This window comes from Gossypium arboreum, chromosome 12 (genome assembly GCF_025698485.1).
Source record: "Gossypium arboreum isolate Shixiya-1 chromosome 12, ASM2569848v2, whole genome shotgun sequence".
Lineage (NCBI taxonomy): Eukaryota > Viridiplantae > Streptophyta > Magnoliopsida > Malvales > Malvaceae > Gossypium > Gossypium arboreum.
The window spans coordinates 19,052,825-19,124,913 of record NC_069081.1 but is presented as its reverse complement, the minus strand read 5'-3'; the positions used below and the strand labels follow the sequence as shown (position 1 = coordinate 19,124,913).

Below are 72,089 nucleotides of genomic sequence, written 5' to 3'. Positions count from 1 at the left end.
CAAGCACCACTAACTACAAAGTATAAAACGACGCCATTTTACTCACACATTACACATATTTGCGGCTTTTTAGACCAAAACGCCGGTATTGCATGTCCTATTGTGGCGTTTTAGAACAAACGTCACAACAACAAGGATAAAATGGTGTCGTTTTTAGGACTTGTAATACATATTTGTGGCGTTTTATGGAAGCGCCACTAAATAAAATTATAAAACGACGGTGTCTTTCTGACCACTTATCACATTTTGCGGCGTTTTTAGTAAACGCCACTAATAACAAGGGTAAAATGTCACCGTTTTGCTCACACATTACACATATTTGCGGCGTTTTTGACTAAAACGCCGGTAATGTGTAGCCTATTGCGGTTTTTTTAACAAACGCCACTAACAGCAAAGATAAAATGGCGTCATTTTTAGGACTTGTAATGCACATTGGCGGCGTTTTATGGAAGTGCCACTAAATGAATAGTATTTTAATTTTTCCTTTTAAATAAATAGTTTTTTAAAATTTAACTAATATTTAAAAGAATTAGATAAATTTTGAAATATTGAAAATTATTTAAAATTTGAAATCTTGAAAATTATTTAAAATTTTAATTCTTGAAAATTATTCTAAATTTGAAATCTTTAAAATTTGAAATTATTTAATATATAAATTGAAAAACAACCCCTAACCCTTGTCCATTTAATCTTATAACCCCTAAAACCTATCCCTTTAAACCCTGACCCCATAACCCATAACCTCTGACCCCATAACCCATATCCACTATCCTATTAACCCTAAACCCTTAAACCTTAAACCCTAAACCTTACATCCTAGTCCTTAAACCATAAACCATAACCCTTAAACGCATAATCCCTAAATCGATAATCCATAAACCTTAAAATATTAACTCATAAACCATAAACCCCTAACCCATGTCCCCTTAACCATTAAACCCCTTAACCCCTAACCTTTATCCCTTTAACCATTAAACCCATAACCCATAACCCATACCCACTAATCCCTAAACTTTAAAGCACAACCCCTAAACACATAATCCCTAAACCTTAAAATATTAACTCATAAACCATAAACCGTAAACCATAAACCCTAAACTATAATGCTAATTAATTCAATATTTTAAAATTAATATGATCTCTTTTGCGATTATATAAGAATTTCTTTAATATATATTTTGACAAACAATCAGTCATATAGCCAAAAATTTTAAAATTATTTTAAATAATAGTATTTTAATTTTTCATTTTAACATATATTTTTATATGTTTTTATTTTCAAATTTCAGATACGTGTCATATTTTTTCTCAAGAATTTAAATATTCAATTAAAATAAATTGCATTTTAATCAATAAAATAAATAAACCATTTAAATAATAAATATATAGATAAAATATTTTTTGCGCGTTTTTTTAAAAACGCCGCTAATACCCACCTATAGGGGCGTTTTTCAAAAAAATGCCACTAATACTCTACCTATAAATGCGTTTTTTGAAAAACGCCGCTAATGCCACTAAGGTTTAACACAAAACGACGACGTCTTCCTAAATCTTTTTGCGGCGTCTTTTAAAAAACACCGCTAAAATCTTGCCACTAAGGTTCAATACAAAACGACGACGTTATGCAAAATTCTTTAGAGGCGCTTTTTGAAAATCGCCGCTAAATGTCTACCTATCGCGGCTTTTTTAGAAAAAGCACCGCTAATTCTCGATATTTAGCGGCGTTTTAGAAAAATGCTGCTAAAGCCACTAAAGGCTTAATGGAAAACTGTAGCACCCCAAACCCGGCCCAGAAGTTATGGCCGAATCCGGCATGCCACATCAAAAACGTAAAAAAAAAAATTTCCATTCTAAGTCTAGAAAATCGTACTTGATGTTCAAAAGATTAATTCATTAAGGGTTAAAGTGAATGGAAGCTATGCACCAGGTAGGAAACCGGAAAAGAGGTGGTGAGTCCATCGGATTGCTAAGTACCAAGCTCCTTTGGATCCAATCCTAGACATGCATACCGCCATTGCCACACCTTAACGTCATGGATATTTCTAGGAAACCGATTTGATTAAGTCATTTTTAGGAAAAGTGATTAATTTTGGAAAATACTTTCATTGCGGAAGCTTTGCTTGTTGTCGTGTTATTTTGAAATCAATTGTTGTTTTTTGAAAACGCGCCTAAAGCTATCCAATTTCAACAGTTAAAATAAGTAATACCTATCTTAGTAATACATATTAAAACCATCAAAATAATTAAGCGGCCTTATTACATTTAAAAGCCCAAAACTTCAAACGTAAATAAAAAGATGTCCAGTTCACCATAAGAAAATCAAACTTTCGAGCGGTGGCCACTCAATTCCCTCACGCTCCAAGCCCACTATGGTTGGGGATTTCTGCGTGGATGAAAATAAAAGGGTGAGTTTGGGAAACTCGATGTGTAAATTAACCCAACCATAGCCTATATCAGCTTAAACCACGAAATAGAATAAGTTGGCCTTAGCCGAACAAAATTCGAATAAAGCCCATAGGCCCATAGCGTAACGTAATGATATTACATGTTTATGCGAAACCCAACCATATCCAACCGTATACACCCCATACCAACCTTACACCGTGTGGGGAGACAAATCGACCCACCCAACCGCTACACACCACGTAATTTGCAGCATGGCTGCTGAGCGAATAATGTGACAGAGTCACGGATCTGATAATCGTGGCGAGCCACCGATCAGATATATGTGGCAGAGCCACCAGATCAGATATTTGTGGCATAGCCTCCAGAACAGATATATGTGGCATAGCCACCAGAACGCTTCCTCCATAATATAACCCATGTCCCCATGCAAGAGATATATAATCATGGCATACATCATACAGAATCAGATCGTCATGCTTTTCAGTCAAAATTAACCCTAGGGGTATAACGGTAATTTTACACCTAGGGGTATAACAGTAATTTTCCATACATAGGGGTATTATAGTAATTTAGCTACTTTTAGTGTTTTCATGCATATCCTAACTATTTACGTACTATCGAACACTTACACAAGATACTTACAATTGGGCCCGTTGGCCCATGAACCCGATCTTTGGCCCATTAAGCCCAAATTATCAAAATGTATTAAATCGCGATACTGCAGTTTATTACTTTAGATTACCAAATATACAAACCCAACTATCTTACGAGCATTCAGACATCAAGAAATTCCCAAAATACCGACTTTTCGGCATTTCGGCTTTTCGGCTTTTGCCAATCTAGTCTATGAGAGGGTGTTAGTACACACCTATTTGCGACGATATGCTGACGAGATCCACACACGAACCGCCTACAATTGGATTACTAACACGTTAATCTAATTATTCAAATACAAACTACGTATTAACCCCTTACAATATTCGGCCAACCACACCTACAGATCATAGTAAGCTTATAAGAAATCAATAAGCAACTCATTAACAATTTTTTGTCAATGTTTACCACATAATCATAATTTCACTGCAAGCTGTCTTCCTGAGCAACAGTCACTAAATCATTTATAACTGGAGCTACAAAACTTCAAATCAAGTTCTGTTAATTTTCCCTGAAAATAGACTCATATATCTTCTATCCATAAAATTTTCAGAATTTTTGGTTTAGCCAATCAATACCAGAATTTTCTGAAAGTTTCCCATGTTTCTCTGTTTGACTAATCTGACCACCCTTCATTACGAATCAAATTTCTCATTGTACAGAATTCAAAATATGTTCTTGTTTATTTCATTAGAAACTAGACTCAATAAGCTTTAATTACATAATTTATTCACCTTCTAACTCATCTCCCACAATTTATGGTGATTTTCCAAAGTCACGTTACTGCTGCTGTCCCAAGCAGATTTATTACCAAATCACTCTTTCACACATAACTTGCATGCATGTTATTTAAACATGTATATCACCAATCAATCATCACATATCTATGATTTTACTTAAGTATAATCTCCATTTCATCATTTTAAAGCACAACATGTTAGCTGATTTTTCCCTTTAACATCTAAGGCACATGCATGCTCATTTGTTTGGCTCAACTTCACCTATCTTCCATTTTTCATCAAAAGAACATGAAACAACAACCATTTCCTTCATTTTAATTCATGACTAAATGCTCACAACACAACTAAAAATCAAAATATACTTCAAGAGTTAAGGTAGAATCAAGAAGAACTCATGAACCTCAAAATAGAAGCAAGGTACCAAGAACTTACCTTCAATTTTCCTCCTCCTAATGACCGAATACTCAAGAGCTTTCTCCTCTCCTTTCTCTTCTCTAACTTTCAGCTATGATGAACAAAGATGGACAAAACTTTGTTCTTTTCACCCTTTTCTTTTAATAAAACTTCATATTTCATCCATTTAATTCTTTAATAGAAAAGACATGAAATTCTTATCATGAAACATTTACCTAAACCATTATCATGAAACATTTACCTAACCTATTATCATGAAACATTTACCTAATCCATTATCATGGAACATTTACCTAACCTATTATCAATTTGTATCAATTTGTACCATAAATTATGGATATCAAGTGTACATTTTGTCTACAACAACATGATGGCTGGCCACTTCATGTAAATGGGAGGTTTGTCATGCAAATCCTCCTATTTTGCACTCCTATTTATTTGGCCACTTCAATTTAGCCTATAGCATTTTCAAACATTTTCACATAGGTCCTATTTCATAATTTCACCCCCTTTTTCTTATGGAACAAAAATTAACTAAAATTGTCGGGTTCTATCTTAAGTTTGGGCTTTCTAGAGGCCCACTAACATAATTAAACCTATGCCAACATTCACAGGATTCCCGAAAATTGGGGCGTTACAAAAACGAGGTCGTTGTGTTAAATTTTTTGCGGGGTTTTTCAAAAAGTGCCGCTAATACTCGATCATTAGCGGTGTTTTTTCAAAAAGTGCCGCTAATACTCGATCATTAGCGGCTCTTTTTTAAAAAGTGCCACTAAAGGTGAACCTATAGCGGCGTTTTTTATAAAGCGCCGCTAATGCTCATTCTTTAGCAGCGTTTTTCATTAAAAAATCGTTAAAAACGCCGCGAAAAACTTGTTTTGCTGTAGTGTTGAATTACTCTACTAGCTTGGTTTTCCCTCGGTCTAGGTCCGGATTTCGTCTTTCTTGGTCTAAAATGATAAAATTTTGCTCATTTAGCCACCATATTAATAAAACATCAACAATACATAATTTGGAGAATTTGACCATTTTGCCCTTAGACTTTTACAAAATTATGATTTTGCCCTTGGGCTCGTAAATTGATTTTTATCAAATTTTTATGTTAACTAAGCTAGCCGAACCTATTTCATACTTATGGAAACTCAGAAATTCAAACATTTCACCCATTTATCCTCTATTTTTCTACTTTACAAAATAGTCCATTTTAAGTGTTTTTTTTCATAAACACCAATTCACAAAAGTTGTTTATCTAACAACTAGCATTCATTTTCTTCCATAAAAACTCAGAAAATGTCACAACTCCTTTCATGGTAAATCCCTAGACTATCAACCATTTTGCATAATAGTCCCCTCAATAGCTAGATTAAGCTTTAGGGGTTCCAAAAACACAAAAATTATCAAGTAAGGCTATCTAAATCACTTACTTTCAAAGGTAGAGAGTGGCTGAAAATTTTAAGCTTCTAAAACCCTCAATTTGCTGGTATTTTTGGTGGAGAAGGAAATGAGAAGAAGATGATATCTTTTTCTCTTTCCTTTATTTTTATTTTTATTCCTTTAAGTCACCAAACACACCTAATATTTGACTTTTGACCTCTCATGTCCCCCTATGGCCAGACATTCTCCTAAAAAGGGTCTATTTGCCTTTTGAAGACTCCCAATTAAGGTCTCTTGGCAATTTAACACCTTTAGCTATCAAAATAGGATTTTTGCACTTTATTCGATTTAATCTTTTTTCACGATTAAGCATGAAATCGATAAAATTAATTCACCAAAAATTTTCATACTCTAATATAATTATTCCACAACACATAAAATAATATCAAAAATAATTTCTCTGACCTCGAGCTAGTGGTCTCGAAACCACTGTTCCGACTAAGCTCAAAATCGGGCCATTACAATTTGCATGCTTCCTAATAAGCCTACTGTAGTGCCCATAGTACTGGAGTTTTACTCCAATTTTAAAATTTCTAAATGTGATCGGGTGTATGTTAGGTATGCTAGTTTAGATACATTTTACTAATGTAGACATGAACGCGATTTTGAACTACCTTATGAAAGGTAGAGGCGAGTGGAAGCAGGAAGCTTCATTGGGGCAACCTCTCTCATTTAAAAAAACAATAGTGTTCCCCATTGCAAAAATTTGGATGCAATTTTTATGTACTCATTTCAACCCAACGCCCGACACTAAGAACTGTAACATTTTTAGAGCAACCCTATTGTACTCTATTTTATAAAGCAAAATAATTTGTGTAGGTATATATATAAATTAACAATTGAACTGTTGCATTGTGGGTGGAAAGGTGGGTATTTATTTCTCGAATTTGGTCACCGATCTCTATCGTAGGGCTGTAGTAAACATTGCATGTAACATCTCACACCCCTACCCTACGGGTTGCCTACTTGAACACATACATTCCTATGTTTCTGAATCATCAAGATCTGGTCAAATTTTTAAAACTTTGTCTAAACTTCTTTAATATGGCCTACAAGACTCCAAACATTCATTTAATAACCAATCGGAACCAATTCGGGTCATTCAATGAACTCTTAAAAATAACACTAGACAGAGGGGCATACGCCCGTGTAGAAGGGGCAACACGCCCGTGTGACCAATTCGACATGGTCGTGCTGTTGGCTAGTGTGGCTCACACGGCCTAAGCATATAGGGACACGCCCGTGTCCTTTACCCATGTGGAATTAATTTCAATGTTGAACCTACAGGGGTTTTCACACGACCTGGACCACACCCGTGTCCTTGGCCCGTGTCCCTCACACGGCCATGACACTCCCGTGTCTTAGCCCGTGTGCAAAAACCTGGACATTCTATTTCTGACGTCAGCAATTCTTAAGGGTCACATGGCTAAGGCACATGCCCATGTTCTAGGCCGTGTCCTTCACACAGTTGAGACACACGGTCATGTTTCTGCCCGTGTGTTTACTACCGTGCATACTGACTTGCAAATTTTACGTGCAAGGGACACACAAATGGATCGCACGCCCGTGGGGCATACCGTGTGTCACATACGGCCTAGACACAAGCCTGTGTGTCTACCCTGTGGGAAAAAATAAGCCTATCTACCAAGCCTCTTTGTCACCCTTACTCACATAACCTACACAAAATCAATCAACACCAATACAAGAATGATCCACATAACTAAAACAACCACAGTAGACAACACTTCTCATATGCAATATACTCATCCATGAAAATAACATCTTTTATGTATATATAAAAAAATGAATATTATCCCTCATTCAAGGCTTTATACAAAATAAAGGGTTTTAGCCCAAGCCAACACATTTGGCCAATTCCCAATGACATAAAACATTTAAAGCCTAAGCCATATACATGCCATACTCAAAACAAGTAATCTGACTATACCGAGTGCCTCAACTGATAGTGTGATCATTGGCTCCGACTTCCGTTGGTCCTCGAGCTATTTAGGTGGTACTATAAGAAAATGGAAAGAAGAGGAAGTAAGCACAAGGCTTAGTAAGTTGCATGCAAATAAATATAACAATAATTCTACCATTCATCATCATGCTCATAATACAAGAGAAGGCATAAACACAACTTACTCATCACTATCCATTACTAATCATATAGTATATTTTGAGCTCACTTCTCACACACACTAAATCGGTGCCTGTACCACTCACAACAAGGTTATACTTCTCTCATTTACTTAAACTATAACTCTCACTGTTGAACCATTTGGAACACTACCGGATAATCAATAAGCCTGAAACATGGGGTAGAATGCCGATGCCATGTCCTAGACATGGTCTTACACTGACTATCGTCATCGAGGCTAACGCCATGTCCTAGACATGGTTTTACACTAGCTCTCACATATCTGTGTCGATTCCATGTCCCAGACATGGTCTTACACTGACACATCTCGTAGCCGATACATGTCCCATACATGTCTGACACTGGCTTATGTCTCGAGGCTAATGCATGTCCCAAACATGTCTTACACTAGCTCTCGTCTCAATGCCGATGCCATGTCCCAGACATGGTCTTACACTAGCTCACAATAACCCATACGTCTTGGCATGAATATCTAATGTATTCCCTACGGTTCAAACGGGAATTCTACTGTCTTAATTATCATCATGCATTACCATTTCCACAATCAAGCATTTCATGTTATATCAATTTGGCACATATAATAACAAGGTAGTTGTATTATTTACATACAACTTACCTAGGCTTACAAAATATGGCGACTCATTGGTCTAATCTACTCGCTTGGCCTTCCCCCGGTCTAGGTTCAAATTTTGAATTTCTTGATCTATAATAAAAAAAAATTCACTCATTTATCAGCACATTAATCTAGACACCCGAAAAATCATAATTGGGAAAAATGACTATTTTACCACTGTGCTCGAAAATCAATTTTTATCGAATTTCTTCATATCCTAAGCCTAGTCGAACCCTTTTTACTCTTATAGCAACCCAAAAATCTCCATTATTTCACACATTTATCACTTATTTTACAACTTATGCAAAATGGTCATTTTTAGGGTTTCCATAAGAAATCTCTTCACAAAAGTTATTTATTTCACCACTATGAATCATTTTCTTACATAATTTTAGAAAACAACATGAACATACTCATGGTGAAACCTTAGACTTTCAACCATTTTGAAAAATAGTCCCCTCATTTGAAAGCTCATGTTACAAGGGTTCTAAAAGTACAAAAATCATCAAGAAAAATCATCAAAATCACTTACTTGTAGAGAAACTAAATGGTTGAAAGTTCAAGCTTCAAAAATCCCTCTAATGGCTAATATTTTCAGTCAAGAAGAAAGAATGGAGGAAAAAGATGATGACTAGGCTTTTAGGGTATTATTTTATTGCACATTATGTCATCACATGCCTAATACCTTGACCATTAGACTTTCTTTGTCACATGGCCAGCCAAGCTATAGTCTAAGGGTCTATTTACCCTTTAAAGACCCTCAATTTAAGTTTCATGGCAATTTAACTCCCTTAGCTATCAAAATAGGACTTTTGCACTTTATGCGATTTAGTCATTTTTTGTAATTAAGCTCATAAACGCTAAGATTTCTTCACCAATTTTTTCATGCACTAATATAAACATGTTATAATCTTAAAATAATAATAAAAATATTTTCTCTGACCTCAGATTAGTGGTCTCGAAACCACTGTTCTGACTAGGCCCAAAATCGGGCTGTTACATCGCATCCACCGAGCAGACTTATCATCCTACTCATAGCAGCATCGATGATTCCTTACTCAACCAATTCCAAAAGCTTCATAGGAAATAGATTTAGGACTGGAATCAATGACGCAAAAAAAATGGATGTAAGTCGATTTGCAAAGAAACTAAGTGCTAAGAACAAGACTGAGGATGAGCCTACACAAAGGCAACGTAAGCTAGGTTTTAGAGGAAATTGAGCCATTTGTGGATACATTTATGGCAAGTCAAGGAGTATAGGTCATACAATGGCTTGACAGGTCAAGTGATTCATTTGAGGAAAATGAATATGAGGAGGAGGAAACTGATCTGCCATAATTCAGTGTAGCAGATTAAACTAGTTTTCGCATTTGTGGAGCTTTAATACAAGCATTTTAGTTGGAATTTAGTTAAGATTTCTTACATTTATTTAAACTCAATAAAATGTGTTGTTCGAGTTTTTTATTGACCTTAGGGGCCGAATAAGGCCTAAGGGTAAGCTAATATACTTTGTGAGTGTGTAGGAGACCATTAGAAAGCTTATTAACTCGATACTGGTCGCTAGGTTGCAACATAAAGCATAGGATGTCGCAACGTAAGGAGTAGAATAAGAAAAGTCCAAGACTGCTTTTAATGTCACGACATACCCCTGAAGATAACTTGAAGTTGAGTATACTGTTGTCGATGTCGCGACATAGAACATAGTGTGTCGCGACATCACCTCTAGATGGGAAATTACTACGAGCCAAGGGCGTTTTGGTCCACACATTCCAAGTTTAAGCTCAAGAATGTTAGCTGACCTAGGGTTATGGATGATGTCCATTCTAAGTCTATAAATAGGCTCAACAAACACATGTTATAGACACATTTTTCATATTGTAAAATTTTCTCTTTAGATTTAGTCTTTAGTTTTCTCTGTTCTTAGGTTTTAGATTTTTGTTCTTATTATTTTACTTTTGGGGAGAAATCAGATTCTGAAATTATTCTCAAATGCAATGAAGATCCTAAACTTAAATTCAATACAACTAGGCTTCTTCTAAAAACTATTCTTGAAATTGTTCTTTATGTTCACTCTTTTGTTCAAGTTTATATTGTTTACTAGATCTACGGAGAACTAATCCTCCTATGGGGGATTAGCGAGTGGAGGTATGAATAATTAACTATTTTTTCTGGATTTCTTAATGGATTAGTAGTTCAAGAGAGGAAGAATCTAAAACCTTAGGCCTGAAAACCCTAGGAAGTCATCAAGGTGGGAATTAGCCAAAAATTTGTATGGCCTATCCGTGAACCCTTAACCTTGAATCGGTCTAGACTGTGAGGTCAGAAGATAAGTAGTTCTTGCTGAATTAGTATTCCAGTGAATGCATCGGAAGATCCTGCTAGGTATTAACTAGTTGATTGAACAAGAAAACCCAAGACGATAGTTGATTAAGATTACCAATGCGAGCTAATCACCCCTGCTCGGATTTGGTATATATTTTCTTATTTGATTTCTTGCTTTTCATTTATTTAATTTTCTTTTATGTCCTTGCTTATAATTAGTATAGTTTATTAAAACCCTTCTTTTAATCTTTCGTACAATAATTCGATTAAAGCATTATTTAGATCTATTCATGTTTAAGTTAGAATTAATTTAATGCTTGCCTCCATTGGGTATGACCCTCAGAGTACTTACCTACTCCGTTGTAACTATATTACAACTTGACCGGTATACTAGTGGATACTGCTTTTTCACATCTTTTGTGCAGGATTTCTACTCTGGACATTGGTGCGTTTAGAGGTGATTAGAAACCATTGCGTATGGGATGACAAAGGCAAATGACTGCCTCTAGATGTACTAACATCCACAATGTGAATATTGGACTAGAATAGAGAGTTATGAGGCAGTATCCACAAGTATACAGGTCAAGTTGTAATATAGATTTTACACTGAAGTAGGTGAGTACTTTGAGGATCATACCCAAGGGAGGCGATTCCTAAATCAATCTTAACCTAAACAGTTAAAGATCTAATTAATACTTTAAGTCAGTTGTAGTATGAGAGTAAACTAAGAAATATGTTTAGGGTTTGTAAAATAATAAAATAAAATAACATAAAAAAAAATTAAAGTTGCAAGAGATAGAGATAAATAAAGTGAATCCAAATCTAAGGATGGGTGATCAGCTTACTTCGCTAATCCCAATTAACTATCGTCTTGGGTTCCTCGTCAACCAACTAGTCACTACCCCAGTAGGATCTTCCGATCTTCCACTAACATAATGAGTCACCAAGAACTACTTATTTTCGACCTCATAGTCCAGACTAGCTTGGGGTAAATGTGTTCACGAATGGGAAATAAAAAATTTTAGGTTAATTCCCACCTTGATGACTTCTCAAGTTTGTCAAGCCTAGGGTTTGTTTCATTTTCTTCCTTTTCCAAACAATTGATCTGTTGAGTAACCCTACAAAAACAGTTAAGAGATCATGCCTCCACTCGCTAATCCCCCCATAGAAGGATTAGTTCCTTATGGCCGTAATAAACAACATGTAAAGAAGGGAATAATTAATTGTGGGGAATGAAGTGGAATAGAGAATTTAAGAAAGTCAGATTGATATTGAATAAAACGAATCCACAGAAGTTGATCTTGCTTTAAAATCCAATATCTTGAAGGAACAAATAAACTAAACTATAAAAACCTAAAAGAAACAAGAAAACAAATCTAAAACCTAAAAAAAAATCTAAGCTAATGGAAAGCCCCCTAATTTGTGCTAAATGAGCCTATTTATAGCCTTCAGGTGGCCGTCATCCTTAACCATAGGTTAACTGACATTCCTGAGCTTTAAGTAGACTAAAATGCCCCTACTTCATGTTTTATTCTCATTACTGAGTTGATGTCGTGACACACCAAGACATGTGTTGCGACATAGCAACTAGTATGCTCCTCTACAGCCATCATTAGGGGTGTGTCGCGACATTAAAGGTAGTTTCTCACTTTCTCTATTTTTCTCTCTATGTTGTGACATTGAATCTCCCATGTTGCGACAAGTGTCTAGTATTGGCCCGAAATGCCTTCTAATGGTCTCCTGCACACTCACAAAGTATGTTAGCTCTCCCTTAGGCCTCGTTCAACCCTTAAGGTTAATAAAAGACTTGATGTGCACATTTTATTAAATGTATGTAAAACTAAAGAAACTTAACTAAAACATAACAAAAATGCTTATATTCAAATTCTGAAATGTGAAAACTAGTTTAACCAGCTACACCAAATTACGGTAGATCAAACTCCCCCACACTTAAGTCATTGCTTTTCCTCAAGCAACATAAACAAATATGACAAATAAAAGTGATGAGCCTTGAGCAAGTATGATAAAAGCATTGATTTCAGAGCATACGACTTAGGCATTTCATGCTTATTAATATTTCAACATGATGAGTAGTTGACTTACGACTTTGGATTACAAACATCTAAGTTTAGTATGTTATAGAATATACAAGTATTAAGGTTCTCACCTATAGGAATCCATTAACAAATCATACAAGTACTTTGATTATCTGAGCAGAATACCAATAGTTGTTTATGCATATGTTCAGTATGATGTCTTTTCCTGTATGATGATACTTAGGTCACATAGGGCTTTTCGACTTGTAACGTTCTAAGGCTTAGGACAGGTATGGAATTAAAAAATAGTAAGCATTAAAAGGTTACAAACACGAGAATAGTTTGGCACATCGTATTGATCCTTATTCTTCTCCCCTTAGTGACCCTTACCCGCTCACCATTTTATTTCTCATTTTCTTACCTTCCTTGTCTCTCAATGTATAGGAATTCATAGCATGACATAGTAACTAAGGCTAGCCCTATGAGTTTTTGTGCACTATTGAACGAGTTTTTCTTTCTTTTTTGATCTTGTCACTTTTCTCTTTTTCAATACATCTCACTCATGAGTACTTTTTCGCTCTTTAAAGACTTTTTCTACTCGCACTAAATCCCTTTTTGGGTTTTTCTTTTTGTTTCCTATTCCACTCTAATTTTGCAAAATCTGTCATGATGTAGCTACTTAACCCTCAATACGTATGGCCAGACGTCTATAATTGTGTAGTATAGGACCAAAGAAAAAAGGTATATACAAATTAACGTTTTCAGACTTGAGACTTGTAATGTGGTTCATCAAGAAGTGTAAAAAAGGCTTAAAATTGGTACTAAAGGTAGAGTAAAATAGGATAGTTTTTTGGCTCTAGATGTGTTCCAAACAATGCCTTAGGTTAGCCCTAAAAATCTCATCATGCACAAATTTAATCAATCAAACAACCACAAATTCAACCATTTATCATTCATACTAGCATGTTTGTTTCCTTGTATTTTCTATATCACTTGGTACAAATGATAGCTTAATACCTATTTACCATGAAACATATAGGACTTTAGTAGTCTAATAATAAAAAATTTAAAACCTTCTATTGTCATGTCAAACTTATTCATAAACATAAGCAACCTATGTACATGCTCCTAACCAATCACTTGTATTTGTTCAAACTCAAGCACACCAAAAGAAAATGAAAAATCAACAAAAATTTAAAATTTAAAACTTTAAAAACAACCTATGTTACCCCCCCACACTTTAGTTGACACATTGTCTTCAATGTGTAGCCCATTAAAAGATAAAGAAAAAAGTTACTCGATTGATCGTGACTGCTCTAACTCCTATTGGTGGGTGCTTCCTTCTTTGATCATGTAAAGCTCAAATTGTTTGTGTCTTCTTCGTGTTGGTTTCCTACATAGAAAGGTTAAACAAAATGCAACAAATCTAAAAATCTACTTATTAATCTTACTCCTACAAAGTTCAAATCATCCAAAAATTAATACAAGTCTTTATAAAATTAAAATAATTCAATCGTCTTCCTCATCCATCTCCTCACTCTTATCATCTTCCTCTTCTTCTTCCTCTTCTTCGCTTTTATGCACTTTTTCTGCTTGTTCCGTACTCGTCAGATCGAACATGTCAGGTGTACAATTAGGGACCCGGATGTTGTTTTTCCTTGCGAATTATTAGAAAATCGGTCTCGATTCCTGCATCCACTGAATCATCCAATCTAGTTTTGTATGACTACTCTCACAAATGTTTTGTTGAGCTTGTGCCACCCTTTGTGACAACGTGGGTGAAGCTGTCGTTTCTTGTTGTCGCTTGTTCCCGTCTTTTATTTGTTTGGCCCTTAGCTCGATGTATTGCTGGAACAAGGTATCGCTGATAATGCTTCGAGATGGTTTCAACGACTGCTCAGTGGATGTCATAGGTACATACGCCTTTCTACATAAAGTTGTCACCAAATGGGGAAAGAATACTCCCACTTTCTAGCTACTAATGCATCTTCCCATGTTCTGGTGAATCCATTTGCCAACATAGACCTTCTTTTTCTGTAGAATAGCATAGAGTAAAATAACTTTAAAGGCATTAATGTTAGAAACACTTAAAGTAGGTACAATTCATGTGCAAGAAAATTGAATCCACATCTTAGCCTCAGGAAACATAATAGCTTGATGAAAAGATACAAGGATATTGGAGTAACACAACTAACCCGTATCCATCACCGGACTAGGGATAAGAGGCATTACCGGACATATCAGAACATTTCGCAATCATTTCACAATCAAAAGTCATGCATCATCATATCATAGTCAAACATCAAAATTAAGTCCCTTTCTTAGGTCAATGAGACCATAAACATGCATTAGGAATAGGTCGGGACTAAATCGAACACATACAAAAGTTTTTCAAAACTTAACAATTTTTCTAAGTTATAAAGGTCACACGCCCGTGTAAATAGGCCGTGTTCCTTACATGGCAATTGACACGTCCGTGTCTCTAGGCCATGGCAAAACAGGGCATAAATACTGACTTGTCCACACGGCCACAAGACACGCCCATGTGTCTAGCCCGTGCTTGAAACTGACATGGCGACACGTCCTGGCACATGCCCCTGTGTGCGAGACCGCGTGGTCTGCCCAGGCTCATTTTCAAATGGCCCTCGAGCAACACGATAGAGACACAAGCCTGTGTCTCTGCCCCTGTGGACAAAAATAGGCCATTTACAAGGCCAATATGCCATCCATTTGGGTCCTCTCGACAATTCCAAAATCAAGCATAATATACGCAACATTTTCAGCCAAATTCAACTCCAAACATGTATCAATCAATCCATACTATCATCAACCAATTTCATGCCCATTTTCTATATCAAAGCATATTAAAATCACATGTTAAACACTACCAAATTCCCAACTATGAACATACCAAATTGACTATTTCACTTGGCCATATACATATATACATATATATATCTAAACATATCACATTATTTGCCTTTTCAAACTCTATTCAAATAACTAATGCATCATCTATGTTATACTCATCATTTTCCCTATAGGAATATGAACCATAAGTCGAAAATACATCCAATATTTCACCTCAATGCTTAAGCCAAATCACATAACCAATTACACCATACATATAAACCATGAATCATACTTCCCAAAATGAGCTCAATACATAACCAAATATACACAATATTAGCATCACAATTAAGCCATTTTTCGCATGGCTATATATATACTCAAATCAAAATGAACCATCCTAAAACTAGCCTATACATGCCACATAACCAAAACTTAGAGATTTTATTTACCAAAGTGATAACCGGATAGTGTGATGACGTCTCCAACAACTTCCAACTCGAGCAAGTCTCTGAAACTCTATAGATATAGGAAAAACACATAGAGTAAGCTTTGAAAGCTTAGTAAACCATAAGCAAATAAATTATTTCAATAATATCTATAAACCAATATCACTAAACCAAATTTATCCAATCTCAATCACATATACATTTATTGTACTCGTAAATTCATATAACCACATTAAATAACTCCACTTATCTTATTTATCAATGAGCGTATAACCATGCTTTCAAATTCGAATAACAACCGTTAAGTCAATCATGTAAGTCAAGCTCGCACATATTTATTACATTGCCAATCGAACTATGTTCATTTATTACAAATCATACATAAGGTTATATCAACTTCTTTATAAACACTTCCAAACTCGAACATCTATAATTCCCTTATTCACATAAACCAAATTTGCATATATGAACGATATAGCCAACTCAACCATTTTAATTTCATTATCTATTCAAGTTTTCGAACCAAGAAATCATACATCAAAGCCATGTTTTATATTTTATAAATCTCATGTCTGAAACATAGAACCACAATTTCATATAACGAGCATATATAACACATCATTCATTTATATACATTCATATCATTCGTTGTCATATATTTCACATATGATCATATGATACATTGTGACCTTTTGTTTCTGAACTTCATATCAAATCACACATACCTGAATCGGATACAATTTCACATGGTTATTCATTTCTCGGAATGCCCGTTGAATCGTTCGGAATTAATAAGGATACTCGGATAACTCATAAGCTTGTACAATGCCAACATCCCAGACGTAGTCTTACATGTAATCAAATATCGATGCCACTGTTCCAGATAGGGTCTTACACGAAATCATATACTATGCCAATGTCCCAGACATGGTCTTACACGTAAATCACAAATCGATGCCAACGTCCCAGACATGGTCTTACACGATAACACATATCGGAATCCTATGTCATGACATATGTATCCTAACTATTCCTATGGTTCGTACAGGGCTTTTCAGACATTGTCACATTATCGAAACTTTCTCGATTTCACCTATTCGAACAATCCATGATGGGAACAGTTTCTCCAAAGCTCGATTTAATTCGGTATCACATATATATATTTCTTTACAACTCAATTCCGCGCATATAATGCACATACATTTCAATTTAACAACATTTATTTTCTTATGAACTTACCTTGTACTAACACGAACGGATCAGAACGACTGTTCGATAATTTTAGACTTTCCCCGATCCAAATCCTATTTCCTCATTTCTTGATCTAATTCAATACAAATTCGACTTATTTAATCATATTCTCAATCAAATTCATCCAAAAAATCATAAATAGGCTAATTACACTTTTGCCCCTAACATTTCACATTTTTCGCAATTTAGTCCCTATTTCACAAAACACAAAATATTCAAAATTTGACCACATCCATGCTTAGTCGAATTTCAATAAGGTCCTTAGGAGTCCATTTCTTTCATTTATTTTACATTTTTACCCCTAAATTTACAAAATTCACAATTTAGCCCAAATTACACAAATTCATCAAAAATTCAAACACAAAACATATTTATCTATCATCAAGCTTCCATATTTCATCAATTAACATTTCAAAACTTACAAAATCAACAATGGAATAACTCAAAATCATCATCAAATTCTGAAATTGAGGCATGGGCTTGATAGAATACAAAGCAATGATTACAAAAACGTAGAAATTATAAAAAACGGATCAAAAATCACATACCTAATTGATCTTCAAAGTGCCGAATGCTTAAAACCTATAATGGTTTTTCTTTCTTCGTCAATATTTGGCTACACAAGGTGTTTTTGCATGCTTTTACTTTGTTTTCTTTATTATAATACATATTAACATATTAATTACTATTTTAACCTTATTTAATAACATTAAAAATTCCACTATACTAAGAAATTGTGTCCATCCGTTAATCCAATGGTCCATTTACATATTGAGGAGCTCATATTTAAAAAGACACATCAATTTGGCACTTTATCAAATAAAATGCCACTTTTTCATTTTACGTGATTAAGTCGTTTTTCAAAAATCGGTACCGAAACGACAAAATTTTCATACGAAAATTTCACACATATCAATTCACATATTTTAAGCACGAAATATAATATTAAAATAATTTTTTGACTCAGATTTGTGGTCCCGAAACCACTATTTTGACTAGGGCCTAAACCTGGCTGTTACAATTCTCCCCCTAGGGATTTTCGTCCCCGAAAATCTTACCGAAAAGTAGATTAAAGATTTGCTTCCACATAGTACATTTCAAATTCACACATGACTTCAAATTTCATATCTATTTAATCTCACAACTAAGGTTCTGATCTGTCACCCGCTATACATCATAACAAGCTGAAACTGTTTATAATTGTACTGAATTACTTTCATTTTCTGCTCAATTTCATTAATGAATTTAAACCCGTGAATCCATTTTCTCACAAAGCTCTGTCTCAAAGCAATGGATTTCGGTAATTGCAACCATACAATACCTCATACAATGTCTTTTTTTTTATAATCACATGGTAGTTTATCAAACAATAATAGTATTTCTTAGTTGCTTTCAAATTCTAAAACACAGTGACAAATAAATATTTCGAGAATTTTCAAAACAACCTTGTATCTACAGCTTACGATAGTTTCTCCAAGAATTGCCATATAAATTTTAGAATTTTAATCTGAAATAATAATGACTGACACCATATGCAAACTGACAGTCTCTGTATGAATAACTCAATTGATTTATCAAAAGAGAAATTCATGCGTCCGGAAAGACTTATTCAGACAGTCAACAATAATTTAGATAACATCTATCTTTTTCAATGATAAGAGATAATCCCGATACAAAATTCATCAAAATTCTATTTCACCATTACTCAGATATCAAAACATGTTGAATTAGTCCTGAAGATGCTTAATAATTAACTTTAACTTGTTGATAGCTCAGACATCTAACGCGAGGTTAGAAATATTATGTTTTATACCCATTTATCAATACCACTTTCTCAAATTATCATGCATCTTGTTACTCCTATATGAACAGTCTAACTGACACTGTGAGCCTCTTACAACAATGGTTATACAATCTCAGAGCTTCTTGGTATACACACTCTATTTCAAAGCAACAAGCAATCATCAATTCCACATCTGAAGTTTTGAATCAGAAATCAATTTATGTTGAACCCCTTTTTAACTTATAATTTGATAATACATTTCTAAGTTTCACGAATTCACTTAGTAAGCATCAATTTAACTTCTAATCTAGCTAACATATAATCATCCTTTGATAAGATCAATCACGTATTCATCGCTAGTAAAGCACACAAAATTTTCTTATTCAGATCATTCGAAACTATAATCATTTCCCTCGGATAATAATATTTACATACAAAATCAAAAGTTGTTTGACGAGTCGAGCTAGTTTTGCTGTGCCAAGTTCGAATCTCACTCTGCAACATCAAAACATTTTAAACTCTTGTAATCATCAAATATGTCACATAACTCTTTTCATGCAGCTTAAACCGTATGGAATCACATGATATCTCTGTGCACTTTATTATTAGAACACACTTCAAACTTTTCATTGACGCATGACTGAAGATCATAAACTTTTTCTTCAAATTAGACTGAACCAATACTGATGTTTCGGTTGATAATATCTCCGTGCAAAAAGGAAAACTTCAACAATTGAACTAACTTTAATTTACCACAATGTTTCTCAGATAGAATTGTTCTGATAGATATAATTCTGTATCAAGTCTTCAAGAATACAAATTGTTCCTCCAGACTATCCTTCAATTTACACATGTGTGTTCAAAGTTTATTTCCAATCCGATGGATAGATTCAAACACATATAACCCAATTAACTTTTCAATCAAATAATTTCAAATTAGATTAAACTACTGAATCAGTATTTTCGAAGAAATCTTTTCCTCTCATTAAAAATGATAACCCAGACGTATCATTATACAGATGCGACAATCATCAAATAGAAATCATAATGTCATAATAAAACCAACGTCTTACCTGTAACAATAGATAATATCCCAGTTGTTAATAAAACATTTGAACCCAGAGAAAATCAAATATGATTTGAACAAAAACCAATGCAGAAGTACAACTTTTATAACTCTGATAACGGCACTGTAGTTATCCCAATTTTCAGAATAGGAATTATGATTATAACAGATAGAGCCATTTTCGTCAAATAGATATCTCTTATAGATAATCACCTAAAATCATAAGAAAACCAGAATAGCGAAATTTTCAACATCTGTACCTACACAGTATATCAGAAAATTACAACCCATATAAAATGATATCAACTCCAATGATATCCCAGAAAATGTCCAGAAAGAACAATATCACTCATAAATATTGGAATCCACAGTAACTGTAGCAATATAATCTTTACGTATTTTTAGCAAAACAATAGCCAATAGAAACAAAGTATTAGCATCATACAAATTTTACTGTCGACTTTTATATCCACACAATGGAATAAATACTGGAGAAAGACATAGCAATGTCGAGCATAACTTAAACAGACCAACGATACTTTCGTCTATTAACATGTTTAGCTAATGTTCTCATACGATAAGAATTCCTTTTGAAATTAAACAGCCACATATACTTCTAAGGATAAATGTACACATAGAATGTTTAGAAGAATTCATAGTAACTGCTCGACTATAACTACTGCACTCACCCATCAGCATAATTTGAACATTATTCAACTGTCTAATTTTGTCATCATTAAGTCCATATTATCCCATCAATAACAAAAATCAATTCAAAAGAACTTTTAGTTAATACCTTTCTTTAGATATCATACCTGAATACTTTTATTTCATCGAATTCAACTTCTTCGTTAATAGTGACTTTACATAATTTGAATAGTCTTCAGAACTTTTCAATATCTTCTTTAGTACTATCTTCATTTGCTGGTTCATTCACTTATCTGACCACATTATTAATCTTTTGAACACAAACTTCTGTAATTCCACACTTGTAGGCTTATTCAACCCAAATCTTATAGATTTTATTATAACATTTTACAGATAAGAGGGTGAGGGTAGTAAAGCCTCAAATTTAACTCTCTCATACATGCACTTAAAACATACTATCACAACTAGTCAATTCATTTCTAATTTCACATTCTCAAAACATTCAATAAACATTTGCTTTTAATCACTTTTTTCTTAACACATGGTTCATATGTCAACTCAAATAACTAATTCACGATCAAAGCATTTCATATAATAATCATAATCCAAATATCATAACCCATATGCTCATATAATTATAACATTTATCAATAAAAATATGTCATACTCTTTGATCCATACCTTCATGAGTTTCAACTCATAACCAACACATTTCCATTCAAACATTTAAGTACACATTCCATACTATCAGAATTAGCTCGGTTAGAAAACTTATCTATCTCATCAAAATAATTTTTGTCAGAGTTAGGAGATATCACACTATCACAGGTTAAATGTGGCATGTATGGCTAAACTCACATTAGCTATGGTAACCAAACCTAACACCCCTAACCTGTATCTATCGCCAGATTAGGGTTAAGAGGCATTACCGAACATATCGAAACATTTCGCAATCATTTCACAATCAAAAGTCATGCATCATCATATCATAGTCAAACATCAACATTAAGTCCCTTTCTCAGGTCGGGACTAAACCGAACGCATACAAAATTTTTTCGAAACTTAACAATTTTTCTAAGTTACAAAGGTTACATGCCCGTGTAAATAGGCCTTGTACCTTACACAGCATTTGACACGTCCATGTGTCTAGGTCATGGCAAAACAGGGCATAAATACTGACTTGTCCACACGGCCACAAGACACGCCCATGTGTCTAGCCCGTGGTTGAAACTGACTTGGCCACACGGCCTGGCACACGTCCGTGTGTACGTGACCATGTGGTCTGCCTAGACTCATTTTGAATTGGCCCTCGAGCAACATGGTAGAGACACAAGCCCGTGTCTCTGCTCGTGTGGAAAAAAATAGGCCATTTACAAGGCCAATATGCCATCTATTTGGGTCCTCCCTACAAATCCAAAATCAAGCATCATATATGCAACATTTTCAACCAAATTCAACTCCAAACATTTATCAATCAATCCATAATATCATCAACCAATTTCATGCTCATTCTCTATATCAAAGCATATCAAAATCACATGCTAAACATTACCAAATTCCCAACTATGAACATACCAAAATGACTATTTCACTTGGCCATATACATATATACATATCTTTAAACATATCACATTATTTGCCTTTTCAAACTGTATTCAAATAACTAATGCATCATCAATGTTATACTCATCATTTTCCTATCGGAATATGAACCATAAGTCGAAAATACATCCAATATTTCACCTCAATGCTCAAGCCAAATTATATAACCAATTACAGCATACATATAAACCATGAACCATACTTCCCAAAATGAGCTCAATACATAACCAAATATATACAATATTAGCATCATAATTAAGCCATTTTTCGCATGGCTATATATATACTTAAAACAAAATGAACCATCTCAAAACTAGCCTATACATGCCACATAACCAAAACTTAGAGATTTTATTTACCGAAGCGATAACTGAATAGTGTGATGACATCTCCAACAATTTCCAACCCGAGCAAGTCTCTGAAACTCTATAGACATAGGAAAAACATATAGAGTAAGCTTTGAAATCTTAGTAAACCATAAGCAAATAAATCATTTCAATAATATCTATAAACCAATATCACTAAACTGAATTTATCCAATCTCAATCACATATACATTTATTGTACTCGTAAATTCATATAACCACATTAAATAACTCCACTTATCTTATTTATCAATGAGCGTATAACCATGCTTTCAAATTCGAATAACAACCGTTAAGTCAATCATATAAGTCAAGCTTGCACATATTCATTACATCGCCAATCAAACTATGTTCATTGATTACAAATCATACATAAGGTTATATCAACTTCTTTATAAACACTTCCAAACTCGAACATCCATAATTCCCTTATTCACATAAACCAAATTTGCATATATGAACGATATAGCCAACTCAACCATTTTAATTTCAATATCTATTCAATTTTTCGAACCAAGAAATCATACATCAAAGCCATGTTCATATTTTATAAATCGGTAAAAATAAAAGATAGAGATTGGAATTTTCTATATATTGGATCTCAAAAATAAGATAAAAAAAAGAATGATCACTGATAGAAATCGTTGCAATTTGTATTTGAAATATTTAAACAAGTAAAAAAAATACTATAGAGTATAGTAATTGTAGGGGGCAGATGTAGCCAAGTGGATCAAGGTAGTAGATTGTGAATCCACCATGCGCAGGTTCAATTCCCGTCGTTCGTCCTTTTTTTTTACTTTAAAAATATATTTTTTTTGTTTTTGTAAAGACGAAGAAAGAAATAATATCTCCTGTTTACTCCGTCGACGAAGAATCAAATTATCACTATATTTATTCCTTTTTCTACTTCTTCTTCCAAGTGCAGGATAACCCCAAGGGGTTGCGGGTTTTTTTCTACCAATTGGAGCCCTTCCTTCACCACCCCTATGGGGATGTCTGAAACATAGAACCGCAATTTCATATAACGAGCATATATAACATATCATTCATTTATATACATTCATATCATTCGTTGTCATATATTTCACAGATGATTATATGATACATACTCACCTTTCGTTTCTGAATTTCATATCAAATCATACGTACCTGAATCGGATACAATTTCACATGGTTATTCATTTCTCGGAATGCCCATTGAACCGTTCGGAATCAATAAGGATACTCGGATAACTCATAAGCTTGTACAATGCCAACATCCCAGACGTGGTCTTACATGTAATCAAATATCGATGCCACTGTCCCAGAAAGGGTCTTACACGAAATCATATACGATGCCAATGTCCCATACATGGTCTTACACGTAAATCACAAATCGATGCCAACGTCCCAGACATGGTCTTACACGATAACACATATCAAAATCCTATGTCATGACATATGTATCCTAACTATTCCTATGGTTCGTACAGGGCTTTTCAGACATTGTCCCATTATCAAAACTTTCTCAACTTCACCTATTCGAACAATCCATGATGGGAACAGTTTCTCCAAAGCTTGATTCAATTCGGTGTCACATATATATGTATATATATATTTATTTACAACTCAATTCAGCACATATAATGCCCATACATTTCAATTTAACAACATTTATTTACTTATAAACTTACCTCGTACTAATACGAACGGACCAAAATAACTATCTGATAATTTTCGACTTTCCTCGATCCAAATCCTATTTCCTCATTTCTTGATCTAATTCAATACAAATTTGACTTATTTAATCATATACTCAATCAAATTCACCCAAAAACACATAAAAGGGCTAATTACACTTTTGCCCCTAACATTTTACATTTTCACAATTTTGTCCCTATTTCACAAAACACAAAATATTCAAAATTTGACCACACCCATGCTTAGTCGAATTTCACTAAGGTCCCTAGCAGTCCATTTCTTTCATTTATATCACATTTTACCCCTAAATTTACAAAATTCACAATTTAGCCCAAATTACTCAAATTCATCAAAAATTCAAATACAAAACATATTTATCTATCATCAAGCTTCCATATTTCATCAATTAACATTTCAAAACTTACAAAATCAACAATGGCATAACTCAAAATCATTATCAAATTCTGAAATTGAGGCATGAGCTTGATAGGATACAAAGCAACGATTACAAAAACATAGAAATTATCAAAAACAGATCAAGGATCACATATCTAATTGATCTTCAAAGTGCCAAATGCTTAAAACCCAAAATGGTTTTTCTTTGTTCTTCAATATTCAGCTGCACAAGGTTTTTTGCATGCTTTTATTTTGTTTTCTTTATTATAATACATATTAACATATTAATTACTATTTTAACCTTATTTCATAACATTAAAAATTCCACTATACTAAGAAATTGTCTCCATCCATTAATCCAATGGTCCATTTACATCTTAAGGATCTCATATTTAAAAGGACACATCAATTCGGCACTTTATCAAATAGAATGCCACTTTTTCATTTTACGCGATTAAGTCCTTTTTCACAAATCGATACTGAAACGATGAAATTTTCATACGAAAATTTCACAGATATCAATTCACATACTTTAAGCACAGAATAAAATATTAAAATATTTTTTTGACTCGGATTCATGGTCTCAAAACCTCTGTTCTGACTAGGGTCTGAACCGGGCTGTTACAACTGGTACCTGCGCGATACTTCTATTCTCCCCTCCCTTCAATTAAAAGTTTTATAATACTATCCATATCTATGTCTCTAAAATATTCTAAGTCATTTTTATAAATGAAATCATTCTCATAATATGGAGCATTACAGAAATCGCAAATTATTCGAGGGGTTACTCGTACCTCTTTGCCTTGCACAAGTATTATATCCCATATATGACCTTCAGTATTTCTAGACTCGTTGTCCCATAAAGATCCGTAGAATTCTTGTACGATGGGGGCCACAAAATTATCCTTTGAAATCATCTAGAAATTTTCCCATCGTTGATACCTTACCAAATGTCATATTTCTTTACACAAAATCATTAATAGATCAATTCCCCTCTCCTGAATGAATGTTTTTCCTTGAAGTTCATTGAAATACTTTTCAACATTCAGATTTGGAAAACTAGAGGCTGTTTGAACCATCAATGGCTCTGTTTCCATGGTTCGCCTAACTTTCTTAGGAGGCAAAAAAATTGAGTTTAGGAACCCTTTAACCTTGAATGTATAGTTGAGGTTTGTTCGAATTCCTGGCTTGGTTGTAATATCCCCATTCCTTGTTGCACCAAGTTTGTAAAAGGGAATTTGGGAAATTAGGGTTTAGTTTTTAAAGGATGTTAATAGATTTATGAGAGTTTGAGGAAATAAGGATTAATGGGTGTTTTAATTAGTAGTAGATATAGTTTTGGGTTATAAAATAGAGTTTTAAGGGTTTAGTGGTTAAGCAGTTGGGTTGCGCAGTGGATCGGGTAAACCGTCACGAAATAGGGAAAGAATACTCCCACTCTTCTATGCAATGTCGCGACAATGACTCCAGTTCGGTCCAAAATTACGTTTCAGTCTAGAACTTGAACATACATCAAATAAAAGTTAGAATTTAAATTATAGGGTTAGTTAAATATATAATAATTTACAAAAAATTTTAAGTTATACTACAAGATTTATCTAGCAATATTATTGATTCACCCTTGGACAATTTCTTATATCAGTATTAGTCCACTGACCGTCGTGCCACTCCACATTTGACTGTTTGTCTCGTTCTTTGAAACTATTTATTATTTCTGCATTCATAAAGGGAACCATTCCCCTTGACTCAAAAATGTTAGAGATGAATAATTTTTTGCAATGCTCCCCTAATATCCTTTGCTCTTCCTCATTCGGTTGATAACCACATTTGAATATTTCAGTCTCACCATTAATTTTCATAGGTAGCTCATTTTTTTCTAGATTAATAGTGGATCTAGAAGTGACCAAGAAAGGTCTTCCTAGTAAGATTGGTATCTCCCGATCTTCCTCAAAATCAAGTATTACAAAATCTGTTGGAATAATAAAACTTCACACCTTGACTAGCACATCTTCTACTACTCCCTTTGGATATGTTGAAGACTTGTTAGCTAATTGTAATGTTATTTGAGTTGTTTTAAGATTCCCTAACCCGAGTTTTTCAAAAATTGATTAGGGCATTAAATTGATATTGGCTCCTAAATTGCATTAAGCTTTATTAAAATGAATGCTCCTTATTTCTATGAGAATAGTGAATCTTCTCAGGTCTTTCAACTTTTAAGGTAATTGTTTTGAAATAATGACGCTACAGGAAGCACTTAAATTAACTTATTCTCCTACCTTGATTTTTTTACGCCTTACCATCATCTCCTTTAAAAAGTTGGCGTATTTGGGAACCTTCTCAATTAGCTCGATTAAAGGTAGGTTAACATTTGAAGTTTTAAAAAAATTCAAAAAACTTACGAATTCATCCTCGTCTCGCTTCCATCTTTCTTCTAATCTTCTTGGAAATGTGACTTCCGTGATTTCGGCATCTTTAGATGTCTCTTTTCCTGTCTCAGCCACTGGTGCCTTCTCTTCTTCTGATTCAGGTCTGTCTTTTACTTCCATGGAATTGTCTTAAGATTCATCAATATTATCCATAGTTACTTTCAGGGTAGGTATTTTTGGGCTACTCAATACCTTGCCTGATCGGAGTGCCATAACTTTTACATGCTTTTTTCCTTCTCTCTATGGATTATCTTCTGTGTTACTAGGAATTCCTAAGCCAATTTGTCTTTTGATATCACCCATCATTCTCATAAATTAGCTTATTTGATCCTCAAGCTTAATCAATGTTCTTGTTGAGTTGGTGCACTCAGACTGCACCTGTTTGACTTCTATTCTCATTTACTACATCTCTTCCTCAATTCTATCCAGATGTTGACTACATATAGTATGGTTAATTGGGTTGGTTCTATATTAGGGTTTCTGCAAATAAGGAGGTTGGTAATTAGTATTTTTAACTTGATTTAAATTGTTACCTCTGTAACACCCCAAACCAGCCTAGACGTTATGGCCGAATCTGGCGTGTCACATCGAAGTGTTTTTCAAAAATTGATCTTTTAGGTAAAAATTCATTACTGAATTTAAACCCTTTTATTATTATTTAACAAAATTTCTCGTCAAACGTTTACCTTATTAACCATCAGTGTTATATTAAATTGATTTGAAAACACAGAAGCTTTTTAAGTCAATGATGTTTAAAATGCGTGTTTTAGAAAACAGTAATTGTTTTAAAAACTCATCTTTACCTACACTAGCAGTTTAAATATATATATATATATATATATATAATCCAAAACCCAATTAAAAATTAAAACCCACAAACGGCCTTATTACATAATTGAAAACCCAAAAGTGTAATTTAAATTAAATTAAGTCAATTGCAAGACACAGTAGTCGTGTGGGCACCTCCAAGTGCCTCGCAGCACCAAATCGCCAAAGGCTGGGGATTACCTATACAGTTAAAAAGAAAGGGTGAGTTTATGAAAACTCAGTGTGTAGCCCTATCACCAAACAAGAACAAGGCATGCAAGAATAGCCTAGGCTGAGCCCTATTCAAGATCAAGACAGATGGGCCTTAGCCTTATACAGTAAAAGTGCGGGCCTAAGCCCAATACAGTATCAGTACAGTGTAATGCAATAATACATCCCACCCAAATCCAGCCAACACACCACCCGTACCAACCAACACACCATGAGAGGATATAAATTGTGACACCCCTAATGTGACCCTAGTCGGAAAGTGGTTTCGGGACCACAAAACCGAGTCACAAAAATAATTAGATGTTATATTCTGTGCTTATTGTATGTGGAATTTGTATGTGTGAATATTTCGTGCCTTGATTTTATCAATTAGGTGCTAATTTATAAGAAAGGACCCATGTGATAGGACTTGAAAATGTGATAGGTGAAATTTAAAGTGGCCAAATAATGCATGAGTTATTGACATGAGGGACTTGCATGTCAAATGGACCACTTTTAATTTAGTGGCCGGCCATAATAATGGTTGATAGATATTATATGCATTTTATTTTAGCATGATAATAGTTAATGGCTTTATAGTATGGAAGAAAGAATAATTAAAGAATGGAAGAGTGATAGAAACAAGGTATGTTCATCCTTCTTTTCCCCATTGCCGTACCTAAAGAGAAAGAAAAAAAGAGAAGAAATTGAAGTTAAGGCATTTGGTCACCTTTAAGGAAATAAAGGTAAGAGTGTGTTCATCTTCCTTACCTTCTTGCACAGCCGAAACAAAAAGGAAAGAGGAAGGAACTTGTCTAGGGCATTCGGCTATCTTGGAGGTTAAATAAGGTAGGAGTTCATGTTATTTCTATTGATTTTTATGAGAATCTAGCTAGTAGTCAAGCTCTTATTGCAACCCATATGTTGATTTTTCTTTAGTTTTGGTGACAACTTGTGCATACGGCATTATGGGGTAAATGCAAAAAGGATAGTGTTTTGATGTTTTGGATAGAAATATTGAAAGGGGAAAATATGAGCTACCTAAATAGATATATGTGAATTTAAAAGATGGTATGAACAAATGTGGAGTTTTGCTAGTTTAGGATGATTCGGCCAAGTGTTTATGTGGTGGAAATTAAGTGTTAAATGAAATGAAAATGATATTATATGGGGGTATGTATATTCGGCCATATGAGTAAATATGATAGGTATGATTTGTGTTTTGGAGATGTGTTGTGATGTTGATTATATGATTCAAAAATGAGGTATGTTAATGATGAAATATAATCGGCCATGGAAGTAGCTCATTTTGGAAGTATGATTCGTGGATGTTTTAGAATTGGCCTAAGTGTTTTCGTCATTAACATATATATATATATATTGCCGAATGTATGCCTGAGGAATTGGTTAAGTACATTGTTGTTAAATGCTTGTTGTTTTGTATAATTGTTGCCTAGCTACTAAATGAACTTAGGATATTATGGATAAGTTCAAGAGTGACAAAATTGAAATGAAGTAGGCTTGTGCTGAATGAGTTTAATGGCTAACGAAAATTGTTAAGTGCTTAGTTAATGTGCATATAAGTAAGTGAAGTTATGTTATAATAGAACTAAGTATGGCTAGTAAAGCCTATTTAGTTTTCTTGCTATGTTTGACCATAAATATGATACATATTTAAATCTATTGTTTTAGATATAGATTAAATGATATGTGATTGCCAAATGTGATTGTTAAGTGAATAATATTAGTTAAGTACTTAAGCAAATCTATTTTTTTACTTAAGCTTAAGCGCAAAGAGGATCAAAGTCGGATAGGGGAAAAGAGAAAGTAAACGAATAGCCGTGGGTATCTAGTCGTCGACCACTTTCGAGGTAAGTTTTAAGTGATTAAACGTTGAGTAAATTCAATCATAATAGAACATAATGGGTTGATTTAATAAGATATGGTGTGGCCATGATATGTTTTAAACTCAAATGGTAAGTTCATAAGTGTTTGGACTTGAAATTTAAGAGCAAATTGTAATAATTTGCTTAGGACAGCAGCAGTAACGTGATTTTAGAAAATCACCATAAATTATTGGCGTGGAATTATAGGCTTAATAAAATATGTAATCAAAGCTTAATTAGTCTAGTTTCTTATAAAAGAGGCCGTGTGAGCAAAGAAATTTCCTATAAAGAGATATTTAAAGTTGTGTGAGACGGTGTCAGAATGACTCTGAAATCCCCTGTTCTGTTTTTAGAAAATTATTATAATTTTGACAAAAACGATTATAAGACAAAATTTATATGCTTAGACTCCTTAATGAGTCTAGTTTCAAATGAAATCAAATAGAACACATTTTGAATTTTGTACAATGAGAAATTTGATTCGTAGTGAAGAGTGGTCAGATTAGTCAAACAGTGAAACAGGGGAAACTTTAAGAAAAATCTGGTGTTGATTGGCCAAACCTAAAATTCTGAAAATTTTAGGTATGGAAGATATATGAGTCTATATTCAGGGAAAATTAACGGCAATTGATTTGGAGTTTTGTAGCTCCAGTTATAAATAATTTAGTGACTATTGCTCAGAAAAAACAGATTGTAGTGAATATGTGATTTTGTTGTAAACATTAATGAAACTGTTTGAGTTGCTTTTAAGCCATTGTTGAAATTGATGTACAAGGTAAATATATATATGTGTGGTAAAGCCGAATGGCTAATATAAGACATGTATGAGATATGTATATGTGGTAAAGCCAAATGGCTAATATGAAATATGTATGAGAGATGTATATTTGGTAAAGCCGAATGGCTATTGTGCAATACGTAGGAGATGTGTATATTGTGGCCGAATGATCAAATGTGAAAGGTGTGTATTATTAGATAATTGATGAGGCAAATGAATTACAAATATGACAGTCGATGTGAAGGTTGTAACATGTGATTAAATGTACATGAAACTTGGAAATATATTCCGGGTAAGACCCGATGACTACGTGTGGAGATTCTGTCCGGGTAAGACCCGATGACCACGTGTGGAGATTTTATCCGGGTTAAAAACCCGCAGGCTTTATGCGAGAATATTATCCTGATTAATGTTCGTAGGTTTCGTGCTCGTACTATATCCGAGCTTTAAAGGCCCGACGGCTAAATGCTAGGATTCAAGTAAGACTTTGATATTGAGTATCTGCAATAAGTTACCATCAAATAAGTATTATGTATTTAAGATGTTCAGGTACGTATTACTTATTCATCGGCGGAATGATTTCGAGGTGAATTATCAATATCAAAGAGGTAGGTAACTGTGATTAATATTATAACTCCAAATATGAGAATGACCTAATTGGTAATGGTATGCTTGTATAATGAAGTATGTGATGAAATATTCTTATGTATTAATGCATATTCTGCCCAAAAGCCTTATGATTTGAGTATGGGTTGGGTTCACTAGATGTGCCAAGACAAGGTAAGGATTATGTCTTGTAAGTTTACGATATGTGATAAGGAATATGTCTGGTTCTTTATGTACCTACGGTAATTTAGTACTTGTCATGTTGAAATACTTAAAATATGGATGTGATTATGAACAAGTGGAAAGGATTAATGAAAGTTGAAAATTGATGAAGAATGTGCTTTGGAAATATTTGACCATCTAGGTCATTATTATTCGAAAGTATATATGAGATGCACAAGTGATGCGTTTATTGATATTATAGTTCGAGATGAAGCTCTAGGTTAACCTCATCGAATAGTTGAAATGAATGACCAATGATAGTGAATGAGAACACTTTGTTTTGCTCAAAACTTACTAAGCATTAAATGCTTACTCCGCTTCTTTGATTCTCTGTCTTATAGATTTTGGCTCGTCACCACGGGACTCGGGATTGTCGAAGTCGAAATCGCCCACACTATCAAAGCCCCTTTTTGGTACACTTTTGGTTGAACTCTGAAAATGGCATGTATAGGACTACCCTTTTTGTTATTAGTCAAGTACTTTGGTGTTGTATATATTTGGATAGCCATGCGAAAATGGCTTATGTATTTTGAGCATAGTGGTATAATCATTTTGTATGTATACGGGTATTGAGAGGTGTGGATATACTTGGTAATGATGGGCCATGGGAATGGTTAATCATGATCATATTTTGTGCTATATATGCTAAAGGGCTAGTTGAATCATGGAAACTATGAAATAGGTAAAGTCTACCTTAAAGGCAGATACTGACAGCAGCAGTGTTGTAAATTAGAAAATCACTAAAAATAGTAGGAATGGATTTAAATAGTGAATAAATTATGTAATCGAACATTTATGAATCTAATTTCAAATGGAAGTAACGAAACGATCATATGAATAGTATAGTATGAGATGTTAAAGTTTTCGTGGATCAGGGCCAGAACAATTTCTGGATCCCCTGATCTGAATTTGGAAATTCCTTATAAATTAACCAGAGATAATTAGAAGTCATGACATATATGTACAGATTTCTTTTTGAGTCTAGTTTCATTAGAAACAAACGGCATAAGTATTGAAGCCCTGCACAGGAGATATATAAGTCGTAATGCATGAAGGTCGAGCAGTTTGAACCTCAAACAAGAGAGACTTTAACTAATAAATTGTACTAATTGGCTTGACCAAAAATTCTAGAAAAAATCTGTAGATGGATATATGAGTCTAGTTTCAGAAAATTTACGAAACTGGTTTTCGAGTTTTGGAACTCAAGATATGATTTTAAGGCGACAGTGATGCGATTAGCCACTTATCCGAAATTTTAAATGGATGTGAAAGTAAATGAATTAAGTCTGTTAGCACCTCGTGTTCGACTCCGGCAACGGTCTCGGGTACAGGGTGTTACATAAATCGACCCACCCAGCCAGCACACCAATATTGTAGCAAAACTGCCAGTAATAATAATGTAGCATCGCTGCCAGAAACAGTAAATGTGGCAAAGCCACCAGTAACAGTGAATGTGACATAGTCACCAGTACAGTACTTCCTCCATATCAAAATCCTAACCTCATGCAGTTTGTCATGTCATGAATATTACGTGTATGCAAAGTCGTACTCAGTACAATCATATATGTAAATCATAAGCACATAGTTATACGAAACATAAGGGCATAATCGTCATTTTACCATACATGGGTATTACGGTCATTTTACCCTATAGGGGCATTACGTTCATTTTACCCTATAGGGGCATTACGTTCATTTTACCCTACAGGGGCATTATGGTCATTTTACCCTATAGTGGCATTACAGTTATTTTACCCTGAAGGGGCATTATGGTTATTTTACCAATTTTGGGGTTTCAGCTTAGATAATGACCTCTCCGAAGGTTTACAGTCGCTTCAAGCGACACCGATAACCTGAACGATCATAACGGTGTAAATGGGCATTACTCGACCCAATTGGGCTGACACGCTCGTGTGGCCCATTTGGCCCAAATTTAGTTACGGCTATGTGACCTGCATAGCCCAATCCAATATTTATCACTTACCATGGATTTAATCTGTGTGGGGCCCATGAGCCCATTAGGCCCACACGGCCTATTTTGACCCAATATGGCCCAAGTCCATGGAAACGCTTGTGGTGGCTTTTACAGTCTATTGCCAATGATTTGTGGGCTTGATTTACCCCACGAGCAATCGCATGCTCGAAAGGCCTCAAATACCGAAGTTTCAGTACTTTGACTTTTCAGCTTTTGCCGATCTATAGTGGAAGGGTGTGGTTACACACCTTTTTGCGCAATCAAGTGAACCGCTCTCGAGCCCAAAGCCTACATTCCAATAAGGCACACTGTCAGTTTTCCAATAAATAGAATTCACAAAACTTAATCCCAAATCGCCACCCACTACTCACCTTGAATAAACGAAAATGGCTTATTGCTTTTTAAATCATTGACTCAACTGATGAACTTTTCTTGCCGATTAACTGCATAAACCAAAGATCCTTTTAGATAGAATCAATTGCAGATGTGGCTTAAATCCACAAATATCATTTACAGAAGCACAGGGATATTCGACCTTTGCCCAAAAAAAAAGAAGGTAAAGCATTTACCTTTATTGGGAAAAATGAGAGGATAAGGTTTTAATCGCTTCCAAAACACTTACACTCTTTTACTCCACTGGAATCCCTAGAACTCATGCATATTACATCACGAAGAAGAATGAGAAGTGTAGTCAGAAAACATAAGAAGAAAACATTCGGCTTCTAAAAAGATTCAGAAGAATAGGTTTAAACACATATTGGAATGATCGAGAAACAAGAAAGAGAACATACGAGTACCTATCAATTCGTCAGAATTCTTGCGAGACCAAAACCACAACACCAATAGTAGGCACAAAAGCAATCTGTCCACACCAAAAAGCAGGGAAAAATTGAAAGAAGATGAAGAAAAGAAAGAGGGACAATCGGCTAGGAGAAAAATCGAAGGAAAAGAAATAATAGGGAAGAAAGAAACTATATTCGGCCAAGATGAAGAAAAAAGGTGAGTGAGACAAGAGGAGAAGAACTGTGACAGCCTTAAAACGACCCTAGTCGGAATGTGGTTTCGGGACCACAAAAACCGAGGCATAAAAATAATTTGATATTTATTTTGATGCCTATAATATGTGTTAACTCATGTGTGACATTTTTTATGCTTTAATTTAGAGTTATAAATGGGAATTTCACTAGAAAGGACCTAGTAGAAAATTTTGAAAGTATGATGGGGGAATGTGTGATGACTAATTAAAGCATGCATGCAAAACAATGGCCTTGCATGTCAAATACCCTCTTTTACAAGTGATGGCCGCCATGACAAAGAATATGGGCAAAACATGTCATAGACATGTTTTGTTGGTGAATCATGGGTGAAAAAATAAATTAATGAGCATGGGTAATAAAGAAATGGAAAAAGAAAAAAATGGTCTCATGCATGCCCCATTGTCGTGTATTGAGGAAGAGAAAAGAAAAAAAATTTTGTAACATCCTGATTTTTGGGTTTTTCGCGATTCTTGATATTTTAAGTAAATTTCTAAAATTTGGTAGGTGATGATGGAATTCATAATTTGGGTGTGTAAATGGGCTTATGGAAGGCCCATGAGTTGGCCAAAACCGGTGGAATTTTAAATTTTGGACTTAGGAGTTAGGGGTTCGGCTAGGTGCCCTTATATTAAGTTGTAGGTAAAGTGTATCACAAAAGATCCTCCGCAAAGTGGCTAAGTGATGCCACTAGGGAGCTTTAAAGGTGGCGTGTAAGTGTTGGGGAAGACACAGGATCGATTCCTGTGTTGGCAAATAGGAGTATTTATTTTTGTGCAGGAAGGGTAAGTGTTGGAACCTGAGTGGATTCTGTAAGAGGAGAGAGTTGGATCAAGTCAAATGCATAAATTAAGGAGGGATAAGGGGAGAGATTTTAGGGATGTGATATGGAGATAGAGTTGGCCGAATAAGGGAGTTTGGAGAGGGGATTTTCGGCAGAGGGGTATTAGGTTAGTAATTTCGGCATTAGGGTCTTAGTTGTGCTGATTTTGTTCTTTGGTGTGTAGCTTTTTCTCTCTTTCTTTTCCAGCCGAATCTACCTCCCTTCTACTCAATTTTCTTCCTTTTTCTTTCTTTCAAATCAGCCCACCATTTCCTTTCATTCACCATTGTTTTCCCTTATCTCTATTTTTGCCGAAGTGCCGCAAAAAGCCGAATCAGTGAAGATAGGGGGTGCCGATTCTTTGTGACCAGCAACCTTTTTCTTCCTTCTCAATAGTTGGCGTTCGATTCCCTTACCTTTTAGGCATCCGGATTCAAGAGGAGAAAGACTGTGGTAAGTGGTCAAACTCTAAACAATTCCTAGTGTAGCTTTGGTCAAAAGCCGAAACTCCAAGTTTAGGGAGATGGCCGAATATGGGCATAGACTCTATGGGGTCTTCTTTTAATATTTTTGGTTTATTTATTGAAGGAGCAGCAAGGTGTAGTGTCGATTTGGAGTAGCTTGGATCGCCGGAGTAGCTAGGCCTAGTCATCAATCGCGACAAAGGTAAGGTGCCTAAGGCCATTATGGATGGTGGCCGAATGTGTAAGTGTTAATATTGGAAAGTTCTTAATTTGGTTCAATTATTGCGAGCTGATCTATTTAACAATTGATTATAGGAGAAATCGCATAGGAGATCTCGTCAAGGAATATCGCAAATCAGGTGTGTAACGAACCCTTTTATAGCTTAAAGCGATAAGATGCCGAAAAGCGAAATGCCAAATTCGCATTTCGAGGACTTGTGAGCAAGCTAACGCCGCTAGTTAGTTAGAATCGATGAGACGGTGATCGAGAACGATGGAAACAGTAAGAATGTGATTTTGGCGTTCTTGGTAAGTTGGGCCTCGAGGGGTCAAGTGGGGCCCATTGGGCTTCGGGCCCATTTGGGTAAAATTGGTAGAAAATGGAAATCATTATATGGCATGATAAGACCGTTAAAACCGTTATGGAATATAGGCTAAGTGGGCCTAGACGACGAATTGGCTAAGTAGGGCCCATTAGGGTTTTAGGCCCAATAACTCGATTTCGCTAAAATGGGCGAGTCACGGTTTGCACCCATGGATTGTTAGTAATCGTTAATGAACATGGAAACCCTAATTTTAGTAAAATTACGAGATTACCCTTATAATATGAAAATGACCGTTTTGCCCCTAGGTAAAATGACCATTATCCCTTAGGGTTTATGTATGATTTTAATACATGGGATTTTGATAAATATGGTATGTATGATATGCACATGAAATGTATGATATGCACATGATATGTATGATATGCACATGAGGTAATCATAAATGCATTGGGTTGGGTTTTATATGGATGGAGGAAGTGAAAAGGGCTTATGCCCCGATTATCAAAAGGGCTTATGCCCCGCTTATCAAAAGGGCTTATGCCCCGCTTATAAAAGGGCTTATGCCCCGCTTATTGAAAGGGCTTTTGCCCCGCTTATTAAAAGAGGCTAGGTCTCCGGTTATATGATAAAGCAACTATCTTGCCAATGGAGAGTTTGCGGGGTGGGTCGAGTTAATCCCACATGGTGTGTTGGTTGGTACGGGTGGAGAGTAGCGGATGGTGGGTTGAGTAGTCTCCCAAATGGGTTGCATTCTTTCATTGAAATTATATGTGATATTGAAATGGGCCTAAGGGCCATACTGCTTTCTGATAAAGGCTTCGCCCAAGAATATGAAATATGAAAAGGCTTGCCCAAGATTATGAAATATGAAATATGAAAAGGGCTACTGACCAAAGCATGATTGAGATTGGATTTGGGCTTAGACCCAACAGTCCGTTATTGTTTTGGGCTCTGAAGGGGCTTGTTGCACATGAGTTTCCAAACTCACCGCCTTTCCTTAACCTTGCAGGTGAGCCTTGATGTGGGGACTTGGGCCGGAGGGGATTCAGAGTGGCCACGGTGATCGTCTTGGGCTTTAAATAAAGTGTTGGTTTCCATTTAATTTCCTTTAACTATTATTTATTTTTGGGTTGTAATAAGGCCAATGTTAACTTTCCTTTTATTTCTTTTCGGAATTATTTTAATTTTAATAACTTTAAAAATTGGTTAATAATTATTCAAATGGGCTAGACTTAGGACGTGTTTTCAAAATGATACTTGTTTTCAAAATATCTCAACACCACGATTAATCGATTTATCAAAGACGTCCACTTAAACGAATTTAAACTCGAAATGACAAAGTGTGGCTATGGTTGTGGGCATGTCTAGGATTGGATCCAATTAAAGAGCTTGGTACTTAAGCAGCCTTCATGGCTCACCTCCTCTGCCTCGGATACCTACCTGGTGCTTAGCTTCCATACACTTTGTTAACTCAGCAAAACATATGGCTTTTAAAAACTCTAAAACGAAACTCAGATTTTCAACTCCGATGTGGCACGTCAAATTTGGCCATAACGTCTGGGCCGGGTTTGGGGTGTTACAAATTTGTTCATCCATTTTTCATTCTCTCTTGACCGAAAATACTAGAGGGGAAGGGAGGAATTTTGCTTCATGCTTGGTTTGGAAGAGGATTAGGAAGAGGTTTGGCTATACTTGCATCAAGATTAAGGTATGTTTGAGGTTGTGCCATGAGATTCATGCATGTTTTTAGTTGATAGCTTGATGCTCTTGTTAGCCCATGGTTCAAACCTTTGTTATATCATGGGGATGGTATTTGGCCAAGGTGGATTTTGTGTTAATGCTATTGCATGTTAAATATGAAGCTTGCTAATGATATATGTGATGGTGGATTGATGGCTCTTGGACTTTCTTTTTAGTATTTTTGAGTAAGACATTAAGTTCTTTGTTTAATAATGACCAAAATTATGGTGTTGTGATGTATTCGGCCATGGTACATCCAAAAGTGTGATTTATGCTCATTGCATGGAAAGTAAGATTTGTGTTTTGAAATTATGTTCATGTTTAGTTACAATCAACTTGAGATTCGGCTCTAGCATATATATATGTATATATGTTTGTACATGACGTATTGGTATGACATATATACTATTTCAAGGTGTATATTTGCTTGTGATGATGTTTCGGTTATGAAGTAAATGAGAGATGTGTATTGAGCTACGATATGTAATGCGTTAGTTAGTAAAATGTATGCTGTTTTTGTATGGTATTAAGTGTATAATTGGCATCAACATGGACATGCATATTCGGCCACATGAGGGGAAATTGGTGTGCATGCATTCGGTTAGAGGCAAGCATATTGATGCCTATTCTTGGCTTAGAAAATTCGGCTAAGAGGAATATTAACTAATGTGTTGAGTTCGATTCATGATTTCATACACATGCGACTTTGATGCCTAATGAGTATATATATTGGCTAAGTACCTTATATTCCTCTTTCGATGCTCAAATGATTAAATCGATTTATTTGTTAAATTAAGCTCAAGAGCAAAGGTGAACTAGATCCGACAAAGGGAAGGAAAAAGTGGTCGAATAGCCATTGAAATCGTTCGACGACATCCTAGGTAAGTTCTTGAGTAATAGAGCTTAAATTCTGAATTGATTAGATCATGTTTAAAGCAAATTAAAATCATGCTCTTTGTGTGTGGCTATTGAGCCGAAATTGCAAGTGTGAAAAGTGCCTTGTGTTTGAGTTTTGCTAATGAAAATGAAATACAAATGTGTCATAATTTATTGATAATTGTGCTCGGTTATTCGAATGATGTCCGGGCTAAGTCCCGAAGGCTTTGTGCTAAGTGACTATATCCGGACTAGGATCCGAAGGCATTCATGCGAGTTAATAAATCCGGGCTAAGCCCGAAGGCATTTGTGCAAGTTACTAAACCCGGGTTAAGTCCCGAAGGCATTCGTGCGAGTCACTATAACCGGGCTTCGTCCCGAAGGCATTTGAGCGAGTCGTTATATCCGGTTAAATTTCGAAGGTACGTGATTCGAGAATGAGCGATCTTGCTGTAAAATTTTCAGTTAATACGCTTGAAAAAATTCCAGCAATGAGGTATGTTCGTATGTGCTTGAATTAGTTGATTCCCTTCGAATAATATTCGCCAATCGAGTAATGAGTTTCCAGTATTTGGTGAGATGATCCCTTATGTATGAACATAGGGGTTGGAATGTGAAATGAGTAGGATATTGAGAATTTGTGCATATGAAATTATCCATTAGCTTTATGAATGCTATGCTTTTGTTGTGCTGGAATTTCTTGCTCAAACTTACTAAGCATAAATTGCTTACTCCATTTTTTCTGTTTCTTTGTTTATAGATTTCGCTCGTCACCATCGACTTGGGATTTTTGGAAGTCGAAGTCTCCCACACTATCAAAGCCCCATTTTGGTACAATTTTGGTTGAACTTTGAAATGGCATGTATAGGACTACCCTTTTGTGGAAGGTCATGTACCTTTCGGTTTTGTGTAAACTTGGATAGCCATGCGAAAATGGCTTATATACGTTTTTAGCATAGTACCATAATCGTTTGTATGTTGATCATTAGAGGTATGGAATTGTTTTGAAACGATTAGCCATTGGAATGGTTAATCATGATCACACTTTGTGCTATGTATGCAAAAAGGGCCAATTGAATCATGGAAATCATGAAATAGGTAAAGCCTACCTTAAAGGCAGATGCTGACAGCAGCAGTGATGTGGATGTGAAAAATCACTAAAAATAGTAGGAATGGTATTAAATAGTGAATAAATTATGTAAATGAACTTTGATGAATCTACTTTCATATGGAAGAAACGAAACGGCCATATGAGTTATATGTTAAGAGATATTAAAGTTCTCGTGAAACAGGGCCAGAACGGTTTCTGGATCCCCTGCTCCGACTTTGGAAATTCATTGTAAATTAACCAGAGATAATTAGGAGTCATACCATATATGTATAGATTCCTCTCTGAGTCTAGTTTCTATAGAAACAAACTTCATCAGTATTAAAGCCCTGTACAAGGAGATATTCAATTCGTAACGCACGAAGGTCAGTGTAGTCAAACCCTGGAATAGGGGAGACTTTAACTAATAAACTTTACTAATTGGCTCGACCAAAAATTCTAGAAAAAATATGCAGATGGACATATGAGTCTAGTTTTAGGGAAAAATTACGAAACTAATTTTCGAGCTTTGAAACTCAAGATATGATTTTTAAGGCGACGGTGGACGCAGTGACCAGCTAGTCTGGAAATTTCTAAATGGATTGTGAAAATAGTTAAGTCTGTGTGCACCTTGTGTCCGATTCCGGAACGGACTGCACGGGTGTTACAATTTATTGGTATCGAGCTACGGTTTAGTCGATTCTAGGACTACCGTAATACGTTTGGGTCTAGCTATACATGCCATTATGTGATTAATTGATAGTGTGGTGATTTCGACGTTTGAATTTGTGTTTAATTATAGTAATGGATCCCGATCCCAACCGAAGCGATAGTGATGATGTGGAGAGTGTGGCGCTGCTCCGCACAAAGGACAGCGCGGCGGACTCTCAACCTGTTGCTAGCAATCCGAATGATGAGGCTAGGCAAGCTTTCTATAGCGTGATGAATGATTGGTTCAACCAATACATTCGAACTAACACTACTGTTCCACAACCTCCATTCCCGACTCATACGACCCCGCACCTACAATGCCTCCAAGAATCGCCAAATAAGGTCGAATAAGCCCCAGCTTGATGAGAATCCAAAACATGGGGCTACTGAATTTAAAGCTACGAGATAGCGACGATGCCGAGCAAGCTGAATTTTGGTTGGACAACACTATCCGGTACTCGATGAGCTATCTTGTACACCGATGAATGCCTAAAGTGTACTATCTCCTTGCTACGTGATTCTGCCTACTATTGGTGGTGTACTCTGACTTACATTGCGCCCCGAGAGCAAGTAACTTGGGAGTTTTTCCAAACTGAGTTTCGGAAAAAGTATATCAGTTAGAGATTTATAGATAAAAAACGGAAGGAATTTCTCGAACTTAAACAAGGTTTCATGTCAGTTACCGACTATGAACGAAAATTTGTGAGGCTCAAATGATGCAGCGAGAATGCATTTCTTCGAAGTCGTGATGTGTAAACGCTCAAGATGGACTGAATGATGATATAAAGTCTGTATGTTGGCATTTTGGAAATCCGAGAGTTTGTGGCTCTTGTCGAGCGAGCGTGCAAAGCCGAGGAGCTCAAGATGGAGAAAAGAAAAACTGAAGTGGGAGCAAGGGAGTTTCAGAAGAGGTCTTGGGAAGCCCTTCCCACATCATCAAAGAAATTTAGAGATGGCTTAGGCGGTCTAGAGACACTTCGGGCTTTTCTAGACGAGATCGCGATCGACCCCCTGTGACCACATGAGTCACTTCGATCGCCAGTGGTGGAAATGATCGTCGAGAGAGAACGGAGTGCCAGTATTGTGGCAAATGGCATTCTGGAAGTTGTAGATTCTGTGACCGCTCCTGTTACAAGTGCGGATCAGTTGACCACTTCATTAAAGATTGCCCGAGGTTGTCTGAACAGAATGTAGATCAAAGTGGGAAACCGGGTGCTACCACTGCTCAAGGTAGACCGTCTAGAAATACGAGCAATGCTAGTGGTGGTCAGAGAGGATCTAGAGATGTTACGACCAGATCCGAGGCTCGCGCTCCTGCTAGGGCTTATGCTATACGCGCACGCGAGGATGCTTCCTCTCCAGATGTTATTACCGGTACTTTCACTCTCTTTGATACTAATGTGATTGCTTTGATTGACCCTGGTTCTACTCATTCTTATATATGCAAAACCTTAGCATCCAAAGAAGACTTTACCTATTGAGTCTCATCGAGTTCGTAATTCGGTGTCAAATCCCTTGGGTCGTTACGTCTTTGGTCGACAAAGTGTGTAAGAAATGTCCCTAGTAATTGAGGTTCATGTTTTCCGCAGACTTGATGCTTTTGCCGTTCGATGAATTTGATGTTATTCTTGGGTTGGATTGGTTGACCGTGCATGATGCGGTTGTGAATTGCAAAAGCAAGACTATTGATTTGAGGTGCGCAAATAACGAGATGATCCGAGTTGAGTCTACGGACTTAAAGGGTTGCCACCGTAATATCATCAATGTTGGCCCAAAATATGTAAGAAAGGGTGCGAAGCATACCTTGCGTATGTACTTGATGATAAGGAGTTAGAAATAAAACCGAATCTGCTGCGGTGGTTTGTGATTACCGGATGTTTTTCCCAAGAATTACCGGGTTTGCCACCTGTTCGGGAGATAGAGTTTGGTATTGAGCTTGTACTTGGGACCACACCAATTTCTATAGCTCCGTATCGTATGGCACCAACGGAGTTAAAGGAGTTGAAAGCTCGATTGCAAGAGTTGGTGGATAGAGGTTTTGCTCGCCTGAGTTTTTCACCTTGGGGTGCACCAGTGTTGTTTGTGAAAAGAAAGACGGAACCATGAGGTTGTGCATCGACTATCGTCGACTTAATAAGGTGACAATAAAGAACAAATATCCGTTATCACAGACGATGATTTGTTCGATCAACTGAAGAGCCTCGGTGTTCTCAAAAATAGATTTGAGATCGAGCTATTATCGATTGAATCCGAGATTCAATATACCCAAAACCGCCTTGAGAACAAGATATGGTCACTACGAGTTCTTAGTGATGCCGTTTGGGCTCACTAATGCCCCTGCGGTATTTATGGATTTGATGAATCAGATCTTCAGACCGTATTTGGATCGGTTCGTAGTTGTGTTCATTGACGACATCTTGGTCTATTCAAGAGATGAGACCGAACATGCGAGCACCCGAGATTAGTGTTGCAAATTTTACGGGATAAGCAACTATATGCTAAGTTCAAGCAAGTGTGAGTTCGGTTAGCGAGGTTAGCTTCTTGGGCCATGTGGTATCTGCAGACGGGTATTCGAGTCGACCAGTAAAATTTCAGCCATACTTAACTGGAAGCCTCAGAAATATTACCGAGGTTCGAGCTTTTGGGACTTCCGGTTACTACCGACGGTTTGTAAAAGGATTCTCGATGATAGCCACACCCATGACGAAACTGCTTCAGAAAGATGTCAAGTTTGAATGGACGGAAAAGTGTCAGAAAAGTTTCGACCAATTGAAAACTCATTTGACGGAAGCTCCAAGATTAGTACGAATTAATCGGCAAAGAGTTTGTCATCTATAGTGACACCTCCCTACTTGGGTTAGGTTGCGTATTGATGCAAGAAGGTCGAGTTGTGGCCTATCGTCGAGACAATTAAAGCCACATGAGAAAAATTATCCGACCTATGATCTCGAATTGGTCGCCATCGTATTCGCCTTAAAGATATGGCGACATTACTTATTTGGTGAGAAGTGCCATGTGTATTCGGATCACAAAAGTCTCAAATATTTGATGACTCAAAGAGACTTAAATCTGCGACAAAGACGTTGGCTCGAGTTGTTAAAAGATTATGAGCTTGTCATTGATTATCACCCGAAAGGCTAATGTGGTTGCGGACGCCTTGAGCCGAAATCACCGCTTGCTTTACGAGCAATGAATGTACACTTGTCTATTCTACCCGACAATGTGTTAGTAGCCAATTAAAGGCCAAACCATTATTGACTCATCAAATTCGTGAAGCTCAGAAAGTCGACGATGAGTTGGTTGCAAAACGGGCTGAGTGTGTTCCGAACAAGGAATCGAGTTTCAAATTGATGATGACGATTGTTTGAGGTTCAGAATTAATCGTGTGTTCCAAAGAATTCGGAACTTATTTCGATAATTTTGAACGAAGCCCATTGTAGCCGAATGGCAATCCACCCGGGGAGTACGAAGATGTACAACGATTTGAAACGTCGATTTTGGTGGCATGGTATGAAACGAGACATCTCCGACTTTGTTTCGAGATGTTTAATATGTCAACAAGTGAAAGCGGAACATCAAGTGCCTTCAAGGATTACTTCACCGATTACGATACCCGAGTGGAAATAGGATCGAGTCACAATGGACTTTGTGTCCGGACTGCCATTGTCAGCAAGTAAGAAGGATGCGATTTGGGTTCTTGTTGATAGACTGACTAAGTCGGCTCACTTTATCCTCATGCGTGCACGGATTTTCATTGGATAAACTAGCTGAATTGTACGCTTTCTCAGATTGTGAGATTACACGGGTACCGATTTACATTGTGTCGGATAGAGATCCGAGGTTCACCTTGCGATTTTGGAAGAAATTGCAAGAAGCTTTGGGTACCAAGTTGCATTTCAAGACCGCCTTTCACCCTCAAACCGATAGTCAATCCGAGCGGATAATTCGGATACTTGAGGATATGTTGAGATGTTGCATCCTCGAATTCGATGGTTCATGGGAACGGTATCTACCTTTGATTGAATTCGCTACAATAATAGTTTTCAATCAAGTATTAAGATGGCGCCTTACGAGGCTTTGTACGGGCGTAAATGCCGTACACCATTGTTTTGGACCGAGCTTGGTGAAAACAAAATTTTCGAGTGGATTTGATTAAAGATGCTTGAATGAAGGTAAAGGTAATTCGTGAAAGTCCGGCGGCCACAGATCGTCGTAAATCGTGACGGATTTGAAACAAAAGGACATTGAGTATCGTGGGAGATAAAGTGTTTCTTAAAGTTTCGCCTTGGAAAAAGATACTCAGATTCGGTACCGTAAGGGCAAGTTGAGCCGAGATTCACTGGGCGCATCTGAAATCTCTGAACGAGTTGGCCCGATTATGTATCGCTTGATTTTGCCCCTAAACTCGAAAAGATTCACAACGTCTTCCATGTTTCAATGCTTCGACGCTATAGATTTGATCCGTCGCACGTAATTAGTCCATCAGAGGTTGAAATTCTAGCCGATATGAGTTATGAAGAAGAACCGATTCGTATCCTAGCTCGTGAAGTAAAAGAGTTGTGAAACAAAAGGGTTCCGCTAGTGAAAGTATTATGGCTCAAACACAGAATAGAAGAAGCTACTTGGGAACCCGAGAACACTATGAAAGAGCGATACCCAAATCTATTTACCGGTAAGATTTTCGGGGACGAAAATTTCTTAAGTGGGGGAGAGTTGTGACAGCCTTAAAACGACCCTAGTCGGAATGTGGTTTCGGGACCACAAAACCGAGGCATAAAAATAATTTGATATTTATTTTGATGCCTATAATATGTTAACTCATGTGTGACATTTTGATGCTTTAATTTAGAGTTATAAATGTGAATTTCACTAGAAAGGACCTAGTAGAAAATTTTGAAAGTATGATGGGGAATGTGTGATGACTAATTAAAGCATGCATGCAAAACAATGGCCTTGCATGTCAAATACCCTCTTTTTACAAGTGATGGCCGGCCATGACAAAGAAATATGGGCAAAACATGTCATAGACATGTTTTGTTGGTGAATCATGGGTGAAAAAATAAATTAATGAGCATGAGTAATAAAGAAATGGAAAAAGAAAAAATGGTCTCATCGTGCCCCATTGCAGTGTATTGAGGAAGAGAAAAGAAAAAATTTGTTCATCCATTTTCATTCTCTCTTGACCGAAAATACTAGAGGGAAGGAGGAATTTTGCTTCATGCTTGGTTTGGAAGAGGATTAGGAAGAGGTTTGGCTATACTTGCATCAAGATTAAGGTATGTTTGAGGTTGTGCCATCGATTCATGCATGTTTTTAGTTGATAGCTTGATGCTCTTGTTAGCCCATGGTTCAAACCTTTGTTATATCATGGGGATGGTATTTGGCCAAGGTGGATTTTGTGTTAATGCCATTGCATGTTAAATATGAAGCTTGCTAATGATATATGTGATGGTGGATTGATGGCTCTTGGACTTTCTTTTTAGTATTTTTGAGTAAGACATTAAGTTCTTTGTTTAATCATGACCAAAATTATGGTGTTGTGATGTATTCGCCATGGTACATCCAAAAGTGTGATTTATGCTCATTGCATGGAAAGTAAGATTTGTGTTTTGAAATTATGTTCATGTTTAGTTACAATCAACTTGAGATTCGGTCTAGCATATATATATGTATATATGTTTGTACATGATGTATTGGTATGACATATATACTATTTCAAGGTGTATATTTGCTTGTGATGATGTTTGGTTATGAAGTAAATGAGAGATGTGTATTGAGCTACGATATGTAATGCGTTAGTTAGTAAAATGTATGCTGTTTTTGTGTGGTATTAAGTGTATAATTGGCCTCAACATGGACATGCATATTCAGCCACATGAGGGGAAATTGGTGTGCATGCATTCGGTTAGAGGCAAGCATATTGATGCCTATTCTTGGCTTAGAAAATTCGGCTAAGAGGAATATTAACTAATGTGTTGAGTTCGATTCATGATTTCGTACACATGCGACTTTGATGCCTAATGAGTATATATATTGGCTAAGTACCTTGTATTCCTCTTTCGATGCTCAAATGATTAAATCGATTTATTTGTTAAATTAAGCTCAAGAGCAAAGGGGAACTAGATCCGACAAAGGGAAGGAAAAAGTGGTCGAATAGCCATTGAAATCGTTCGACGACATCCTAGGTAAGTTCTTGAGTAATAGAGCTTAAATTCTGAATTGATTAGATCATGTTTAAAGCAAATTAAAATCATGCTCTTTGTGTGTGGCTATTGAGCCGAAATTGCAAGTGTGAAAAGTGCCTTGTGTTTGAGTTTTGCTAATGAAAATGAAATCTGAATGTCTCATAATTTATTGATAATTGTGCTCGGTTATTGAATGATGTCCGGCTAAGTCCCAAGGCTTTGTGCTAAGTGACTATATCCGGACTAGGATCCGAACGCATTCGCGCGAAGTTAATAAATCCGGGCTAAGCCCAAGGCATTTGTGCAAGTTACTAAACCGGGTTAAGTCCGAAGGCATTCGTGCGAGTCACTATAACCGGCTTCGTCCCAAGGCATTTGAGCGAGTCGTTATATCCGGTTAAATTTCAAGGTACGTGATTCGAGAATGAGCGATCTTGCTGTAAAATTTTCAGTTAATACGCTTGAAAAATTCCAGCAATGAGGTATGTTCGTATGTGCTTGAATTAGTTGATTCCTTGAATAATATTCGCCAATCGAGTAATGAGTTTCCAGTATTTGGTGAGATGATCCCTTATGTATGAACATAGGGGTTGGAATGTGAAATGAGTAGGATATTGAGAATTTGTGCATATGAAATTATCCGTTAGCTTTATGAATGCTATGCTTTTATTGTGCTGGAATTTCTTGCTCAAACTTACTAAGCATAAATTGCTTACTCCGTTTTTTCTGTTTCTTTGTTTATAGATTTCGGCTCATCAGCTATCGGACTCGGGATTTTTGGAAGTCGAAGTCTCCCACACTATCAAAGCCCCCATTTTGGTACAATTTTGGTTGAACTTTGAAATGGCATGTATAGGACTACCCTTTTGTGGAAGGTCATGTACCTTTCGGTTTTGTGTAAACTTGGATAGCCATGCGAAAATGGCTTATATACGTTTTTAGCATAGTACCATAATCGTTTGTATGTTGATCATTAGAGGTATGGAATTGTTTTGAAACGATTAGCCATTGGAATGGTTAATCATGATCACACTTTGTGCTATGTATGCAAAAAGGGCCAATTGAATCATGGAAATCATAAAATAGGTAAAGCCTACCTTAAAGGCAGATGCTGACAGCAGCAGTGATGTGGATGTGAAAAATCACTAAAAATATTAGGAATGGTATTAAATAGTGAATAAATTATGTAAATTAACTTTGATGAATCTACTTTCATATGGAAGAAACGAAACGGTCATATGAGTTATATGTTAAGAGATATTAAAGTTCTCGTGAAACAGGGCCAGAACGGTTTCTGGATCCCCTGTTCTGACTTTGTAAATTCATTGTAAATTAACCAGAGATAATTAGGAGTCATGCCATATATGTATAGATTCCTCTCTGAGTCTAGTTTCTATAGAAACAAACTTCATCAGTATTAAAGCCCTGTACAAGGAGATATTCAATTTGTAACGCACGAAGGTCAGTGTAGTCGAACCCTGGAATAGGGGAGACTTTAACTAATAAACTGTACTAATTGGCTTGACCAAAAATTCTATAAAAAATTATGTAGATGGACATATGAGTCTAGTTTCAGGGAAAAATTACGAAACTAATTTTTGAGCTTTGAAACTCAAGATATGATTTTTAAGGCGACAGTGACGTAGTGACCAGCTAGTCTGGAAATTTCTAAATGGACTGTGAAAATAGTTAAGTCTGTGTGCACCTTGTGTCCGATTCCGGTAACGGACTCGGGTACGGGGTGTTACAAGAACAAATTTGGCAGAGGGAATTATAAAGAAGAGAAAATAAAAGCTTTGAAGAAGATAGCCAAAATTTGGCAATTGGCCTTTAGGAGTTTTGGCAAAATGAACAAAGTAAAAACCTAAGAAGAAAGTCAAAGGAGAAAGAAAAGAACCCAAATGGTCACTACGCAACTCGACTATCAAAGGAGTACGAAACCAAAAGAGAGAAAAGGAGTAGCTACCAAGACCCAATGAACTAGACCAATTCGGCACAAGTGCCTAAGACCAATTTGGTACCCAAAGAATCCCAAATTCAGCCAACTCCACCCCTTGTCAAACTCTATAATTTTCTCAACCAAAATCTCCTCCATATCCATAACAACCATCATCCAAACCCTTGATTCTCTCCCTTTGACCAAGTCCACAACCACCTCAGCAGAATTTCAATCCAACACTACCTTTCTTACCTCATGGCAATAAAATAAATACACCTTGTATGCCATGGGATTCGAATCTAAGTTCTCCCAGTTATCAAGTCACGCCACTTGCCACCAAGCCACAAGGCTTTTTGTGACAAAAACCCCTCACATTTAAATATAAAGCCTAAATGCTAACATCCAGATTCACTTAAGAGAAACTAAAATTTTTGCAAAAGCAAGAACTTGAACCCAGGCTTCTCTGACACTCCTAAATATGCCCAAACACTTAGCCATTACAGCAAACAATCTTTTTGCACAACTAAATTCCAATTGTTCCGATACTCGAAGCCCATTTCTTCTAAGCCCAAATTCAGGGCGTTACAACCTCATCCTTGGTTTCCTACCCATCTTAAGTTTGGCTGATCCTTCTAGCTGAGATTATGTGTACTCGAATAAGTGTTTCCACCCTTATTCCTAATGTAATTCACATCGTTGGTAGGATTGTTAATATAATGGAAGAGTGGCTTGTCTCCTTCATACATAGATGATGTAGAATCAGATTCAATATTGTTTAATCTGACCATTATCTACTAATACTTACTATCCTCTTGAATGGCTTTGACCGTAGAAGTTTTCTAGCCATATTTGAAGCGTTCAGTTGGCCACTGACAGGAGTTTAATGCCATATTTTCAATAATTTCGTACACATCCTCGTATGTCCAATTTATGAGGGCTCCTCCTATTGTTTCGTCTAGTCAAGATCTTGCACTTGCATCCAACCTTTTGTAAAATACTTGCAGCCACATCAGCTTAGGAAATCGGTGGTACGAACATTTTTGAATCAAAGTTTTGAAGCGTTCCCACGCCTCAGAGAAACTTTCTCCTTTCATTTATCTAAAGATAGCAATCTCTCTTCTTAGTTGAATTGCTTTGCTAATTGGGAATAAATTTTGTAAAAACTTTTCAGGGAGTTTGTCCCCTATCGTGATAGATTCTAGTGCCTACGAGTCTAACCAAGAAAAAGCATTATCAATCAAAGAAAAGGGAAATAATCGAAGACGAATAGCATCATTAGTAACCCTTTAATACATAAAAGTATCACAGAGTTGGAAAAGCCGTTTCAAACGCTTATTAGGGTTCTCTGTCATGGTTCCCCTAAACTGTAGATTATTTTGAACCATTTGTACCATCGCTAGTTTGATCTCAAAACTATTGGCTGTAATTGTAGGCCTTGCTATACTTTCCTGAACCATGTCTAAGCTTGGTAGAGCATATTCCCTTAGAGTCCTTTCATTTTGTACCATCTGTTCGTTTACGGGAAACTATGGTGCTCGTGGTTCTCCTAAGGCATTATTGTCAGCGTCTCGGAATAGTGGATTGTTACATGGTACATTAAATATAGCTGGCGGTGGTGGATCTTGAATTTGCTACTGCTGCTATCAATGATTTCTTCGGATTATTCTTTTTGGATCTGTGGTTGCTACAATAAGTATGCCTCTATTGTGAGTAATATTGTAACAGCCCAATTTTGGGGCTAGTCGGAATAGTGATCTCGAGGCCAAAAATTTGAAGTCAAAAAAATTATTTTATTATTATTTTGGAGTCATAGCACATCTATAATAGTACATGAAAAATTTGGTGAGTTAATTTTGACGTTTGTGAGCCCAATTGCGAAAAATGACTAAATCGCATAAAGTGTAAAAGTCCTAAAATGATAGCTAAAGGTGTCAAATAGTTAGAGAACAAAAATTGGGGGTCTTTAAAGGGCAATTAGACCCTATTAAGATTGCTTAGCCGGCCATAGGAGACAAAGGTAGTCAAATTGTCAAAATTTAGTAGGTTAGGTGACTTATTTTGACTAAAATAGAAATAAATAAAAGAAGAATGATATCATCCCTTTCTCATCTCTTTTCTCCACCAAAAATTGGTCATTAAAGGGGGATTTGAGAGCTTAAAATTTTCAGCAACTTGAAGCACTCACAAGTAAGTGATTTCCATGTCCTTTATTGATGATTTTTGTATTTTTGAGACCTTTAAAGCATAAACTTTCAAATGAAAGGTATATCTTGCAAAATGGTTGAAGGTCTAGGGTTTTACCATGAGAGAATTTAGGATTTTTTCTGAAATTTTATGGAAGAATATGAGTCTTAGTTGTGTAATAGACAACTTTTGTGAAAGGTGTTACCATGAAAACACCTAAAGGGGATATTTTGCACAAGTTGTAAAATGAATGATAAATGTGTGAAATAGAGAGAATTTGGGGTTGCTATAAGAGTAAAAAGAGTTCATCTAGGCTTAAGATACGAAGAAATTTGATAAAAATTTATTTTCGAGCATAGGGGTAAAATGGTCATTTTGCCAAAGTTTAGGGGCAAAATGGTCATTTTATCTAATATGTGAATTTTTTAATTGCTTAATTTTATTTACTGATTAAATGAGTGCATTTTTCTATTTTAGATCAAGAATTGCCAAATTCAAACCTAGACCGGGAGAAAACCAAGCAAATTAACTAAACCAACTACTTGCCGGTAAGTTGTATATAAATAATGCAACTACATTACTAATGTATGTGTTGAATTGTTATTGAATTAATATAGAATGAATTTCTTGATTGTGGAATTGAGATGGTATGATGATAATAGAGATAGTAGAGTTCTAGTTTGAACTTAGGAAATAAATCAGATATTCATGCCGTGACAGGGTTGCTGTTGGCTAGTGTAAGACATGTCTAAGATATGCATCGGCCACATTATGAGAGCCAATGTAAGACCATGTCTGGGACATGGCATCGGCATTGAGATGAGAGCTAGTGTAAGACATGTCTGGGACATGCATCGGCCTCGAAATGTAAGCCAGTGTAAGACATGTCTGGGACATGCATCGGCTACGAGATGATAGTCAGTGTAAGACCATGTCTGGAACATGGCATCGACTTGAGATGTGAGCCAGTGTAAGACCATGTCTGGAACATGGCAGACCATGTCTGGGACATGGCATTGGCACCTTACCCACGTTTTAGGCTTAATGAATATCCGGTAGTGTTCCAAATGGTTCAACGGTGAACGTTATGTTCTTAAGCTTATGAGAAAAGTATAACTGTGTTGTGAGTGGTATAGGTACCTAATTGGTACGTATGAGATATGAGCTCATTGAACAATATGTGACTAGTATGGATGGTAATGAGTAAGTTATGCTTATGCCTACCTTGGTATCATGAGCATGTGGATCATTGATAAAATGTTGTTGTGTACTTACTTATATGCAACTTACTAAGCTTTTATGCTTACTCCCTTTCCTTTCCATTTCCTTACAGTGCTGCCTATTTAGCTCCAGGAGCACCAGAAGTCAAAGATATCAATCACACTATCAACTGAAGCATTCGGTATAGTTGGATTTATATTTTTTTATGGCATGTATAGGACTTATGCTTTATTAATTTGTGACTTTGAGAATTGGCCAAATGTGTTGGCTTGGGTTGGAAACCCTTCATTTTGTATTAAGCCTTGATTGATGGCTAATATTCATTTTGAGTTTTATAAAAGACGCATTTCCATAGTTGGATGAATGTCTATTGTGACTGATCTGGTTGTATGAATTGTGCTTGTTTTGGTATTGGTTGGTATTTGCATGAAACTAGGTATGTAAGGGTGGCAATAAGGCTTGGTAAATAGCCTTATATTGTCCACACGGGTAGACACACGGGCGTGTGTCTAGGCCATGTGTGACACATGGTCTACCCCATGGGCGTTTAGTCCGGCCATGTGTCCCCTGTACGTAAAAATTTCAAGTCAATATGCATGGTAATAAACACACGGGCATAGACACGGCCGTATGTCTTAGCCATGTAGAGGACACGGCCTAGTACACCGGCGTGTGCCATGGCCGTCTGTCATTTTAGGAATGCTAACGTCAGAAACAGGATACCCAGGTTTTTGCACATAGGCTAACACATGGGTGTGTCCTAGCCGTGTGAGGGACACGGGCCACCAACACTGGCGTGTGTCTGGCCGTGTGGAAACCTCTGTAGATGTGAATTAGAAATTAATTTCAGGTGTGTAAGTCGTGTGAGTCACACGGGCCATCGCACGACCATGTCGAGTTGGTCACACGGGCATGTTGCCCTTCCACACAAGCGTGTGCCCTGTTTTAAGGACAAAATTTTCATAGTTGGTTTAAGGACCCGGTATAGTCCCGATTAGTTTTCAATGGTCGATTTGGGGCTCGTAGGCCCATAATAAGAAGATTGAAGTAGAAATTGAAAAATATTTAAATTGGACCGATTCTAGGTGACTCGAAATTGTTTGTGTACATGAGATCATGTTAGGTAATGTCTTGTACTCCGGCCCGGCGTGAGTTACGGGGATGGGGTGTTACACATATACCAAACCCAGAAAGAAAATATTAGTAATACTAAAATAAAATAAAATTCTATCTATAACTAAAAAACTTCCTAATTATTCTTTTTTGAGCAAAAATTAAAATTAATCTAGTAATGTTGCCTCCCTAGCAACGACGCCAACAACTTGACCGCCTCCAGACATACTAACATACAAAGTGAGAATATTGCACTAAAATAGAGAGTCATGAGGCGGTATCCACAATTATATGGTCCAGTTGTAATATATATTTTACAATGAAGTAGATGAGTACTCTGAGGATCGTACCCAAGGGAGGCGAGTACTAAATCAATCTTAACCTAAATAATTAAAGATCTAATTAATACTTTAAGTTAAATGTAGTATGAGTGTAAACTAAGAAATATGTTTAGAATTTGTAAAATAATAACATAAAAAGAGATTAAAGTTGCAAGAGATCGAGAAAAATAAAGTGAATCCAAATTTGAGGATTGGTGATCATCTTGCTTCGACAATCCCAATTAACTATCGTCTCGGGTTCCTCGTCAACATACTAGTCACTACCCTAGAAGGATATTCCAATCTTCCACTAACATAACGAGTCAACAAGAACTACTTATCTTCCGACATCATAGTCCAGATTAGCTTGAGGCAAACGTGTTCATGAATGGGCAATACTAATTTTGAGGTAATTCCCACTTTGATGACTTCCCAGGTTTGTCAGGCCAAGGGTTTGTTTCACATTCTTCCTTTTTCCAAACAATTGATCTGTTAAGTAACCCTACAAAAATAGTTAAGATATCATGCCTCCATTAGCTACTCCCTCATAGAATTATTAGTTCCTCATGGCTTTAATAAATAACAAGGAAAGAATGGAATAATTAATCATAGGGAATTAAGTGGAATAGAGAGTTAAAGAAAGCCTAATTGATATTGAATAATACGAATCCATAAAAGACTCAATGTGCACTTATTGAATGTAAGTAAAACTAAAGAAACTTAACTAAAATATAACAAAAATGCTTATATTTAAGCTCCTTAAATGTGAAAACTAGTTTAATCTACTACACCAAATTATGACAGATCAGCAAATCAGCTAATGACGACACGACAGAGGGTAATGATGTGACACTATTTACTGATACCATTAAGGACATATTTGCTGGAAAAATCTGGAGAAAACGATTTTCTTGCACAAAAAAAAAATAAAATTTTGAAAACTAACCCAATTTGTGATATTTATAGCAATAAACCCTAACCAAATTTATACTTGTGTTTTTTACTTAGCGGATTTTTTTGTTCCTTGCTTTCCACCAAACGATCTTCTCTGCTATTCTTGTTTCACAAACTGCTTCGAGTATGGGCTCAAACCAACTGAATCAAAACACAGAACTAGAAAGAGTTTTCTCTCTTTTGTTGGGGTGAAGACAAAAATTCCCTCTTCTTATTAGAAATCAGTAGAACTATTATTCTAGAAGAATATATCTAACAATTGAGAATAAATTCTCTCTATTTCTTGGAGAATATATTTTAAAAATCTTTAAATAGCTCTATCGGTGTTATCTAGTTTTAGGAAGAGAAGGAAGAACCCTTTTAAAGTTTCAGAAGTTTATTTCTACTTGAAAAACGATATCATAGTTCAACTAGGATGTAGGGGGCTACAACCTTAGTTAATAATACTAGGGCTTTATCATCGCACCTTGTTACAAGATAAGCTTTTTGGGCCTCTCTCACATCAGGCCCAATTAGTAGCATTTTTCGGTTTTTAACCCAGTACTTTGTAATTTGACCCAACTCATTTCTATTTTTCTATTTCCCAAAATAAACTTCAATATATATTAAATAATTTTCTCATCACAGTTTTACCCCTAGTAAAATTTTGACAATTTTACCTGTTAAAATTTTGAGAAAATTCATTTGATATTTTACAACTCAATATGTTCACTATGATTGAACGATTTATTTTCATTTTCAGGCTTTAAAACAACTCAAAAACATAAAGTTATTATCATTTTTATGTAATCTATATAGAATTGCAAATGGATCATTTCCATTACTATTTCATTTTTTGAAATCTACATTCATTTCCAAATGATTTCATTTCTCTATTTCGAAGAAAACCATAATCATTTCTGAATGTTTCTTATTTCTCTTTTTCTATTCATTCCGTTCATTTCTAGTCAAACACACAATTCATTTTTGGTTTCAATGAGTTAGTGGAGGGACCGATTGGACATATATAGTTGAGGCTTAAATGATTTATAATTAAGTTATATCTTTTTGCCTATTAATTATAAACTCATTTAGTCATGAAGTCATTCTACTATAGTATTAAAATTGAGCTTTCCCTAAGGACATACTATTTCAAAAGCAAAGACTTAGTGTTGTGTTACCCTCATAGGATATCCTTAATCTCTTTGGGATAATATTAATTCTCCAAATATGATCCTATTTTATCTCATGGTAACAATTGCATTTTATTTCATGAAAAGAAAATCACTATCAAATAGTGATAAAGCCATCTATCACAAACACGGACGACCCGTGGCTACATTTACTTTTCATCAACCATGTAATGCCAACAAGAGGATATCATTTACCCATGTTTTGGGCTACGAATTCCACTATTGTAAATGACACTACATACTACAGAAGTCATACACCCAATGCACCAACTTTCAGTTCCTTATCTATTTGAACCCAGGCTTTTTTCTTACATTAAACTATAAGAGTCATGCATACATAGTCCGTCATCCACTCAGGATTTAGGTATGTCACACTATGAATGTCACAAGTGAATAAATCCATAAATGGATTCAAAATCTATTCTGCTTGGGTCCTATTTGATGTACTATTAGTCCAATTAGTCACATCTATGTCTCTATCTTCTGAGAGTCATCCGCTCCGATGCCCAATATACGACATCTCCCCAATTGGACTTGATAGATGACATATTAGTATTTTAATCAGTTTGCTTATTTTTTTATTAGACTAATAACATGTTTAGGTTATTCTACTAATACAAGCTATCTTTCCGAACTATGGCCCAACCACATTATACTGCTTAGTATTAGTTAAACATTTAGTCAACCAATGAGAACATTTGCTTACATTTTACTTTGAGTGCAAAAACCATGTAAGGACAATATATAAATTATTAATGTAATTTATGAATAATTTTATTAACCAATCTGTTCAAAAAAATTATGTGTACTTAGAAAAAAAATACTATACTTAGGGCAACATATCCAACAGTATTCACCCTTGCATGTCTGAAAATCCAGGGTTTTGCCATCGAAGAGTAGAGTATACCAATTCATTGAACGCAAAACAAGACAACCACTCGTAAGATAAGAAATAAGCATATAATATAGGAAACCGACTTGGAGGATGATATGTCTAATGCTTAGTTACATGTTTTCGCATTTCATTTTATTTTTATTTGTGCAACATGTAAACTATTAAACTACGCTATGTTTTGGATTTAGTTTTTTGTTTTTAGATTTTGTATTTTGGTTGTTTTGTGTTTTGTTTTCGTGTTTTTGTTCTATGTGCAGCAAATTACCCGGGAAGCCTACACTACATTCTTAAGCTTCAACGAAGAGGTGGACACCCAAGCTAGTCTAGTGCTCTTTCTAGGGAAGTTCGGTAATCTCCTATCCTTTTTGAGAACACATTGGGGGCAATGTGTAATCTAAGTGTGGGGGATGCACATAATTTTAAGTGTTTTGTGAATGTTTTGTGTGTCTATTTTTAATTTTTTAACTTTTTCAAAAAAATTCAAAAATACCAAAAATTATTTTTCATTTTTCATCATTTATTTGTCTAATTGCATGGTGCTTGGACTATAATTAGGCAATAAGCATTAGTTGCACATATTGAATAAGTATATTGAATTGTCAAACTTGTAAATTTTGAATGGTACTAGATAATTTATTATTCTTAATTGTAGACTAATTAGTTCAATTAGTTAATGTGTATAATAGACTCTACCTAATGAAAATGTATAAAGTGTACCATAGGTTGAATAGAGTATATGGCTCATTGTAGATAAATAATTTGAATCGTTAATTGTTCATTTGAATAGATGTATGCTTGAAAGAATTGGTGTTAGGTGATTGATTCGGGAAAGACCTTAGGCATTGGTTGAAATATCCTAGAGCCTAAAAGCTTACCTATTGCTATGTACCTTTGGTTCCCATAACTTTGAGACCCAAGTACCTTTTCCTTATACCTTAGTATCAAAGTCTTGAGCTTAAATAAGTCTAACATTCAATCCTTCTCGGTCCAATTCTTTAAAATGCACTATGTAATGGACATCGGGCCATGGACATTGAAGGCTAGGTAGAGACATCATGGTGGCTTTCTGTGAGAAAAAATAAAGAGATTATATGGATTAGAACATTTTCTTTAGAAAATAAGGTGAACGAAAGAGTGTAAAATAAAGAAAAAGAGAGCTAAATCAAAATTAAGCTAAAAAATAAAAATCTTTTGATTCACATTTACAAAATTTTGTATGTGCTAATCTTCTGTAATGCCTTCTAAAATTTTGGAGAAAAAAGATAGGCGAGGGAAGGAGAAATAAGGAGGTGGGCTTGTGAATAAATTGGGAGCGAGTAGGGAACAATGTCATGTGTTCAACCATTTCTAGTGCTTGAACCCATTTTGAGTATCTATTGTTTGAATCTTGAACCGTCTTAAGCCTTAAACCGTCCGAAGAACACAAATAAAAAGAATTGAAAAATAAACCTAAGGCTTAGAAGAAAGGAAAACTGAAACTAAAATTATAGAGAAAAAATTAGAATATGAAAAGTTGTCTTTAAACAAGTGCTAAATGAGCCTATTTATAGAATTAGGGTAGTCGTTGTCCTCAGCTCTAGCTTAATTAATGTTCTCATATTTAATTTCCATTGTACAGACCAAAATGCCCCTAACTCATAATAGTCTCGTACAGGGTCGTTGTCGTGGCACCCTAATGCCTGTGTCGTGAAACTGAAGACAATATGCATAGTTCAGGGGTGTGTTGCGACATCCCATTGCTGTGTCACAGCACCAAAGGCAGACTTGAAATTCTTGTATTCTACTCCCTATGTTGTGACATCAAACTCCCCATGTTGCAACATAGTGACCAACTTTGAGTTCCTATGCCTTTGAATGTTCTCCTGCACACTTACTAAGTACGTTAGCTTACCTTTAGGCCTTATTTGGTCCTTAAAGTTAATAAAAGACTCAAAAATACACTTTTTATTGAATTCAAACTAACATATGAAAACTTAACTAAAACATTATAAAATTGCTTTTATTCAAGCTCTTTGAGTGCGAAAACTAGTTTAATCTGCTACATCAAATTACAATAAATCAGTAGGAGACATACATTAGTTTAGTTTTTAGCATTATTTTTCTTTAGGTTTTCTCTTAGTTTTTTTGCAACTTTTTTAGGGTATATATTTTCTCTTTGCCTTTCTTAGTTTTAAAGTTTCTTTTACTGCATTTCTTTCTTGTTCTTAGTGTTTTGTAGTTAGTTAAGTTAGTTATCATTGTAGCTTAAGGTTATTTGAATCTTTAGTCTCTATACCTTGGTTGTAAGACATTTTTAGATTTAGTTTAATGTAATTTTAGTTTCTTTTACTTTGTACTTGTTAAACTTTGCTCCTTTTATGTTTATTGATTTTGATTTTCCTGTTGAATGCTTTTCTTTACATGTCTTTTACATTTTTTTTTTGTATAAAAATCTCATATTTTATATTTTTCTTTAGCTTTACTTTAATGGCTTCTTTGCTTTTCATTTCCATGGTAGTTAGCTGTATTTTCAGCATGAGTAGCTAAACCTTTAAGGGGTTAGTTGATAGAGATATGATAAGTTGATATTGTAATAAATTGGATTAATTTGGATGAACCTAAAAACTTAGGATTGATGCCCCTAAGGGAACATCTTGATGAGTGAGACCGAGAGGCAATCTTGTTGTGCACCAATTCATTAGTCCCGAATGACCTGATGAGATCGAAAGATAAACTGACCTAATTTGTCTAATTTGGGAAAATTGAGATTGTGAGATAAAAATGAGCCACTTTAGTAATTTAAGCAATTTAAATCCCTCCTTTGAAATTCGACAAACCACATCAAAGCCAACCAACCACTATTAGTCATTTATTGATTAATTTCGTAGTTTTGTACTCTTTACAATTTGGTCCCTAGAGTAGCATATTTAATTTCCTTGTAACATTTTCTTGTTATGATTTATCATACTATAAAATCATACCAATAGCTGCTTAGACTCTAAAGTGCACGCTATTTATTACTCGATCACTGTCTCTTTTAGGTTCGACCCATTGAAATACTTGTTCCATCAGAACTATAAATATTACAAATGACACTATTCACTTGCAGTTAAAGCTCGCGTTTCAAAATATTTTTCCAAAATTGTTCGTTTTAATCCGCACGCGCACGAGTAGTCAATAATGAAGTTGTATATAAGAAGTAAATCTCGTGTGAAGAATAGGAATTTCCACTCCCCGGATAAGGATTCTATCTATGAAATAGTATGTCTTCAAGACTATTCCTCTTTGAGGATAGTCCTTTACTAAAACATGCCATAAAGTTATCTCCAAAAGTAGAACCTACGTAAAAGAGGAGGTAGGCTCATATAGTTTGATGAGCGATGGCCAGCTAGGATGATAAGTTAATTGTTCATCATATGAGACAAGTGAGGTCTCAAGTTAGTCTTGTGCATAAGGTGGATTATTAGGAGTAATCCTGCCACTGTTATCAGTAGGATGGAAAGAGAATGGGTTCGCCAGAGTGGCAAGGTCTGCTAAAAGTCAACACAATACGGAGATGCCAATGAGTCTTTCAGGGCTATGGTATGGAGAGAGGAAGTCCGACAAGGACTAGTTCAATCATGAAAGTCAGCCAAGGAAGGTAGGTCCTAAGAACCATTGGACGAGAAGATGAGAAAGCTAAAATGGAGGTACAATATGTGAAAATAAGCATATAGCCAAGCAAGTTAAAGGTCACCAAACACCCTGTATATGGGGTGTATGAAAGGAAGGAAAGATGAAAAGTAAGGATAAGACTCTCTAATATGACGAGGTGTATGGATCATTGTCAAGTAGAGATTTCAACCAGAGGATGGTCTCATAGTGAGCCGAGAAGCTTAGAGGATAGAGTGGAGACACGATCCTGATAAAGAACATCAACCTTGAACTAGTAGGGAGTAAATTTAAGTTTAATTTATTTTACATTTGTTACTCTTGTGTGATACTATTTATTTATTATGACCTAGTGAAAGAACTCACTAAGTTCATTTCAACTTACAGCAGTGTGGTTGATGTTCACAGGAATTTCAAGGTTGATCAAGGACTCAAAGGAGGGACCCAGCCAGATAGTGATGAGATCAGGGTTCGCAGAAAGTTAGAGTCATGTACTTGGGAATGGGGTACCATTGGAGACGTCACCTCATGATCAATAATAATGAAGCTAGACAACATCCCTAGAATCTGGATTATAAGGCAGATAGTCCTCAGTTAAATTTTAAATGTTATTTTGTAAACAAATAGACTGATTAGAAACAGAAACTATAAGGATTTAAACATTTAGTGGCTTAAGGCATTTGTTGTAAGAGTTATTATTAGTTTTATCTTTAGTCTGCTTTATTATAATTTAGGTGAATAAGAAGTTAAGTATAGGTAAAACTGAACCATTGTGACGCTCTATACTTGAATCCGACAAACAGGTCAGGCTTAAGGTGTTACAAACTTCTTTGAATGAATCCCTTCGAATTAGCTTCTACCAAGGCAAAACATTCATCGTCTTCATCATCACTTGGCAATTCTACTAGTAGAATGCGTTCTAATGGATCGTCTAGAGAATTTGAATTCCAATTCTATAGAAGCTGTCGGTTCTATCTTGGAAATAGTAGAATAGTCTTCAATTACATCTAGGGATTTAGTAACATTGAAGTTGTTAAAAGTTGCTTTGTCATCCAAAATTCTCTTAAATTGAGTATCCTGCTGCTACTTCTAGAACCGTTAAAGATATAGAGGTGGTGGGGTTTTCCTCTAGTCCTATCTACTTTGCTGCAGTAAGACTGCCTCTTGGTTTGTAGACTGCCCCTTGGCTTATGTACTGTAGGAATTCCAACATCCGATTGACTTTCCTCCTTGTTTTGAGTAACAACAGGTTTATCTCCAGCTTCAACAACTTTGGGTTCCAACGTCTTTCCACTCCTCAAGGTGACAACTTTGCAGTGCTTTTTACCTGTGTTTTTTAGATTTTCTGTGTCACTAAGAAAAACACCTTGGGGACTACTTCTGAGCTCATTGGTTACCTGTCCCACTTGGTTTCCTCAATTCTTCAACATTGCTTCTTGGCTTTGGATTAGTACATCATTCTTCACTACGTACGCCTTCAACAGATTCTTAAGATTACTTGAAGATTTAATTAGTGGCAGTTGTTTCACTTGTTGAGAAAATTCTGGCAGATAATTTGGCCGAGATGGCATAAAAGAGCTGCTAGGGCCTGCCCAATGGTTACTCCATGAGAAATTCAGATGATTCTGCCATGAAGGATTGTACAAATTCAATTGTAGACCACTCTGATTCTGATTTCTCGTGTAATGTTTTAACTATGGATTTAATAGGCAATTTTCAAAGAAATAACCATCACACAGTATACATAAGAAATATTCTCAAATTGGTTTGGCTGTTGACCTATCAAATTACATTGAAACCATTAGCAGTAATGTTCTTAAGCATAGAAGGCAGAGAAGATACCTAGGCTGCTAAAGAAGTAAGTGTGTCCGCTCCATGTACTCCTGTCACTCTTCTACCTGTGGCTGTTCGATTACCCGACCATTGAAATTGTTGCTAGAAATCCTTTCAAGAATTTCGTAAGATTCATTGTAAGATTTCAAAAGAAGGGCTCTATTTGTAAAGGCATCCACCATCATTCTAATATGAGCATTAAAATCAATATAGAAAGTCTTCATTTAAACGCAATAAGGAATGTCATGATAAGGGAACTTTCGTAATAAATTATTGAACCGCTCTCATGCCTCATATAAAGAGTCTTCATCAAATTGCTAAAATGAAATGACTTATTTTAGAGCTTCGCATTCAGAAATGGAGGAAAGTATTTCATTAAGAAACATTAAGTCAACTCTTGTCATGTAGTTAAGGAACCGAATGGTAGAGAGTTCAACCATGCTTGTGCTCTAACTCTTAAGGAGTATGAAAATAATTTCAATCTCAAGGCGTCCTCAGTCACCCTGGCTAGCTTGAATAAATTGCTCACTTCAATGAATAGATGAAGATGAAGATGCGAATCCTCAATAAGCATTCCACTAAATTGACTCACAGTTTGCAACATTTGAAACATGACTGGTTTTATTTCAAATTGCAGTGCCTCAATTTCGGGTCTCACAATACCCAGATTGAGCTTATTGAAGAGAGGAACGGCATATTGTCGAATGGCACAGTTTCTTTCATAGGCAACAATAATTGAATTTTGAGCATCATAAGCAAATGCTCCTCTTTGAACATATGGTGGAGGATCCATTATCACCTGAATAATAACGAAAACTATTAAAGTAAAAATAAAAGAAAATCGAACCAAATTGCAAGATAATTAATTTCACAAATAATTGACTAAAATAATAGTCCCCGGCAATAGTGCCAAAAATTTTTCTTGAAATTATTCGATTGATGTGCAAGTATACACAATCGTTGACAAGTAATAAAGTAGTGAGAAATAGTTATTGTCTCCATAGGGACTATTTATGCAAGTCAAATATTGCAAAAATACCTGGCAAATTTTTTGGTGATGAAATAAATTAAAGTTTAATGGATTTCTAGTTATACTAAAACTAATCTAAGTATGCTTAAAATTAAATTAAACACAAAAAAAAATAATAAGTATGCATGCTTTAAGAATAATCACAATAGCATGCATATGTTAGAATAATCTTCCTTTTAGAATTTTTTAAACAAGGTTAAAAGATGTTACGATGATTTCGTGGCATATTGATAATTTACTAACCCTGATTTTACGAGTGCATCGACTTCTCTCAAAGGCCTAAGCTTAAACTTTTGGTCTCCTTGCATATTTCTATGTCAAGTCTGACTTCAAGATTACCTTTCCAGGCATCATCTAAGAAATCACACTTATTAAATTATTAAGTTTTTCTATCATATGTCTATGTTCAATCAACTTAGTATTTTAATAAGTAGAAACCAGATCGTGTGTGGTAACAATAATATTTCTACACTGAAATAGTTTAATCACATTAACCTTAAGGTTATGCAAGGTAATAAAGTTTCTTTCAATATTATTACTAATTTAACTTAATTTCATCATAAAAGATAAAACATGCATCATTCATATATTGTGTCAATTAATTACAATATGGTTTTGATTTAATAATCAATTAAATTGCATCCCTACGTTTATAATGCAGAATAACATGTTCATGATTTTATTTGAATAAATAAATATATCAAATGCACAAAACATCTTTAACAACATTAAATAATATAAGCTACGAAATTTAAGTCATTCTAACACCAATAAAATTAAGCAATCATGATTATATTAAAAGCATAAAACTCATTTGCAATCATGTTTCTTGATTTGAACAAAAAAAGATTAAAGGGAAAAGAAATGCTAAATCGTTCCCAGTGGTTCTCCAAGGAACAACTCACTTTGCTCCTCCTTCGTTCTTTGCTTCTTGCGATGACTACCAAGCTTAAAAGCTCCTAATATGGTTGAATGGGGCTGCTCTCAAAGCCTTGCAAACACTTTTTGAAGAATGGAAAATGAGAAGTAAAAAAAGATAGAAAAGGGAGAAGATATGATGAGTGTGTGATGAATGAAACGAATAGGAACTGTCTCTCTATTTATAATAGTGAGGATCCCATTGAGTTTTCTATTTTTGGCATGATAATCCCCATTTTTTCTCTGATGCATGGCCAACCCAGTATGTTAAGGAAGGAAGGTGGATAACTTTACTAAATTTAGCTAGTTCATGTTTGATTCATGGGAATGAGTTGAATAGTCACATGGAAAAACTATTGTGGCTGATTTGTTATATTTTAACAAGTTTTGGGTGCTTAAATTAATTATTTTTATGGACGATTGGATTTCCCATAGCCAAATTGGGCTCTTTCTTCCTTAGTGGACATTTTGGGCTTCAAATTTGGCAACATGCTTGTCCACTTCAGTAACCCATTTAAGAGTTGGGTAAAATTGAATTTAAAATTCCAATAAGTGAATTTAGGATGTCCCATGCTGATCAACCATCAACCCACGTCTGCATGGCCTCTATTGCATGAATACTACAACATTGAACATTGAATAGGTGAGCTTCAAATCTAACTTTTCTTCTATTGCACCAAACTGCGTCAAATTAGAAAAAAAATGTCAAATTAGCATGTAAATAAGTAATATTACAATTTTATCTTTAATTTTGTCTTACTTTACAAATTTGTAATGAAACTACAAATTTTGCTATCAAAATACTCAGAATTTGCATGAATTATTAGTCAGAATATGCTGTAAATGTCTATATAATTTTGAGTTATCAATTATCATGCAATATAACAAGAAGTTTTTCTTTAAAAATGACAACTAGTCATAGCATGTCACTTGGTGAGATTGTCCCATGATGACTCATTTGTGGAACATGATGTGAAAACTATTGAGTTGATAGTTATACACTCAAAATCTTCTAGTTAAGTAGCTTCCCACAAAGCTCTACTTAAATTAGAATGAGGGTCAAATGTTAAATGATTATTAGTACGTATGAATGCCTAAAGAATTAGGTTCTTGTATTAATTGGATGGAAATCCATGTTATCGCTAGTTGATTAGGGTTGGCCCTTGGTAACTTAATTCAATAAGTGTAGGAATTATCATCGCAACAACTTATAAATGTTTTCAAGATTTAATGTAAAACACATGCATCATATTAATGTATATCGTATGTTGGAAAACATTTTATTAATATTTGCTAAGTAAAAAGAAATTAATGAATGAATATTTTATTTTTAAGTTCACACAATAGCACATACTCCCTTACTAAGCATTCTTACTGAAACAAACTGAATGAAAATAACTATAAGGAATGGAAAAGGAATCTCACGATTGTCTTAAGCTGTGAGAAATTGAAGCTAAGGCTAGAAAATGCTGGGAGAAGTATGATGAGATAGCTCATTTGTAACATCCCTTACTTATATTCGACGCCGAAACAGGGTACGAGGTGTTACCGGACTTATCATACGAACAAACATACAATTTCAAGTCATAAATTTTTCACTAAACAGGGGTTACCTGCCCGTGTGGGCAGGCCATGTGGTCACACACACTCGTGTCCCACCCCGTGTAACTCTCTGTTTGTCACCCAATAACAAATTGAAGACACACAGCCAAGTCACACGCCTGTGTGCTAGGCTGTGTGGTCGATTTAATATTTATGATTTTTCATAAAATAGATGCAGACTTCACACGCCTAGGAGACACGCCTGTGCTTGAGGCCTTTTTCATCCACACGGCTGAGATACACGCTCGTGTCTCTGCCCGTGTGCTCAATTCTGAGCATTCTGTTTTGCAAAAATTATGGTGCAGGGGGCACACAGCCTAAACATATGTCCCTGAGGCAGACCGTGTGTCACCCACAGTCTAGACACACGCCCGTGTGTCTACCCGTGTGGACAAAAATAAGGCTATTTACCAAGCCATTTTGCCACCCTTGGTTGGATCACCTACACAACACAACATAGCACCAATCCAAGCACATATATCCAACCAAATCAGCCACAATTAAGACATCAACACATCATTTACATGCTACCACCTATCATCCACAAACATCACATACTTATCAACTTAAAACATGTAAATTCCCATATCCATGAAAGACATCATCATTGTATAAATTACTTATACCAATAGTAGCCAATTTCAAATGGCCTTATACAAAATGAGCTTTCAACCAATTTAAGCCAACACATTTGGCCAAATCAATTATGACACATAACAAAATGACCAAGTCCTCTATACATGCCGTAACTCAAAATGTTGAAATCATTGGTACCAAAATATTTGTTGATAGTGTGAGTGGATCTCCGACAGTTTCCAATCCCCGAGCTAGCTTGGTGACACTATAAACAAGGGAAAGGAAGGGTGTAAGCTATAAAGCTTAGTAAGTTCCTATTCAAATGATAAGCATCATAACTACACTTTTAACATACAATAAACATGATGAAAATTCGCATGAATGATATTAAAATCTTATAATCATAACTTATTCAATCACAACCTTGCCAAAGTTTCATCATATATCGAGCTCATTACGTATGAGTTTTATGTACATACCTATATCAATTCACACCATAACAAGAGTCTTTCACAACTTTGACATTCCCATTGAACACTCGGAATATTAATGGATACTCAGAAGTTTCACACATAAGTGTCATACATGTAGCCAAAGCTACCTCACGTCTCATAATACATATAGGCTTATTTTCGAGCTATTCAAGGGTCTGCTCACACAAGCTGTCAGTCAGGACATAGCTACACAGTGCTACTTACACAAGTTGTCAGGTATCTGCAACTCATGTCGGACTACCCAGCCACTGGTAGGACATACAAGACCAGCACCTGGATCACATAAGCACATGGGTTCCTAGTGACATGTCACTCGTATCCTATTCTATTCCTAAGGCTCAACCGAGAATTCTCGCTTGTCGAAACTTTGTCAAATATGTCCAAAGAGTCAATCACAATTCATACAATATTAAATCATTTAAAACATAAATATATCAATTCATTATTTACATACGAACTTACCTCGATACAGAAATAGTAGAATTTGACCTAATCGTCAAACACTTTGTTTTCCCCCCGATTTAGGACCAAACCTCGTTTTTCTTGATCTATAATGTCAAATTTACTTATTTAATACACAAATTGTTCAATCCAGTCCAAAAATCATATTAGGAAAAATAACATTTTTGCCTCTAATGTTTCATATTTTTACAATTTAGTCCCTAGGCTCGTAAATTGAAATGTATTCAATTTCTTCAAAACCCAAGCCTATCCGAACCATTTTCATATTCATACCAGCCCACCTTTTTCATTTAATCACACTTTTAAGACTCATTTTTGTAACTTTTGCGAATAGGTCCTTTTTGACATTTTCATCAAAAATCACATAGTAAATGTTGTTTATCTTACATCTAACATACATTTTCTACCATTAGACATCAAAATACACAAATATCTATCATGGGTAAAAATTTAAACTTTGATTATTTCTTAAATTAGTGGTAGAAATAGATAGAACGAGTTACAACGACTTCAGAAATGTAAAAAGCATTAAAAACGGGGAAAGAACAAACTTACAATCGAGCTTGGAAGATGAGCAAACCCTAGCTATGTCTTCTTAGGGATATTTAGCCATAGAAGAAAAGATGGACAAAGATTTTGGCTTGATTTTTTCTTTTTAATTCATTTAATTACCTAATGACCAAAATGCATTTTTCTTAAAACACTAAAATTTCTCTTACTTCAAGTCCATTTTTGTCCACTAACTTAAGTAATCGTATAATTACCATCTAAGGACCTTTAATTTAAAATTTCATAGCAATTAGACCCCTCTAGCTTATAGAACTCAAGTTTTTCACTTTTTTGCAATTTAGTCCTTTTTGCTGAATTGAGTTTCCAAACGTCAAAATTTTTGAACGAAATTTTCACAGAATCATTCCGTAAAACTGTAGACCATAAAAATATAAGAAAAAATAAATTTTTCTGCTAAAAATCAGGCTGTTACAACTCTCCCCCCTTTAGGGATTTTGGTCCCCGAAAATCTTACCAGAAAATAGGTTTGTGTACTATTTTCTCATGGCTTCCTCGGGTTCTTATGTAGCCTCTTCAACCCCATGTATTTGCCACAAAACTTTCACTAGGGCTATGTTCTTATTTCTCAACTGTTTAACTTTCTAAGCTAAAATCTTGACCGGTTCCTCACCATAAGTCATAACAGGTCAAACCTCAATCTCTGACGGGGAAATCACATGTAAGGGATTAGAACAGTATCGTCACAACATCGACACATGAAACATATTATGAATCCTTTCCAACTCTGTCGGTAAAGCTAACTGATATGCCATTGGCCCTATTCTTTCAATAACCTCATACGGCCCAGTGAAACTTGGACTTAACTTGCCTTTACGGTCAAATTTCAGAATCTTTTTTCACAGAGATACTTTCAGAAATACTTTATCACCAATTTGAAATTCTATTTCTTTTCTTTTCAAATCTGTGTACGACTTTTGTCGATCTGAAGCGGCTTTCAAGCAATCAAGAATTACCTTTACTTTTTCTTCGGTTTCTCTAACCAAATCAACCCCATGAATCTGTTTCTCACTAAGTTCTGTCCAATACAATAGAGCTCAACACTTGCGGCCATATAATACCTCATATGGTGCCATCTTTATACTCGACTGAAAACTATTTTTATAAGAAAATTCTACCAATAATAGATATTTCTCCCAAATTACCTTCGAATTCTAGAACACAACACCGGAGCATATCTTCAAGAACCTGAATTACTCTTCCGGATTGACCATTGGTTTGCGGATGAAACGCGGTACTAAAATTTAACTTCGCACCCAAAGCCTCTTGTAACTTTTTCCAAAATCTTGAAGTAAACCTCAGATCTCTATCCAAAATAATAGAAATAGGCACTCCGTGAAGTCTCACAATCTCAGAAATGTACAATTCAGCTAACTTATCAAGTGAGTAGTCAATACGTATAGGAATAAAATGAGCCTATTTCGTCAATCTATCAACAACAACCCAAACGGCATCTTTCTTTTTCAGAGTCAAAGGTAAACTCGTTACAAAGTCCATCATAATCCTATCCCATTTCCACTCAGGTAATCACAGGCTGAAGTAAACCCGAAAGCACTTGATACTTGACCTTTACTTGTTCACAAATTAAACATCTCGAAATAAACTCTGAAATATCTCGTTTCATACCTGACCATCAATACAATTTCTTCAAATCATTATACATTTTTGTACTACACGATGAACTGATAAACAACAACTGTGTGCCTTGTGTAAAATTTTCTAAATAATTTCATCATTTTTCGGTACACATACTCTATCTTGGAACATCAAACAATCATCTAAACCGATCCGAAAGTCTGTCTCATTATCTGATTCACACTGAGCTCTTTTAGCTTGCAATGCACTATCATTCTTCTAAGCTTCACAAATTTGCTGAATAATACTGGTCTAGTTCTCAACTCGGCCAAAATCAAACCATCATTAGACAAGGTCAATCCCGTATTCATAGCTCTCAAAGCAAACAAAGACTTTCTACTCAAAGCACCTATGACTACATTCGCCTTTCCCAGATGATACTTAATCACTAGTTCATAATCCTTCAGTAACTCGAGTCATCTTCGTTGTCGCAAGTTCAGATCTTTTTGAGTCATCAAATATTTTAAACTCTTATGATCAGTAAAGATATGCCATTTCTCACCGTACAAATGATGATGCCAGATTTTCAAAGCAAAAATGATGACGGCCAATTCCAAATCGTACGTTAGATAATTCTTCTCATGCGGATTCAACTATCTCGAGGCGTAAGCTACCACTTTGTCGTCTTGTATCAACACACAACCCAAACCATTTAATGAAGCGTCGCTATAAATTACAAATTCCTTTCCCGATTCAGGTTGTACTAAAATCGGTGCCTCAATCAATAATGCTTTCAACTTCTCAAACCTTTGCTGACATTTTTCGGACTATTTAAATTTTACTTCTTTTTGCAACAACTTAGTCATAGGAGTAGCAATCATCGAAAATCCTTTGACAAAATGTTGGTAATAACCATCTAAGCCCAAAAAGCTTCTAACTTCAGATACATTCCTCTGTGATTTTCACTCAACAATTGCTGAAATCTTATTTGGATCAACCCGAATACCATCACCTGAAACAATATGTCATAAATTCGACTTCTCGAAGCCAAAATTCACTTTTATTGAATTTAGCAAACAATTTCTTATCTCTCAATGTCTGCAATATAGTTCTCAAATGCTCAGCATGTTCAGACTCATCTCGAGAATAAATCATAATATCATCGATGAACATAACCACAAACTTATCTAAATTCGGTCGAAAAATTCTATTCATCAAATCCATAAAAACAAAAGGTGCATTAGTTAATCCGAAAGGTATAACTAGAAATTCATAGTGCCCATACCTTGTCCTAAAAGTAGTTTTCAGCTCATCCAACTCTTTAACTCTCAACTGATAGTAACCAGATCTTAAATCAATCTTCAAGAATATTGTTGCTCCTTTCAACTGATCAAACAAGTTATCAATTCTCGGCAAAGGATACTTGTTCTTTATTGTCACCTTGTTGAGCTATCGGTAATCGATACAAAGTCTCATAAATCTGTCTTTTTTCTTTACAAATAATACTGGAGCACCCCAGGGAGAAAAACTCAGTCTTACAAAACCTTTATCTGTCAACTCTTGTAACTGAGCTCTCAATTCTTTCAATTCAGTCGGAGCCATCCTATACGGAGCAATCGATATCGGTGAAGTCCTAGGTACTAAATCAATAGCAAACTCCACTTCTCTGACCGGTGGTAACCTTGGCAACTCTTCCTAGAACACATCTGGATATTCACAAACTATCGACACTGATTTAATTTTCAATTTAGACATTTTTGTATTCAAAACATAAGCAAGGTAAGCTTCACAACCTTTCCGTACATACCTCTAAGCAGACATAAACAAAATCACCATAGGCAATTCCTTTACTTCATCGGTTTCAACCCACAGAACCTCACCATTTTCACATTTCAATTCAATAGTTTTCTATCTACAATTTACTACAGCATCATGTAGTGTCAACCAGTCCATACCCAAAATAACATCGAATTCATCAAATGGCAACAACATTAAGTCAGTCGAAAAATAGGGACCTCGAATCATCAAAGGACAATTCTTGCAAACTTTATCAACTAACGCATATTTGCCTAAGGGGTTTAACACTATAATCACAAATTCAGTAGACTCAACAGGTAAACTCTTACTAGATACCAAATTCACACAAACATAAGAATGAGTCGATCCAGGATCAATCAATGCAATAACATTAGTATCATAAAGAGAAAATGTACCAATAATCACATTGGGAGATGGCGCATCCTCACGAGCACGAATGGCATAAGCTCTTGTAGGTGCTCTGGCCTCAGATCTCACAGCTGTATCTTTTGTCACACCTTTACTAGTAGTTCTATTCCCAGTATTTCTCGGTGGCTTACCT

General features: G+C 35.6%; 2 non-coding genes across 2 annotated transcripts; both read left to right on the top strand.

Moving 5' to 3' along the window:
* The first annotated feature begins 50,204 nt into the window (after positions 1-50,204).
* LOC128286083 (small nucleolar RNA R71) lies at positions 50,205-50,311 on the top strand. The gene has a single exon (XR_008276628.1). It is a non-coding gene; the product is annotated as a small nucleolar RNA R71 (small nucleolar RNA).
* A 12,435-nt stretch (positions 50,312-62,746) lies between these two features.
* Positions 62,747-62,852, top strand: LOC128286287 (small nucleolar RNA R71). The gene has a single exon (XR_008276830.1). It is a non-coding gene; the product is annotated as a small nucleolar RNA R71 (small nucleolar RNA).
* Positions 62,853-72,089: the final 9,237 nt, after the last annotated feature.